Genomic DNA, 72,089 nt, shown 5'->3' with positions numbered 1-72,089 from the left:
CGTGCCACTCTTAACCTCTTGGGCAACAGAGGGTGGTGGTACGGTAGCTAGTTTTTTTTTTTTTTCGTATAATTGTACAATACGGCTCATCTGGCAACGGTCACGTTATTGTGCTCCATGGCCATGCTTCTGGGCCCAAAAATCTTCAGGCGCCCGTTCACAGCAGCGTTTTGTTTGAGCACCGGAATGATGGGAGTTTCTGAACGAGTGGTGCAGTACGGCAGTGGTGAATGTGCAGCGTGGTCAAATTTTTACATGTGAAGCCAATCCTCAAGGGTTTCGCATGCCAAATTCGGGACGTTCTACGGCACTTGCGGCATACGCGACCGAACTATTCAAAAGTCCGTACCTTCGTTTCGGAAGTGAAGTTGAGAAGGGCTTGCCACTTTTCTTGTCTTTCTTTTTTTTTACGTGCTGAAATAACATAACCTCCTCTAAAGTAAACACGCGCTCATTTTCGAACCAGGAAATTGGTGAAAGTTTTAACAAAGGCCTATTGTAACGACGTTAGCGTTAGTTTTAGCCACCCCACCTTCACCAAGTTGCACCAGTGGCCTTTGTCGCGTTTTAGATATTCGTACTGTCGAATTATTCGAAAGTTTGAATACTAGCTATTCAAAAGTCGAATCGAATTATTCGATTAGTTAGTATTCGATTCGAATTCGAAACTCGAATATTCGCACACCCCTAGTACTGAGCCTTCCAACAGTAAAGTCCTGAAGGACGTGGCTGTCGGCCGTAAATATAAAGACAGGAGTTCTGCCTCAGATTCTCGAGTTATTCAAAGGAAAAGGCAAAAAGAAATTGGGAAATTCAAGACAGAGCTTGCTGCCTAATTTTTGACAAAATTTCATTAAAAAGAAATCTGCAGTATGACCCTAAGAAAGACATGATACATGGATATGTTGATAATGCCAGAGAAAGAACAAATGGCACAGCGCACACTGCAGCAGTTGTGGTCTCTGGGATAGCGAAGAAATGGATACAGCCAGTAGCCTTTTTGAGAAGAGAGGGGACAGTTCACGCAGGGCCCCTTTTAATGTCATTGAAAAAGCTAATCATTGAGCTAAAGGCATGTGGCCTCTTCGTCAAAGCATTGGTTTGTGACCAGGGTAGCAGCAATTGCGTTATTGCAAGGACACTGGGTGTGAGCCCTGACAGGCCTTCCTTTATTGATGATAAATAGAAGATTTCCTTCATTTTTGACGTCCCCCACCTGTTGAAATGTATGAGGAATAATCTGAGTAAGCATGATATTCCTGTTGGTGATAGGTTGCTTCCTGGGGGCATATTAAGATTTGTATGAATCAACACATCACCTGAAACTAAAATGCCTACCTAAACTCACTGAGGGCACATCTATGAAAGTGCATTTGGTAACATGAAAGTAAAGTGGGTGCTCAGCAACAGTGTCTATCTGGCAATAGAAGCATTCATAGCATTTAATGTTCTCCACCAGAAGCCACAAGCACAGCTGAGTTTGTTGTGAAAATAGATCACTTGTTTGATTCATTTAACAATTCTTGTGTAAAGATCGCTGAGAGAAAAATGAGGTATACAATTAATACTTCTACAGGGCACATTGAATTCTTGCATTCTTGGATTGCATGGATTAAATCTTGGAAATTCAAAGAGCCTAGGCAACCAAGAACCATTTAGGGCTGGCAGGTCACAATTAAAGCGGTTTGTATGCTGTGGGCAGATCTGCAGGAATCCTATAACTTCAAGTTTTTGCTCGCTCGTCGTCTGAATCAGGATCCCTTGGAGAACTTGTTTGGGATCATTCGGCAGCAGCACAGCTGTAACGAGACTGCAAACACATTTCAGTTCACTGCCGGTCTCAGGCATATCATTGTCGGGAAGCTCTTCAAGCTTTCAGATGGCAGCAACTGCCAAGCAGATAAGGCTGTTCTTCTAACTGAGCTAAAGAAATTAAGACTCGATCAAGAAAGTCCTACTGTGGCCGACACCTTCAGCTCAAACCTTTCAGACACCGAAGAACCAGCAGATGTACTTGAATCAAACATAGTTTGTTACGTGTCAGGATACCTAGTACAAGCATTTCTGAAAAAAGCACCATGCTTACAGTGCAAGGATCTCTTGAAAGACAAAAGCCAAGATTTGTCTTCACCTAACCAAATCTCCATGATGTTCAAAGCAGTGGAGATGCAGGACAAGACTCGAGGTAATTTAACAGTGCCCACAGAAGCAGCTTTCAATTTTGTCAGAAAATTGGAAGAAGCATTCTCTGTTCAAATAGGTGCTGTAGCACACTTGAGAGGGGTGTCAGAGAAACTGCTTCGTATTATGATGGAAGTGACTAATGGCCCATTTTGCAGTGCTCACTGTCGCAAATTGTTTCTGCAAATGTTTGTACTAGGGGTGTGCGAATTGTGAAATTTCACCTCAAATCGAATCGAATAGTGGCCAAAAATATCGAATATCGAATAGTATACTTACACAAAATGTGTACCGCCAGTTACGGCAAGACAAAGGACAAATCAGGGGCGCTACGGCGTGCCGACAGTTTCATTACGCACTTGTTCGAGAGTGGCTTTTGTTTCAGTTTCTATGGGCGCGCAAGCATGTTGATAGAAGAGCCGCCATTCCAGTCAGCAGCGCCACTCCAAACCTCCTAAAGACTAACAGAGGGGGGTACGGTGGCTAGTTTTTTCCCCATGGTCGTGCAATACGGCTCATCTGACAACGGTAACGTTGTGCTTCATCGCCATGAGTGCTCCGTGCCCAAAAATCTTCGGGCGCCCATTCACAGCAGCGTTTCAACTGCGTGCTGCAACGATGGAAGTTTCTGAACAAGTGGTTCGGTGTGGCAGTGGCGACTGCCCAGCGTGAACAAACTTTTACAAGCAAAGCCAATGACAGAGGGTTTCGCAGGTCAAAGTCGGGACGTTTCACGGCGCTTGCAGCATATGCGACCGAACTGCGCAAGAAGTCCGTGCCTGCGTTTTGGGAACAAAGTTGTGAAGGGCTTGACAGTATTCTCATGTGTTTTCCTACGTGCGGAAATGACAATCTCTTTTAAGATGAGCGTGCGCTCGCTTTTGAACCAGAATGTCAGTGAAAGTTTTAACGGAAGGCCTAGTGTAACGACGTTAGCGTTAGTTTTTGCCACCCCACCCTAACCAAGTTGCATATTTGGCCTTTGTTGCGCTTTAGATATTTGTCCTGTCGAATTATTCGAAACTTCGAATACTACCTATTCGAAAGTCAAATCGAATTATTCGAAACTTCGAATACTAGCTATTCGAAAGTCGAATCGAATTATTCGATTAGGTACTATTTGATTCGAATTCAACACTCGAATATTCGCACACCCCTATTTTGTACATATTAGAATTCTTTGGAATTCAAAAACAGAGAATTAAGCCAGGCAAAGACTTGGAAGTCTGCTGCAAAAATTGACTTAGCAGTTCAAGACTATTGTTTTTGTGCTCATACACTGCTGTGTTATAATTGTTCTAAGCAAAAAGGATAAGCAATCCAAGGAGCTCATGACTTGGTTGTACAATTTTACTTGTTGTCCATGTGTTTACAAGCAATGTACTGATATTTCCTACAGTATTGTTGTGACCATGAAGTGTTTGTTATGTATCTGTGTTGTGAATTAAGCTGGTTACTTACAATGTGGGAACGCACAGAATGATTACACCATACCTATTACTTTCTGGACACTTGCCGTGCTGTCAAGTGGGCTCTTTACCAAGAAAGGTTGGAATTTTCCCAGCCCGCTTGTCTGCGGTCAGCTGCAAGCTGAAACAAATTTTGTGCTACTCCGAGCCATTACTTGCCTCTTTGGACAAAACTTAGCCGATTGCCTCTGCGGAGAGAAACTAGACGTTTGGATAATTTTTCTTCCAGGGCGAATTTATTATAGGTTCGCTCCACCAGTTAAAATAGTTTTGAATCCATAGAAATTTAATATATGAATTGTTTTGGAGAATTACGCGCTGAAACCACGATGCGATTATGACGCGCATCATAGTGGGCACTCCGCATCAGTTTTGACCACCTGGGGCTCTTTCGAAATGCCTGTCATGGCGGCCGCATCCATTTTGTCGCCTAGTTTTCCTAGGCGATAAAACAAAACAAATGCGGCCGTCGTGGAGGGAATTCACACCCACGTCCTCGCATTTACCAGCGCGGCACCTTACCTGCTATGCTAAACTTGTCAAGAAACAAGCCAGTAGTACCAGTAGTAAGGAAAATACGGATTCGGGTGGTTTGAAGTCAAAAGGTCGAGAGAAGCGAGTTTTGCCAGCCACTGAGTTTTGCGCTGCAAGCTATCGTATTCTCTCCGCAAGGCTACCGGCCAGGTGATGTCCCAAAGAGGCTGCATAAAATTGGCACGAGGAAATAGGGAAATAATTATAGTGTACACGAGCGTATACATACGTTTCGTAGCTCTTCTTGCTCGTGCGTTCGCGCTTTATGAGCCACTACTTCACGATGTAACCGCGTTGTTTCCTTGTGTGAACGCTCAGTGGTGTACTTTGTCTTGTAATGATTTATGAATATGTAATAAAACATTATCAGGCTTACACGTCGCCGGTGTTGTGTGCGTTAATGCCAGTTGAGGCATTGGCGTCTCCTGGCACCTTCGTAGCATTTCACACAGTTGGGGCACGGAATACACACGAAAGACAGTTCAGAAGATTCATTACGACACTCGCAGGGCTCGGTAAGTGAACAAAACGTGGCATATACATTTATTTCTTTTGTACGAGCACGGGCGACCGGAGCGCACTGCACAGCAACCAAAAACGAGCGACGGCAGCCATATTGCATAAAACTCATTTCCGTTTCCTGTTGTACAACGGCATCTCTTGGTCGGCTACTTTAGTTCACAACGCCACCGCTACCCTTATTTCCGTTGCACTGTCAAAGGTACAGTTTCCCTTCTCTAAGTGTATGGGTGTTCTCTGGTCGAGCCGGCTCCAACGCGCCGATGCGATCGTATCTAGAGGAGCGCATGCGCAGTAAAGCGAACAACACCCGCGCCACCTGTCGGAAACCGACGAAACAGCCCGCGAAGCAGGTTCCTGTACGTGCGAGCCCGGCGCGGCCGGCGCGAAATGCAGCAGGATCTATTCGGCGCCGAGCAACGCCCTAGCGCGCCAGCAGCCGTCGGCCGCGTCGGCGGTCAGCGGACGCCGGACCACAGAGGCCTGTTTTTCGCTGACGTAACGTCGCCGTGACGCGCGCGCGCGCTCGACCACGTTATGCTGGAGTATATCAGAGCCTTAACAGTCGGCGCAGTGGCTTAAGGCTGTCGTCAGTATGCGGCGGTGCGCGCCTGTTTTAGCGCTCGTTCGTGACAGAAAGAAGTGCTGTGTAACGAATATTACGCTTTCCGACACTGTAGATCGCATGGTAATACGTGGTACTTCACAGTAGCGTCTTTTCACACGTTCGAGTTGCACAACGGCACACAACAGCTTTGTGTCATCACACCGCTAGAAAAAGCCGTCTGCCACACACGCGCGCACCAAAAAGCCCTACTCAGGCGCAGGAAACATGAGGCAAGCTGCTCACACGTTCGGTCACTCACAAGAAAGACACGAGGAAGCACACGAAAATGCACATGGACACGCATAAATCCTGAGGCGACCACATAGTAACACGAACCGGCGTCTGCCTTGAGGACCGTGCTAGTGGCGCCCTCACCCAAAACAGCTGCCGCTCAGCCGACCAACGCTTGCCCAATGACGGCGACGCGACCTAGCAGGCCGCACCTGTTTTTTTTATGTAGCGGCCGTACCTCTAATGTAGATTGTTGGTGATGTGCGCAAAGCAAATGGGATCATTGTTTATTTCTACCGTATCTGAATGTAGGAAGACACAATATAATGAGAACTAACAGACAAAAGTACCAAGGAAAGTATAGGGGACGTTATTCGTAGTAATTAGAATATAAAATTGAAGAAAGAAAAGTGGATGAAAACATAACTTGCCGACGGCAAGTTCGGCAAGTTCCCAATAATATTGTGTTTAACAAAGAAAAACGAGCCCTTAAAAGTCATCTACTTTCCTTTATTCATAGCGAGGGTCTCGTTCTGGCAGACCTGATGTGTTCAGGTAGTATGCGAGGGATTATTGGTCAGCTGTGACCTCGTAAAAAGATCACGTGCTACGTGACGCCAACAGGCAGAAAAAAATGGTTGATCCATCCGTCATAGGAATCGGAATAACACGAAAGTAAAGCGTGCCCTTACAGAAGTAACTGAATGTTTACTGTATATTGGTATAAGAGAGTTTGTACAATGTATGTACATTGATGTCTGGCAGCTATAGCACCATTTAACGTGGATGCACCCACTTCGATGATTGGTGGTACATCTCCATCCCCACGACTAACATCCATGTTAAATGATTAAACAAACCCTTGTGGTAGCTGTAGTAGTTAACGATGAAAGCGTAATCAGAGAACGAGGTGTGATAGCCAGAAGAGCGTTACATATTGGACGCAGAACTTGGTCGCCATCCTGCGGCATGTTAAAATGGGCTTGAACACCACGGCCGGAATAGAGGGAAACGCAAAGCGCGTCGTGCCGCCCCGGTAGCCCGGCCGTGATTTTTCTCGGGGCGAGCGCGTGAGCGGGAAACGCGTTGTTACAGCCAGGTGAGGCAAGCGCGCGTCGCAGAGTTATTTTTGGCTTGGATTAGCGTGATGCTATGAGCGAGGCCGACGCTTTTGCGACGCTTGAACTAAGATCGCCACCTCGTGGTGTGTCAATGCATTGACAAAATTGAACTTCTACTGTCACTGTCGGCGGGGTGGTGTTGCCCAGAGGGCAACACCACCCCGCCGACAGTGACAGTAGTAGATATAAAAGGCGCGTTTGTAAAGCCTCTAGAGTCTGTAACCGTGGCGCAGTGGATAGCGTATCCGGCATCTTTTGTTGCGGACCGAGCGGTCGTGGGTTCGATGCCCGTTAACAGAACTTTTTTGCTTTGTCATCTGATCGTGTAAATTTTTTCGACGTCATTTCCGTCATCTTGATGTAATATTTTCATGTCAGGTTCAACGCTGACAACAAAGGGTCCATCCATCCTGCCTCCTTCCTTCCCTTTGGAACCGGTCCACGAGCGTGCGTTGGCCGCGCCTTCGCAATATTGAATATCAAGGTTGTCGTCGCCACGCTGTTATCACGATTTAAGATACTTGTGGATGAAGAAAGGCATTCTGTGAGTAGAGCGCCGTTTTGTTTTTCGTTTTGACAGAAATCGATGTAGTGAGACTGCTATGTTTAAATCTCATAATTATCGGGACGTCTTTCTTGATCGCTTGCGCAGGGCCCTTCATTAAACACAAATAATTTACATGGCCTTCTAGAACGCAAATGCTTCTATACGCACACGCTTGTAGAGTCGGCGTCACAACTTTAGACATCACTTGGTCTGAGAAAGCTTCGGTATTCCTTGTAACTTATGATTATATTCTGTCAAACTGCACAGTAAATGCTGTTAGCGCGTTTTAGAGCTGCCCGGAAGTCTAAGTTGAACGCTCCCCGCCGAAACAGTGGGAATATTTTTTTGTTCTTTCTCGTGGTCTCTAAACATTTGAGGCTGAGTGTGCGTGTGGACAAGGGAAAGAAGCAGATTTACAATCTGTGCCCTATTAGATTGTCGATGCTAACATAGAGCCTATATTGCGGGTAGTGCTCAGTTTCTTTAGTATATACGTTTCAGCTGGCCACCAAACCGAATGCCCTTGCCATATGCAACTGAGTTGTAAGAAGGTACGCTCCAGAAAATTGCGTGTTATATTATCTTGAAAAATATGGTTGACGGTATGCTGCTTAAATAATTGATGTGCATGTTCGAAAAAGTCATCTGTTACCGATTCTAAACAAGGAAGGACATAATCAGCGCGGCCGTAGGTCTTCATACATTTATTGATCTCATAAAACTTGCCCATTTGATGGGTACACCTGCACGGTGAAAGGTGGAGTGAACGCATGTGGAGAGGCCTGGATCCTTCGCCAGCAGTTTTCTACAGTTTTCTGTTGAAGAATATGTAGTTCTTTCATCAGAGCGGCTTCCACATGATGCGCTGTTATCTTGCTTGGTTTACATGAAGCATGAATGGCAGCTTGGTTTCACTTTCAGGTAGAGAAATTATCCGGATATGGTAACAAAAGTTTCATCAATACACTATTGCTTAGTGACAACCTCAAGGCTTTGTCAAAGTCATTGTCGTCTACAATTTTCCAGTTATACGGCCACAAAGGCTTTTGCTATACACTTCGTGCATGAATCGGGTGTCCTGCTTACTTGTTTTGCAATAGCTTTGAGCAACCAGGCAGACCCGAGGAAAATCTTAACAAGCTCTCCAAAATCACATGAAGGTAAATTTGGATTTGAGGGCATGAAAGAAAGCTTGCGAGGAGGAGAATAGATTGGTTTTACGCTTATTTGAAACATTCATCTGTATTCTGATAAAACCGTTTTGGAAACAGGAAACGTGTCGTTTCTTCTGAAGAAAAAGATTTTTCTGCTTCTTGTGCAGAAAAAGCTTCTGTAGGCGTCATAACTCAATGTGAGCCGAACATAGCCCGTGTATTTTAAAGCATTTGCAACATTCAAATGTCTATCCGTCCTCTTCATTTGCAGCACTTTTTATTTTGCTATGTTTTAGAAAGCGCTAGGAATTATTTTAATTACGATCTGCTAAAATTGGTATACGTGGAATTACTTTTCGAAACAAGCGGAGTAAGACTAGCTTTTGTATATTTCTTAGCTAGAGCGCACAACAGTGACGCCTTTACACATTCTTATTGTTTTTTAAGACCCTTAAAATTTGTAAAAGACAACATAGATTTATTGCGATTTCAAATATATAAACACTCTCGGCGGAATTTTGCCGTCGCCGTCATGCCCTGGGTATATATATGTATCTATATATAAAAAAGTCACAGATAAAAATAGTTAAGAAAGAAAAAAAATTACAGCATATCCACGGAGTGAATGATGATGAGTGGGCGAAGCTGCGGAGGTTCATCGGTAAACCGTGAATCTTCCGTGAATTGTGCCCAGTACATCATCACCGACGTGAGATCGGGCGCGTTTATACTAAAGGTTCGATGAGTTATGACGACTTGCAGCTCACTTTAATTTTACATGTACGCTGTGAATTTTCATTGTTTAGAAAACCATTGCTTTAGAAAACATCTGGCGTCTTTCGTTAAGCAGCTGGCGTCTTTTCGTATTGCTTTAGAAACATCTGGCGTTCTTTCGTTTTGCTTTTACAAAACATCTGGCGTCTTTCGTTGGTTTATTTCATCAATCAACGGCGTTTTGAACAAAAGTTTTATTGTTTAATCACGCACAGGAGAAATCTCACCAGGCACTACCTTGGAGGTAAACAATGGCTGCTAATGGGAATGAGAGAAAGAAGAAGTCGGCTTTTAGCTAACACTTACACTTCTACTTCTACTAACGTTTCCTACTGGAACATGCCAATGGCTGCTAATGGGGAATGAGAGACAGAAGAATTCGGCTTTTAGTTAACGCGCACGCTGCGAATTTTTTATTGTTCAACAACGCACAGGAAATATCTCCCACCGTCACCACCTTGGAGGTGAAGATCTGGTGCTGCGTTACGACTGGTTACGCACTATAACTACGACAACTACGAGGGACGAACGGGTGCCGCCTTAAGGAGCTCCGCCCCTAAAACGAAGCGCGACCGGGTTTTGAACCTGCAACCCCTCGCTCCGCAGCTCGCTGCCTTAGATAATTACGCCATTTTTTTTGCTCTATCACTTGTTTCCAGACATGCTTTAAATGACCGCATTCCTTCTCCGGGATACCAACGGCAGAATACAAACGCACGCGGCGTTGGGTGAAACGCACGGGACGCCGCATGTGGCAAAATTAAAATTATGCGAGACGCGGGCCATGCTGCATCGTTACCCGCGCTGCGTTTGCGTCGTATCGCTGGCGACCCACGCTAGTATTCTAGTTTGAGGTTGTAGCCCCACGCCACTCGTGGCCACTAGGTTAATAACTAGGTCAGGGAAAAGGAAGAGCGTCCCGTGGCTCGTGGTAGCGCGAGCTGGTGGGGACGCTTTGTCTCTTGTAGACTTTTGCCACAGGAGGGAAGAAACTAGACGGCTGAACCAGAATCATAGTAGCCTATATAGATTACACCGCGACCAGAATTCTGAGGCTAAAATGCAGCGCAAACGCACAAGAGACCCACGAAGAAAAGAAAGGTACTGCGCAAGCGCCGACTAACCACTGCTTTATTCTTTCATACGCCAATGCACATATAGGCCAAAGGCAAACTTACCACACATGCGAATAGAACAAAATCTCTAAATGAAAACGTGTAACAAGGATAACAAGGATGATAGTGTATTAGATACGCGAAGTTATGAAATCATATTCAGATGGGTACAGGCACAAAGAAGTAAAGATGAAGTAAGAAGGACAAAAATGAATTTCATCTCCCCCTACGGGCAACCATGGTGGGATGCGAAAGTATCGGGTGGGGTGCTGCTCATCGAGTTTCCGTTTCTCTTCTGTGACTTATGAGACGGTGGTTGTCGAGGCGTTTGAATTACCGCGTGCCGACGCTGACTAGCGCCGACATTGACTTTGTTCATGGTGTTTCGCACACCGTTGTTCAGAGAGACAATAGAGAGTTTGAGAATTGGGGCCGCCAGGAGCTTGGGGACCCAAGAAGCTGAGGCAAAAACCAGTCAAAAAAATTGGCCGCGTATCTGCGTGCTTCGCTGCAAATGTCGTCTAAAGACGATAGAAGAGGCGCTGCGTGAGATATGGACGCCATCTGGCAATACGTCGGGAAACACGAGTGCTGTGTTGCGGGCTGGTAGTCTCGGCGCAGCGGCAGGCGAAGACCGGCGGTGACCAACGCGACCGGTGGGGACACCGGCCAGCCCGAACACGCTGTTTGGAGCGATGCGCCGAAGGAGAAGAAACGTCCGCACTCAACGAGTACTCTCCACAAACTCTCTTACTTCCACGTCGCCTGGGTAAAACAGGAATGCCAGAGCGGCGCCCCCTGTCATTCGTACAATGCAATACTGAACCGAAACCGAAACACAACATGAGCTTGTGCAGAGGGCACGGAGGAAGACAAGTTTCAGCACAGTCGCATTTTCAGCGCACCTTAAGAAACTAGGGTTGTAACATTGTAGGGCGAGTAGGGCCAGAAGGACCGTCACGACGAAAACCTGCTCAGTCGTATTCGCCTGGAACGTTGGTGTGGCTTCGCGTTCTCTCCTCCGCTCCTGGCCTTTCCACAAAGCTACTGCCTAGGTACGAAGGCCCCTACCGCGTCCTACGTCAAGCATCCCCAGTTAACTATATGATTTAGCCTGTTCAATCATCTACGGACCGCCGTCGTCGCGGCCACGAGACTGTTCACGTCGATCGACTGAAGCCGCATTATGACCTACCAGTTGTACCTGTTCCTTAGATCGCCAGGATGGCTCCTTTTCCGCGGGGGAGTGATTTGTAACATGGTAGGGCGCAGACAAGAACGCCTGCGAAAGAAGAAGACGAAGACGGTTGTTGTTGGCGCTCGCGCTTGCTCGGCTTGGACCGCTGATCACTTCAGCTGTGACAATCTTTTAATAAACGCGTTACTGTCTCAACGTTAAACGCATACCATCAAGGTCTTTAAAATTGCGTATCTATGTACTTTCTGTTAAAGGAACACACCGTCTAATACTTACCTAGTGATGTTGCGCCTCAGATATGCGTAATGTTTGCTTTTTGATCAACAATGTACACAAGTATGAACCTAGTCAGCCGTTCACGATGGCTGGCCCTTGGGCAAGTGGTTCAAGTTTTGGCCGAGTGGCTGAATCGAGGGACGTGCCGACAAACAGAAAGACAGACAGAAGGACAGACAGAAAGACAGACCAAAATTTCTGCGTTTAAGTTCCCCAAGAAAGACTATCGTCTTTAAAAGACGCCGGACAAGGGGAAGAAGTGACACACACAAGGACACGCACAAGGCCAGTCCTTGTGTGTGTCACTTCTTCCCATTGTCCGGCGTCTTTTTAAAGACGATAGTCTTTCTTGGGGAATTTAAACGCAGAAATTTTGGTCTGTCTGTCTTTCTGTTTGTCGGCACGTCCCTCGATTCAGCCACTCGGCCAAAGTTGAACCCCTTGCACAAGGGCCAGCCATCGTGAACGGCTCACTAGGTTCATACTTGTCTACATGGTTGATCAAAAAGCTAACATTACGCATATCTGAGGCGCAACATCACTAGATAAGTATTAGGTGGTGTGTTCCTTTAATAGAAAATACATAGATACGTAATTCTAGAGACCCTAGTTTCTTAAGCTGCGCTGAAAATGCGACTGCGCCGAAACTTGGCTTCCACCGTGCCCTCTGCGCGAGCTCATTGTTGTGTTTCGGTTTCAGTTCAGTATTGCACTGTACGAGTGCCATGGGGCGCCTCTCTGGCATTCCTGCTTTACCCAGGCGACGTGAATATAAAAGAGTGTGTGGAGAGTACTCGTTGAGTGCGGATGTTTCTTCTGCTTCAGCGCTTCGCGCCAAACCGCGTGTTCGGGCTGGCTGGCGTCCCCGCCGGTCGCGTTGGTCACCGCCGGTTTTGCCTGCTGCTGCGCCGGGACTACCACCGCAACACCGCATTCACATTTCCCCGACGTATTGCCAGATGGCGTTCATATCTCACGCAGCGCTTCTTCTATCGTCTTTACACGACATTCGCAGCGAAGCACGCAGATACGCGGCCATTTTTTTTACTGCTTTTTGCCTCAGCGTCATGTACCAACTGACCCAGACTTCGACGACCCAAGAAGCTTGCGAGCCGCCAGGGCGCATGCGCAGAACCCAAGCCACTCTTGGGCTCTTGCGCTCGCGTTGACCCGAGACGCAAAAATTGAAAACTAGCGTGGGGCCCCAAAGGCGTCTAGGGTCACCAGCGAGAAGACACAGACGCGCGTCCGTTGCGCCGTTGCGAAGGAGAGTGCAACGCGAGCGAGCGCGTGCCGCATTATATGCGAGCGCGCAGCTGTGGCGGAGAGAGGGAAACGGGAAAGGAGAAACGAAGCGGAAGCAGAGCTCACGCGAGGAGGATGGGGAGAGTTGGCGCATGCGGAGTATGGGTGCGAAGGCCGCAGGACGGACATTGCCCCGAGCACAAGATGCTTTTGCATCTAAAAAAGTGCTTTTGCGCGGTAAGTTTTCTCAGGGATATGTACAAACAATGCTCTATCTCACAAGCTGGTTGCAGCACTGAGGAAGCTACGGGACTCATTAGCCAACAGGAAGAGAGAACACACCTCATGAAGTATTTATACGCGTCGCGTCGTCTGCTCGGAGTCCCAGCCGCGTCTCTGTCGCTGGAACCAAAATATACTAAAGGTTCGATGAGTTATGACGACTTGCAGCTGACTTTAATTTTACATGTACGCTGTGAATTTTCATTGTTTAGAAAACCATTGCTTTAGAAAACATCTGGCGTCTTTCGTTAAGCAGCTGGCGTCTTTTCGTTTTGCTTTAGAAACATCTGGCGTTCTTTCGTTTTGCTTTGACAAAACATCTGGCGTCTTTCGTTGGTTTATTTCATCAATCAACGGCGTTTTGAACAAAATTTTTATTGTTTAATCACGCACAGGAGAAATCTCACCAGGCACTACCTTGGAGGTAAACAATGGCTGCTAATGGGAATGAGAGACAGAAGAAGTCGGCTTTTAGCTAACACTTACACTTCTACTAACGTTTCCTACTGGAACATGCCAATGGCTGCTAATGGGGAATGAGAGACAGAAGAATTCGGCTTTTAGTTAACGCGCACGCTGCGAATTTTTTATTGTTCAACAACGCACAGGAAAAATCTCCCACCGGCACCACCTTGGAGGTCAAAGCGTAAGACTTGTTACGGACTGCGACTACGACTACGAGGGACGAACGGGTGCCGTCTTAAGGAGCTTCGCCCCTAAAAAAACACCGACAGGGCAACACACGCGACGCTGGTTCCTTGCGCCTCGAAATTATGAAGCTGCCGTCTTGAGCTCTAAACAGACGCTTGTTTTGTGTTATCTTTACGTCCTGACGCTTCGACAGCAATGTATTCGTGTCCGGTCTGCGCTGTTTCGAAGACTCATTTTCAAATTCTCATGGACAAGGCTCAGGAGGCGTGGCTGAAGAAACAGCTAATCTTAATATTAAGGAGAAAATGTACCTGATAGTTGGTCCTCAGCGTTAGATGACACAAAGCGATAGCCAATTCCACCGTTTACTCACTGCCGTCAGGATCATGCATGCGCAAGTAGCATGCGCGAGCTCTGATCGAAGCGGGTGATCGCGTCTGCGTTGGGACTGCCATGGTGGTTCGTAATTACAATTATCGGCAGTTGCCGATGTTTTTACTGAGTGCTGTTGACGTACACACGAATCCTTATTAGCGAATCACGCATTGGTATGATGTAGCACGTGCCAAACAAACGCAGTTTTCTTAACCTTCTCCAAATATATTGCATTTACAAACAAAACTATGTTTTGCTGCGCAAGCATGTGGTTTGTTTACCCATCGTAGCTTCCACTCTGCTGCAACCAGCTTGTGAGATGGAGTGTAAAGCAAAATGAAGTTTCATCTTAGTGACCAGAATCGACGCCCGCAGGGAACGCCAGCCGTGGCTTCACGTGCCACTGCGAAGCGCCGCTTTTATTTTCTTCTCTTGAGATCGCGCGCACTGCGGTTTTGTCTGCCGCCAATAGCAAAGCACTGCAAGGTCTTGGGACAACGTGAGCGCAAGAGTCCGAGCGTGGCTTGCGTTCTGCGCGTGCACCCTGGCGGTTCGCAAATTTCATCATCATCATCATCAGCATGTCTACGCCCACTGCAGGGCAAAGGCATCTCCCATGTTCCGCCAATCAACCCGGTCCTGTGCTTTCTGCTGCCACTTAATACCTGCAAACTTCTTAATCTCATCTACCCACCTGATTTTCTGTCTCCCCCTCACGCGTTTGCCATCTCTTGGAATCCAGTCAGTTACCCTTAATGACCACCGGTTATCCTGCCGACGTGCTACGTGCCCGGCCCATATCCATTTCTTCTTCTTGATTTCAACTATGATGTCATTAACCCCGTTTGTTCCCTGACCCACTCTGCTCTCTTCCTGTCTCTTAAGGTTACACCTATCATGTTCCTTTCCATCGCTCGCTGCGTCGTCCGCAATTTAAGTTGAACCCTCTTTGTAAGTCTCCAGGTTTCTGCTCCGTAGGTAAGTACCGGTAAGATGCAGCTGTTATATACCTTCCTCTTGAGGGATAGTGGTAGATTACCATTCATGATTTGATAATGCTTGCCGAATGAGCCCCAACCCATCCTTATTCTTCTAGTTATTTCACTCTCATGGTTGGGCTCCGCGGTTACTACCTGTCCTAAGTAGACGTACTCCTTTACAACTTCCAGTGTCTCGCCACCTATCGCAAAGCGCTGTTCTCTACCAAGATTGTTCCACATTACTTTAGTTTTATGCATATTAATTTTCAGACCTACTCTTCTACTTTCCGTATCCAGTTCAGTAATCATGAGCTGCAATTCGTCTCCCGCGTTACTCATCAATGCAATGTCATCAGCGAATCGTAGGTTACTGAGATACTCTCCATTAACTTTTATCCCTAGCTCTTCCCAATCTAGGGCCCTGAAAACCTCCTGTAAACACGCGGTGAATGACATTGGAGAGATCGTGTCTCCCTGCCGTTCGCAAATTTCATTGGTCCCCAATTTTAAAACTGTCTACTATTTCATCGGAGTTCGGATGTGCGCCTTCGACTTGTACTTTGACACACAGGGCGTGGTCGACCATGCTCACTGAGATTGTCTCTTGAGGGAAAGTTTTGGACGTCTTGTGCTTTCATCGCAGTTTGTGTTGAAGCTATACACCACACGAAGATCACATTGCTCGCTGCAGCGGGCGCGTTTGCGAAAGGAGTGATCTGCTAGCTATAGGAACCAAAGTAGCGGTTATTTGAAGTAAAAACTGTCACAGTTCGCGCTCGTCCTATGTGCACCTGCGCTGTGACAGTTAGTTCGCACTCGCCTTGTGTGTTTTCTTATCCTGCATCTTTTGTGTTTGAGCAGCGCGCAGCAAGTTCTAGCTGCTTGCCGTTCTTCCTGTGGTATTCCAATTTCTTGCTATCGCACTCATTGCTTCGCCCTTGCGGCGAAACTGCAACTTTTTTCTGATTTCCAAAAAGGCACAGAAGAATACGTACTATAATGATTTAGATAATTCATGATACAAAATCGGCAAATAACCGATGTTCTGCATAAATGCCATCCGTTTATTTTATTCACTACGTAAATGCATCACCAGGGTCGTCACTGCTGTTCGTTTTTTTAAAGACGATAGTCTTTCTTGGGGAACTTAAACGCAGAAATTTTGGTCTGTCTGTCTTTCTGTTTGTCGGCACGTCCCTCGATTCAGCCACTCGGCCAAAGTTGAACCACTTGCCCAAGGGCCAGCCGTCTTGAACTGGTACGGCTGTTCATACTTGTCAACGTTGTCGATCAAAAAGTAAATATGATGCATATCTGAGGTGCAACATCACTAGGTAAGTATTAGGTGGCGTGTTCCTTTAATAGAAAATGCATACATACGTAATTTTAAGGACCCTAGTTTCTTAAGCTGCGCTGAAAATGCATAAGAATGGAAGCTTGAGCGAGTTGGTATGCGTTGATCTTTGTTGAAACAGCGCTCACTAGACGACGACGAAGTAAAAGAAGGCACAGGACAGGCAGCGCCTGTCCTGTGCCTTCTTTTACTTCGTCGTCGTCTAGTGAGCGCTGTTTCAACAAAGCTGAAAATGCGACTGCGCTGAAATTTGCCTTCCTCCGTGCCCTTCGCACGAGCTCATTGTTGTGTTTCGGTTTCGGTTCTGTTGCGCTGTACGAATGCCATGGGTTGGTGTTGAAAAACTTTAGTTTTGAGAAGGCCAAGAAGGTGAAAAAAATATTTAAGAAATGAAAAAGCAGCGTTGTGGGCGGCCTTCAGGCTGCCGGTTGTGGGCGCCACTCTGGCGTTCCTGTTTTACCCAGGCGACGTGTAAATAAAAGAGTGTGGGAGAGTACTCGTTGAGTGCGGACGTTTCTCTGCTTCAGCGCTTCGCGCCAAACCGCGTTTTCGGGCTGGCTGGCGTCCCCGCCGGTCGCGTTGGTCACCGCCGGTCTTCGCCTGCTGCTGCGCCGGGACTACCAGCACGCAACACAGCACTCATGTTTCCCGACGTATTGCCAGATGGCGTCCATATCTCACGCAGCGCCTCTTCTATCGTCTTTACACGACATTTGCAGCGAAGCACGCAGATACGCGGCCAATTTTTTCTTTTGCGGCACCATAGTTACCTGCAGTGTCAACGTAAACTGAATTTTTTTGCGTCTTCCATATTTATGTGACATAGTTAAGGCCGTTTCACATGACACAAAACAGAGCGATTTTCAGGCTGCGAATTCGCTCGCAGCGAAAAAAACGGCCGATCGCTCTCGCCGCAGCGGTCAGCGGCGAGCGACCAACATGTTGGAAATTTTTCGCTCTGTTCGCAGCGGCGGAGCGATTTTTCAGTCGAGACCCGTCGAAATTGCGCCGACCTGGCCGAGCCGTCGAAATTGCGCCAACAAGTTTGTTTTGGTTGAGGCCGTTGTTGCGTATTCTCAAGTGAATTTAGATTGGAAAGTGTTTTTAAATGACAAGACATGCGTGCTCTTCGCTACCAGTGGTGAAAAGTTAGGAATATCATAACGCACAGATTGTTGCATTACATTCAAAATTTATGCAGTGTCTGCCACAAACAACGGCAGCAAGCAACTTTGCGCGCCGCGCCAGTCGCAGAGCGAAAATCGCAGACCATTCGCAGTCCATGTGAAACGAAACCGCCATTAGCGGCGGTTGCGAACAGAGCGAATTGAGCGAACCGAGCGATTTTCATCGCTACAATAGCGGCATGTGAAACAGCCTTTACGCATCCAGCCGGTAGTTTTCTGGCGTAACGTATGGAGTCGAAGCATAAGAGAGAATTACTCCAATATTAATGGCTATATGCGAACCGCCGCTACAACTAAAGTTGCTAGGTGCATTGCTAATGGGCAGCATGAATATCCACATATCAATGGAGTGATATCGCGCTGTTATCCAGAATGAGCAAGATAATATCATTGTGGGGACACTGCTGTATTTTTTTTAGATGCGAAGGATCTTATGGCGGAGTTCAATCCGGTGGTGGTGGTGTGCGGCGTGACCACCCTTACTGCGCATGCGCATACTCTCTCCGCTCCACCTCTCCCTCCCCCCTCCACTTCTCCTCTCCACTTCCACTCTCCCCTTTCCCCTCTCCACTGTCCCTTTCCCTACCCCCTCTCCAATTCCCCTCTCCCCTCCCCCTTTCCACTCTTCCTCTGAAACGCGGGCTAGACATGCCGAAATTCTCTCCTGCGCAACGCCGCGATGAGCTCGAGCGCATGCGCGTCCCCTCCCCTTCTCTCTCCACTCCTAGCTGCCCCCCTCTCGCCCGCCTGTCGACCGCGTTCTCCGCTCGCCCTGTGAGAAATAACGGCCAGGCTAGATGGAAGATATACGCGCGTAGCGTCCCTCTTCGCGTTCCACGACGCGAGGTCGGTAGCATGCCCAATGAACGCCAACGGAACGCGATCGTGCAAGTTCTCCGGCTTCGCATCGCCTCATGGTCCCCTTTAGCGGGAAATGGTGTAATTTGTTATTATTATATAGCTGTGATGGTGTAATGTGGGCCCAGGATCCGAAATAATTCAACTGGCAGTCAGGTGATTCTGTATACACAACACAGACTTTAACACAACCGATAACTGACGATTTACACACAACACACTACAGCATTCCTTATGTACATTCTAAACGTCCTACGCGCCTCGGCACACAAACTGTCCTACTCGCCGTTATGCCTGTTGCCGCTGCGGCGAGGTCGGTAGTCACCGGTGTTCCTTGTGCAGTCAACAGTCACGCTGCCTTGACCGTCGCGAGGTGGTGGTGGTGTTGATGGTGGCACTGCAGGCCGGTAGATCACCAGGCCACTGCAGTGCAGGTTAACTGCCTGTCGCCAACGTGAGCCGCGGCCACCTCGTGATACCACTCGGGCCCCAGGACCTCAGGCCAGGAACAGACTAGGCTGCCGGTCTCCGTGTCAGCACGGGGCACAGAGCGGGAAACAGGCTCACCAGGTCCACATGGCTGCCGGACGCCTGGTTCAGTGACGCAGCCCGAAGCAGGAAGCCAGGCTCACCAGGTCCGCAAGGCTGCCGGACGCCTGGTTAAGCGATGTCGCGACCCGAACCACCGACCAGCGGCTGCCGTTCCAACCGTGTCGCGCTCCAACTGCCCGAGCCGCACGCGCCCTATCGCGCTTCCTTTTCGTCGTCTTCTCCTCCAAGGCGTACCGCAGAGCAGAACTGTCGTTCCCTCTTCGCCCCGTCACGGGCCACACAATCGACATCATCACAATAGCGTTCAGGAGATTTTGACACTTTTGTCTAGCGCCGGCTGCTGCTTTTCACAGATAACAGTACACGTTAAGTTCACAGCAATGAAAAGAATACGCGAAAGATTAGCCAGGCAGAGTTTATATTTTCACGTGGTTGTGACGGTGGTGAAGACTCCAGCAGAACTCGGCAATTCGTTACTCTTTGTTTGGCCGCACTGATAGCCGGGAAACGGAAAGTCAAACTGTGAGCCATGCAGGCTGTATAGTGATAGCGGCGAACAGAGCATCGGCCGTCGATAATCTGATCGTCTGGAGTACGGCGCGTCGGCATTTGTACATGTGGCATCGAGCATTCGAGACTTGTCGCTGGTGGCCACGTTAGTTCCAGAATAATCTGAACTGTTCACGTTTGCGCGCTCAAGCCTATAAGCTTCCAAATCAACGTCTAGCGGCGCCACTGCTCTTATTGTAACTGGGGCATCCACGGCCACAACACTGCTGCCTCCACCTCCGCGCATGCGCAGAGCTCTGAGATTGCATCTGTGGTGCGTCAGAATGTAAGAGGGGCGTAGCCAGAAATTTTTTTCAAAGATATCTTATAAATGTCCGTGTGTGCGTTTGTATATGTGCGTGTATATTGCCGCGAGTGTTGTATTTCATGAGTGTAAGCTTCACCCACAAAGACTGTGGGCAACGCTCTGCGCAGGCCTCGCCGTGATGTGTAGGAAGCTTCGCGATTGTTTTGGAACAATCTGTTAAGATTGCGCGCCGCACGAGAATGTTCCAGCTTTGTCGAGAGATAACGCCGCCACCAGCGATATCGCTGGAAAGTTCGATAGCGCCTGTATAAAAGCCGACGCGCTTGACTGCTTGTCAGTTGATCGACGGACGACGCCCTGTTCGCCGCTATCATTGTACAGCGTGTATTGCTGTAGCTCTAGTTCTCATTTTCCGGCCACAAGTTCGGCCAAATAAACAGTTTCATTCTGCAAACGCCGACTGCTGTCTTCGTCGACGTCACGACCACGTGACAATATATACGTAAGCAAATTGCAAGTTCTCGGAAGGTGTGAACCCCCCCCCGCCATCTTGGCTACGCCCCTGCAATGCAACTATTGCAGACTAGCAAAGCTCTGGTCCGAATGAGGAGCGTATGCGCGGACGCGCCCTTGCCGCCGCCACTGGAAAATGCGGCGACAAATTGCCTTCGCGGGCAGCGTCTGCCCCCAGTAACGCATAGCTCAGCCGCGCGAGCGTCGCGCCAAAACGTGAGCTTGGGTTCCCTATAAGAAGGTTCTAAAATAAAGTGGAAAGTTCCGAGACATTAGGGCGCGGCTTGCACACTCCATCTCACAGGCTTAGGGTGCCTTGAGGCGCGTTTAGGGGGGCGCACATATCGAGGCACACTACGCAGGCTGGTTTCAGCAGGGTGGAAGCTACGACGTGTAAACAAAGCACACGCTTTATTATTGCAGAAGCGTAAAAAAGTGGGTTTGTTTGGCACGTGGTACGACATAGCAATACGTGATGCCCTAATCGCGATTGGCATGTATGTCAGCAGCATTGAATTATAATATCGGTAACTACCGATAATTGTGATGGCGAACCAACATGGAAGCGCCCATACAGACGCGATCACCGGCTACGATCCAAACCCGCGCTTGCTACTTGCCCACTTTCCACACAACAATCAATAAACGGAGCAATAAACGTATTATGTACGTTTTAACCTTAATATTGAGATTAGTTGTTTGTTCAGCGACAGCTGCTACGCCTTGCACCCGAGAATTTGAAAATGAATCATGGAAACAGTGCGAAATAGACATGAGTACATTGCTGTCGAGGCGTCAAGACGCAACTATGCAAACACAAGCGTCGGTTTAGAACTTACGGGGCACACTGCTCACGACGGCGACTTCATAATTTCGAGGCGCAAGGAATTAGCGTCGATGTGTGCTGCCATGTTGTTTTTTCCGACCAGGCGCTGTTCTGGCGCTACCGTTGCTGCCCAACGCTACGAGCGTTCGTTACTACCACGGCTCTGGTTACTACGTGCCGTAGCTTTACTTGCACAACGGGCGTTGTTGTCTTTTTTTTGCGGTTGTGGTGTTTTGCGCAACGGTGAGAGCATAGAAGCTAGGGGGACGCCGAGCAGACGACGCTGCGCGGATGAATACATCGTCAGGGGTGTTCACTCTTCCTACTGGCTAAGCAGCCCCGTAGATTCCACAGTGCTGCAACCAGCTTGTGAGAAGGAGTATAGTTACATAAAAATAGTCGCCCGCATCTTCCCACGGTTACAACTCGAGTAAATGCGTCGCAGAGTGGTGGGGGTATCGCGTGAATGTTGCGTAATTCGGTATGGTTTGGGAATGCTTAATTGTTACACGATGCGCATACCAAGTACGACTTGAACGGCTCCAGCGTGCACGAAGTGCCGGGTCCGCTGCTCGCTTCAAACGCTTGCGTTCAGCGTCGTATGCTCGTCTCTTTGCAGCCTTGTCTTCTGGGTTGCTTGCTGTTGTTGACGCCGACGATGGTGAGGGTGGGGTAACGTTGCCTTCAACGAGTGGTGGGGCGCTGGTTGAAGGTACTGCTGCTTCCATCGCATCTACTCGAGTCAAGCAAAGCGTCAAGACAAGCGAAAACCAAGTAAAGACGCCCTTGACTGAATTCCGAACGCGCGCTCCGCCGCTTATATACACACCGCCCGCATTCGAGGGAGAGGAGGGAGGGACGCAGAGGAGGAGGGGAGGGAGAGAGGGAGGAGGAGAGGGAGGGAGGAAACGGAGAGGCTTGCTGCCGGCACGAGACGAGCCGAGCATGCGCAGTGAGCGTGTGGACGGCGCCGCCGACGCCTCAGGTGCGACTAAAAATGCTCCGCATTTAAAATAACAAAAGAAGCTCGCGTGGGAACATATACGTATAGTTCATTCATATTAAAAAAAGGGGGGGGGACACACACGCAAGATGCAGCCTCGTCACTAACACTATAGTTGATATAAAATGTAATCACACAAACACTACATATGCTGTAAATAACACGATACGTCCTGTCACATAACAGTACTAAAATTCGCAAATTCCAGACATATGGATACAAAACTAGTTCGCACAATAAGCGACACATGCGACAAAATCTCGTCAAAATGTATCTTTGCAATAAGCTTTTGAGAGTTTTTCTCAATAATTTCCAAGCATGTCACTTCCTTCTACGAACTTCTTGACGCTAATAGTACACGTCTTTGCTAGGCATGTGTTGGTCATGGTATTGAGAATTACAAGTTGTATTTGTTTTGTCGTAAAAATGGTTGATAAAGAGAGAAGTGAGCAATTTATTTATTTATTTATTCATGATACTTTACAGGGCCCAATAGGGCATTGAGTAAGGGGAGCAAGTACGAAGCAAAATATCACAGAAAAAAACGGTTCAGCACCAGTACTTTTTAATGGAATCATATTTGAGTAATTGTGCAATATATGACTCTAACGCAAAATCATCGGATAATGCAGTGAGGTCTTCACATGTTTTTCAGGACGGCATACAACTGCAAAGCGGCTTGCTCACCTCGTCCCTACCGAAGTCAGTGTGGTTGAAATTTGAAGACCTTGCCTGACGTTCACACGAACGTACAAATACAACATGTTGTTCCTTCGCCGCCATTACGAGAGCATTAGCAGCTGTGTTACTCCAGAAAGTTTGATACAACCTCAGAAACTGGAACATCATGACTTCAGCGATTGAAATAAACATGTGTTCTAGATCAAACTCCGAAAGAACGAGTAAATATTTGGCCAATATTGCACGGCCATTGTTCATAAATGAACTTTGTTGCACCATTTGTCATGCGTTATTGGTATTTTTAGTTTGTGCAACCGAACACAAAATTAGAATAACAGAGAGCTCAGAGAATAACAGAGAATAACGTCGTTACTGGTGTTACCGTGCTGTTTGGGCTGATGACGATGGCGATGTAGACGGCGCCGCCTCGTTTCGGTTGTCCGCGAAAGCCGTTTTTCGTTCCCTTGCTTCGCACACTTGCTTCGCTTCACACTCGACGCGCTCCGAGAATCGCCCGAATAGCCCAGGTTGCGTCAAAAGATGAGCGAATTAACGATAGTTTGATGCCATTGAACAATACATGTGCTTGCCGGCACCAGAGAACACGCTCGAATTATCCGACTTTTCGGATTAACGGGTGTAAAATTGATGAGCTTTTACTGTATCTGAAACAGGCCAGCGCCACTCGTGTGAAGGCTCTTCTTTGCCAGGGGGCGTCATGGGGCATGTGACGTCCTCTGGCAAAATAAGAGCGTTCACATTTGTCTGTCCTTTGTTCGTGATTTACATCATACTTATCGCCGATCTTTTTGGAGTCAATTCTGATTATCGTCGTTTTCGACACACGGTGCCATATGGTGGTGGCACCGCTAATGTTTTGAGCGGCGCAGTTCGGTAAGTAAAAGACTGGTTCTCGTAATACGGCGCGAGGGCGATTCTGCCTAGCGCAGAATAACTATCCAGTAATGTTTCCGTTTAAAAGGGGTGCGTCTAAATGAGCTCGTATGAAAACGGTCCGTCGTGTGGAGCGCAGAGAGGGACACGGCCAAGAAGAGACGACATAAACACTATTCTTTAATTGGATATTTAAGCGCAACACATCCATATTTGCATCTACGCACGCAAGAACTCTCAGGAGAAAAGACGATCTAGATTTTGATTCAGATGCAATATTTTATTGAATTATCACACCAAGCAAACTTCAAGACAGCCTTACCATAACTCTAATAAAAAACAACTTCCTACACGTAGTGCAAATAATCAATTTAACGGGATCAGATAGAAGATAATGCCTGGCCCGTGCACTGCATATCTAAAAAAACCATTGTCAAGAAAGAAATGCGTGGCAAGTGTATTCCATATGAATATATCTATGCAAATTGCAAATCAGTTCTGCGGAATCCCGCAAGGTGGCGGAAGGGTTAAGAAAGGGAAAAAGGTGGAAAGGGAGAAAGGGTGGTTGTCTATTTTCCCTTTCTTAACCCTTCCGCCACCTTGCGGGATTCCGCAGAACTGATTTGCAATATGCGTCCAGTTGCTTCGAGTTGTCGATGGATTCGCCCTCGCGCTGCCAATTGCTAGCTTCCTGGTTAGCTCAATTGGTAGAGCGACCGTCCCGAATAGGCGTTGGTCCCGGGTTCGATCCCCGGACCAGGACGAATTTTTCGGCAACTAAGAGGCTTTATTTCTGAGAAATCCGTTGGATTTCTTTGTGGCTTCGTGCTACATACGGGTGGTTGTCTATTTTCCCTTTCCATATCTATGCAATGTCAACAGGTATGACATTCAATAGAAGTGAATAAAGTAGAAATCCATGGTCTGGTAAACAACCATTTGCTGATGTACAAACCTCTTGCACAAATCCCATTTCGGGTTATTCGGTATATCATACATTGTGTTCTGTAATAATTCGCTGTCACTGCCATGTGTCGTTCTTGTTCTCTAGAGCAGTAAGACGCTAGTCTAACGCTAGTTATAATGCACAGTTTTGCTGATGCCCTCCCTGTCCTTACGTTTTTCTTTTCCTTCTCTTCCTCATTTGCTGATGCACTAACTGAGATAAACTGCAAAAATAAATTGTAAGACATCAACATATGTTTTTAAAGACCTTCTTACAGTCAAACGTGTGTCTGTAGCTTTTTTGCAATAATTAACGAGTATTTTTTTTACATTAATAACGATAATAACGAAATTTAATCGCAGATATTGAAACCTGACCTAGAAGTAGTGCTGTCATCTTTTAATTATCATGAACATTGGCGTCACTTCATCATGCTGGGCTAAACAATAGGCACAGGCGCCTCATCGCGTTCGAGTGCCATGAGATCCCGTGTTCTCAAATATTCTTCACGCTCAGAATGCTCCCTGTCAAATGGGGCACCGCATTTGGAAAGGGATGGAGCAGCGTGGATGGTGTAATATCAACCGGTCGGCGGCGCATCGAGGCTACACAAACACATTGCCCTCCCGAAGTATATGTACTACACGACAGTGAGTATAAAACGCCACTGGGCGCACGCACTTGCCAGACTTCCATTTCAATGTCTATGCCTTGATCCGCCCGTCCGGAAGCAAAAACACAAAAATAAAAAAAGAAACATTGGTGTCGTAGGCAACCAGAACACCTAAAGAGCATTGCTACGCGTGCGAGGGAGAAAAGGAACAAAGGCTCTTGTCGTACGCAACTCTAGGTGCTGTCGCGTGGGCCCAGTAAATGTATTTCTGTGACGCCGACAATATCGCGGATTGGGCGAAACGTCATAAGGAGCCCAAGCAGCCACCGCATCGTATTGGCGATGGTATTGTGAGGTGCTGCCAAATAAAATCAGTACTCACGTTTACTTCAAGACCGTGATTCCGATGGTACGTTCGCCACTATATTCGGTAAGCAACTTTAGAAAATCGCACAACGCAGACATCCATGAGTTCCCTTTATTGCGTTCATTCCAGCGAAGTGTGACGTTTCGCAATATCATATTAGTAATCATCATGTGTTGTTGCTCCTCGCGCTCAATTTGATAGCACAATTCGGGTAAAACATTGCTTTATACATCAATTTATTCCATAGCACAAGGATCACGTCTGGTGCATGAACACCAAATACACGTTTTGAATTTCTATTCCTGCATTAACGACGTGATAAATCAAAGCTGTTGTAGGCACTTATCATGCTCTTCTTCCTCATCTGTACATTATTGCAATCATCATCATCATCATCCGTTTGCTATCCATATTCATCGTGGCCTTGGGCGCTTGTTCGCTCCTGCGCTCGCCACCAAATCAACGTCGTTCCAACGAAGACGTCATACCGCTCCTCTACCCGTCTACTCGATAGATCTTCGTTCGGGCTCCACTTGCACGCATTGTTCACCAGCATGTCCCAGAACGAGCGGACCGACACCCATGCGGCTCCCATCCTGGCGCGCAACCTCGCCTCTTTACGTCGTCAACAACCACCAGCGTGACACACCGGTCTTCGCTGGTCTCCGCGGTGATGTGCAGCACTGGCTCGACAACTACAAGCGAGTAAGCTCTACTAACCTGTGGGACGACCCTCACAAGCTCGGCCATGTTGATCTCACTGGTGTTGCGAAACTCGGTTCTTAAACCGTCAGATTGCCTCGGCCGACCGGGCGGGATTTAAGCATTTGACACACCTGCAAGTATCTTACACATCTGCTGTTCTGTACGCTGAAGCGATGAGGGTCTTCGATGCTCGCACACAAGATCCCGGCGAGTCACACACATCGTAGATCGAGGATGTTCTTACGCTCTGTCGCCGTATCGATTCATCTAAGTCGGAATCAGATGGACTACACGGCATTCTGAATGGTATAAGGCATAGGTAGGCAAACTGACTCATGAGTCGACTCACTCAGAATCAGACTCAGATCGGCCCGTGAGTCTTAGTCTGAGTGAGTCCGGGTGAATAATATTTTGGTGAGTTTCAGTCCGAGTGAGCCTGGTTGAGGAAATTTTTAGGAAGTGTGATAATAATAATATCTGGGGTTTAACGTTTTTAGGAAGTGTGAGTCCGAGTGAGTCTGGTTAAGGAAAAGATTGGTGAGCCTGAATCCGAGTGAGACCAAAGCACAAAATATATTTCTTGAGAGAGTCTGTGTGAGCTCCACCTTTCATTGCCGACCTATGGTCCTATCTAATCATATTCAGCAATAACATCCGCCTTATATCAGTTCACGCTTATACTTGTGTATTCACACATATCTCAACGCACTCAGGTTCATGCGCCACCTCAAAATTTATTGGCTAGAGACGTGAACTGGGAGGGGTGCCATGACCTCCCCCTGAAAAATCTTTCACGGAAAGTTCATTAAAAAATATCTCTTGTGAGTCGGGAATTGCATATTGGCATTTTAGAGCATTGACACTAAGATCAAAAAACGTATTTTTACGCTCATAGACTCATGAATCGACTCACCCAGGCTCACTCAGACTCAAGCCAAGCCGGGAGTCTGAGCCTGAGTGAGTCCGGCTGAGTAATATGTTTGTAAGCTTGAGTCCGAGTGAGTACGGTTGAAAAAAAATTTAGTGAGTCTGACTACGAGTGAGTCCGGTTGAAGAACATTTTGTTGAGTCTAAGTCCCAGTGAGTCCACAGAGCACAGTATACTTGTTGAGTCAATCTGAGGGACCTCCAACTTTTTTGCGACCTATGGTAAAGGGATTGTAGGCTTCAGCGCCCTCGCTGTCTAGAACCCATCCCCTGTCGCTGACGTCGTCACAACGTGACTCCATTCGCCTACAACCGGGCAATGGCGGACATCCTCCTACGGCGGAGCGTGACACTCGTGACTTGATGAATGAAATCATATACGCGAAGAACTACAGTAAGCAGGCTTCTCGCCACCTTCACAGCGTCGAACACAGCCTTCTGGTGCCGCCTTGCATGACAACATCAGGGCGGAAGTAACATCCTTGACCTGCCCTGCGCTCACACAGCCAGCTGCTTCTTGCCCCCATACCAACGTGAGTTGCTGCCGCGCCTCCCAGCAATGTAAACTTGACGTTGCTGCTATCATCATGCGCGTCAATTGCTGCCGCGCCACCGGTCAACATCCGGTCGATGCCGCCTGACCTTTCATTTGCCCACCTGATTTTACTATCTCCCGGCGCGCGGAATGCCCTCTACTACCCGCCTTGGCGTTCGTCCCGCCCAATATGCTATTTTTGCGGATATCATGGGTATATATCACGAGCGTCGAGGGTATATGACATGCGCGAAAGTGATTTTGACTGTTGGTACTCTTACGTCAGGCGTTATTTGTCACCTCCGCACCGGTCTCTATCTCAGCCTGCATCCACTGAAGTTCACAATACCTACTGTTCCGCAAGACGGCGATCGCCTTCGGTCTTTCGCCACTCTTCCTCTCCACTTCACCCTGCTTCGTTTACCACTGACAATCGTTCGGAAAACTAAGCGATGCAGCTTTTGGAGGTACAACTGTATTCCAAAGTGGGACTGAAATTCCTGCAGCACTCGCGTTCAACATGCTTTCTGTCATAATCAGGGGCGTAGCCAAGGGGGGGGTTGGGGGGGTTCAAACCCTCCCCGAAATTTTTCAGTTTTGCTTGCGTATATAGGCACGCACACATACAAACGCACGCACGAATATACATAAAGTATGGTTGAACCCCCCCCCCCCGAAAAAAATTTCTGGCTACGCCCCTGGTCATAATGGAAGGAGTCTGCGTCGATGTTCTGGTGTACAATGGTGCGATATTTTCTATGCTTCATGCCAATTCGTGGAAACGCCCCAAGAAAGTCACGACGCCTTACGATGGACCCATGCTAGCCACAGCCCTGAGGTACACAATTCGCCCGCCGGCTTTTTGAACAGCCCTTGTTCTTACCGATGGTATCCTCCATTACATACCGTTTACTATGCTAACCCGGTGCCCTGACAAACAAATTTTAGGATGACATTTTTTGTTTTCTCCTTCGGGTGAAGTTCGCTGCGGGCAACGTGTCCTACACTTTAACGACACAGACTGCATGCTCGACGACATCTACAACCCACTTCGTCTGTTCGCTACGGATGATACTGATGCGGCAGTTTGGGTACCTTGGTAATCCATCTTGAAGAAAACTAAAAGCTCACGGAAAACATGGACGCAGAATGGCACACATATATACACACACAGGCGCTACTCAAGGAAGATAACGAAATACGGCCACGTCGAGAGCGAATTATAATCCATACTTCCAAGGACATCGACCACGGTGACGTATTGGTGTCGCTTTCATCACAGTGCGTCACGAAAGGTAACGTTGCGTTACGAAAGGTAATCGCTTGCGTCACGTGTGGTTCGTTTTCGCAACGGCTCCGTGCTCGTCATCTTCATGAGCAATACATCGCCAAAAATGCTCCTTCGACATGGCACCATGGTTGCCTGCGTTGCTGATGCCGAGTCTGTAAGCGTAGCGCCACTTAAACCTGTCTCTCCCGACGAGCTCCCTACTTGTGAGCCTGCTTCTTCCCCCCTTCAACAGCATTATTCAGCGTTGACATAACAGCTTAGCAAACGCAGCAGCGGATTGGTTTGTTAAAAAAAGAAGCACATTATTTTGATTTCTACTACTCGACGTTGGGCCATACTGTCACTGTAGCGCATCGCATTCAGAAACAGGGAGCATCTATTGTGCACCGCCGCCGGTCTCTGCGTGCCTCTTCCAGCGCGCCTAAGGATTTGCGAAGTGCGCTTGGTCTCGCCTCCTATTTTCGTCGTTTTATGCGAAACTTTGTTTCAATAGCTGCGCCACTACACAAGCTACTTGCTTCCGGTGTACCTTTCCTGTGGTCCGAAGAATGTCGATCGGTGTTTGACCTGTTGAGAGAGCCCTCACATTGGAGCCTGTATTCTGGCAGTCCTATGAGGCCGCACCGACTCTTCTGCACGCAGGCGCTAGCGGCCGCGGTATAGGTGTTGTTCTTCTGCAACACGACGACTCTTCGCGAGAGAATTGTTGCATAAGCTAGTCGCGTAATCACAGCTGCCGAGAACTATACGGTCGCTGAGCAGGAGTACCTGGCTGTGGTTTGGTCAGTACAAAAGTTGCGTCCCTGTCTGCACGGCCGCCATTTCACAATCGTTACGGACAACCATGCCTTATGCTGGCTTTCTCTGCTGAAGAACCTGTCCAGACGCTTAGGTCCCTGGATTGTACGCCTGCAAAAGTATGACTTTGACATTGTGGGATGCCGTATCGATGGAAGGACGCATCCCAACATAAAACATAACAACTGTTTATTAACGAAGTAGCAGCAGCGGGTCGAGCATACCGACGCTGCGTTCAGTCGGGTAGCGAAGCAATGACCTCTTCCGAGCTTGGCAGCTTAGTTTTATAGCCACCGTCGGCGACGTAAGCCTCCGGTGACGCTGTCCCTTATCTGAGGCGTGGTGTAGCATGCAGCCGTGTCACGCCAGCCTAGATAGTGACGAGGCTATAAAACCAAGCTGCCAAGCTCGGAAGAGGTCATTGCTTCGCCACCCAACTGAGCGCAGCGTCGGTATGCTCGCCCCGCTGCTGCTACTTCGCTAATAAACAGTTGTTATGTTTTTTGTTGGGATGCGTCCTTCCATCGATACGGCATCCCACATCTGCTGACCCGGAAACCGAACAAACCCCACCTCTATGGCCGACCCGGAAGCCCTTGCCGCTCTTCGCCAGCAAGTGGAAGAACTTCAGAATCAACTGCAGGCCCTGCAGCAGCAACATCCCGGCAACGTCTCCGCGCCCCTAGCCGTACCTGCCGGCGCCACTGAGGATGTCAGAGTCCCTGCAGAAGCCATCCCGCACGCTGCCTCATACGACACCTGGCGTGTCGCCGTCAAGCTTCCGCCGGTTTGTGCGCACTATGTCGCCACATCACCCCCCCCCCGCGGAGTGCAGAGCCCTCAGGGTCTGTAGATATCTTGGAGGCGTACCAGACGTCCAGAGCGTGTCGTGACTGGAGCGGGCTGCGACGTCGGCGGCTGTGGATAGATGCCTGTCGTTGGAGTGGCGCTGTCCGGCTCGTTCGAAGCGATGTATGCGGGCTTGAGCCGGTCAATGGAGACGCGGACGTCGTTTCCGTTCAGGCGCAGAGTGAAGTTCTTGTTGTCGCGATGGACGACCAGGTAGGGTCCGCTGTAGGGTGGCTGGAAAGGCCTGCGGACGGTGTCGTCGCGGAGGAAAGCGTGCGTGCACGAAGCTAACTCCTTGAACACGAAAGGTGTAGGCTTGCAGTGGTGGGCTGCAGGTGACGGACGTAAGGCGGCGATGGTGCGTCGGAGCCGGGCGACGAAGTCGATGGGGTCTGACGTCGTAGTGCTCGATGGCAGTGCGGCGAGGAATTCACCTGGGAGACGGAGTGGTTCCCCGTAGGCGAGCTCTGCTGGTGTAGCGTGGATGCCCGGCTTGAAGGTGGCGCGAAGACCGAGGATGACGGCTGGGGTGGCCTCGAGCCAGGTTGAGTCCGGGTGGCACATAATGGCTGCTTTGAACTGTCGGTGGAAACACTCAATCATTCTGTTGGCACAGGGGTGGTAACTGGTGGTCCTCAAGCGATGGAAACCGATGGTCAGCCCGAGGAGCCTGAAAAGGTGCGACTCGAACTGTCGTCCTTGGTCGGTGGTTACGCGTCGAGGGGCGCCGAAACGAGCAATCCATTCGGTGAAGAAGGGCGAGCCGACGTCTTCCGCGGTGATTCCTTCGAGGAGCCATGCCTCGGGCCATCGAGTGTACCGATTGATGGCGGTGAGGCAGTAGCGATAGGGTCCAGCAGGGGGAAAGGGTCCTATGATGTCGAGGTGGACGTGCTCAAACCGACCGGAGGGCTGAGGGAATGTTTCGAGTGGTGACGTGACGTGCCTGGTGACTAGCGCGTTGGCATTGAATGCAGGAGCGCTCCCAGGTGCGACAATCCCGCTGCATGGAGGGCCAGACATAGCTGTCAGCCACGAGGCGTGTAGACGCGCGTATGCCTGGATGGCTGAGGTTTTGGAGCTGGTTGAAAAGCCCACGGCGACGGGACAGGGGCACATAGGGCCTGCTTTGTCCAGTCGACATGTCGCAACAGATTGTGGTTGTCGACCCTGGAATGGGGACTTGTTGGAATTGTAATGAGGACCTGCCCTTGAGAAGTTCCTGCAGTTCGGCGTCCGTAGTCTGAGCCTCGGCGAGGACGTCCGCTGTTATGTGCGCAGAACTGATGGCTGCTACACGTGAAAGCGCGTCGGCGACCACGTTGTCTTTCACGCTGACATGTTGGATGTCGGTTGTGAACTGTGCAATGAACGAGAGTTGGTTCTGCTGTACAGGCGGGAGTTTGTCGTGACGTTGAGAGAAAGCGAAGGTAAGAAGCTTGTGGTCGGTATAGATGGTGCAGTTCTGTGCTTCGAGAATATGGCGAAAGTGTTGCACTGCTTCGTATATCGCCAGATGTTCTCTGTAATAGGCTGGCAAACTTGTCGGGGCGGTGATCGTGGTTTCGTCAGTGGAACTAGCGGTTGAAGGGGTCGTTTTCCGGGCTTCGAGTTTCTTGGAGAAGAACGCCAAGGGATGCCAGGTGTTGTCCACGAGTTGCATGAGGGCGGCACCGATGGCAAAGCTAGATGCGTCCGTGAAGAGTCCCAAGGGAGCATCTGGCACGGGATGGGTGAGAAGCGTGGCGGCGCAGAGTGCGGCTTTGTAATCTTCTAAAGTTTTTGCTAACGTCGGTGTCCACGTGACGGGTTGGTTTCCTCGTAGGCCAGCCAAAGCATCATGGAGGGGAGCCTGGTAGTCGGCTGCGTGTGGCAAGAAACGCCTGTAGAAGTTCAGCATGCCGAGGAAACGGCGAAGGTCTTTAGCGGTGGCAGGTTGAGGGTATTTTTGCAAGTCCGAGATGCGTTGGGGCAAGGGCCGAGTTCCCTCAGATGAAACTTCGTGGCCGAGGAAGCGGACGACGGAAGCGCCTAGCATGCTTTTTTGGATATTGACGAGTAGACCGTGGTCATCGAGGCGTTGGAACAGCAGACGAAGGTGCCTGTGGTGCTCTTCGGCGTCGCGGGAGAATACCAGTATGTCGTCAAGGTAAACGAAGCAGAAGTCGAGGCCGTGGACGACTTCGTCGATGAAGCGCTGAAAGGTTTGTCCAGCGTTCCTCAGGCCGACGCTCATGAAGGGAAACTCGAACAAACCAAAGGGAGTGATGATTGCCGTTTTCGGGACGTCATCCGGATTGACGGGTATCTGTGTGTAGGCCTTCACCAAGTCTAGCACGGAGAACACGTGGCAGTCATGAATGCGATGGGCGAAGTCCTGTATGTGGTGGACGGGGTACCTGTCCGGGATGGTGCGCGCGTTGAGGGCACGGTAGTCCCCACAGGGCCGCCAGCCTTCGGTCTTCTTCGGAACAAGGTGGAGTGGCGAGGCCCATGGACTGTCAGAGCGGCGGGCGATTCCTTCGCGGAGCATGGCCTCGAACTCTGCTTTGGCTATGCGCAAGCGGTCAGGGGCAAGGCGTCCGGCGCGGCAGAAAACCGGGGGGCCTGAAGTGGTCCGGATGTAGTGCACGGTGGTGTGCTGCACTTTGCGTGGCAGTCCGCTGGGGCGCGTCAATCCGGGAAATTCGGCGAGGATGGCATGGTACGGCGAATGGTTGTCAACACTGAGTACCTTGATGCTTGGCTGTTGGGCGGTCGTTCGCTGGCATGGTGTGGAATGTCCCGTTGTCGCGTCGATGAGGAGGTCATTGCGGCAGTCCGGAAGGAGGTTGTAGTGGGCCAGAAAGTCTGAGCCGATGATTGGCTCGGCGACGTCGGCGATGACAAAATTCCAGCAAAGGTCACGGTGTAAGTTTCTGAGCTGGATGTGCAGGCGGAGCGAGCCGTACGTCTTGATTGTGGAGCGGTTTGCCGCGCTGAGCTCGAAAGATGTAGGCGGACGAGGACCTTGAAGATGGGATCGTGGGTAGCAGCAAATGTCCGAACCGCTGTCGACAAGCAACCGCTGCTTCGTGATTTGGTCGGTGACGAGGATGCGACGGCCTCTGGGTTGGCAGCTTGCGGCCGTCTCTACGACCTGCCGTTGGCGTTTTCCGCATGCCCAGCGGAACATGGTGGTCGACATTGCCGGGCTCTGTCCCCGAAACGTCGGTGGTAGTAACACGGGCCGTTATCGGGTTGCCGCGACGAAGTGGTGTTAAGGTCGTGGCTTTGCGGGTGGCAGCGCTGGCGCATCGGAAGACGTTCACCCAGGCGTTGTTGAAGGGAGGTGAGCTGTCGATCGATGTCGTCGATACGGCGTGCAAGCTCCGCGGTGTTCAGCGGTGCGGCGACAGCCTGGATGGTGGGCGACAGCTGCGGCAAGGGGTCCTCGACGACACGATCAGCAATCTCCGCAAGTTCGTCGAGAGGTAGCCGAACCTGAGCCCGCAGAATTGCCTGGACGTGCGGCGGGAGTCGTTGGAGCCAAAGCGCTCGCAGGAAGGAATCCCGGACTTGCATGTTGCCCGCGAGCGCACGCATGTGGCGCAGGAGCTGCGATGGTTCGCGCTCGGCAAGCTCTGCGGACTGAAGTTGTCGTACCCTCTCTTCTTCCGAGAGCGACAGGCGGCGGATGAGTGCGGTCTTCAGGTGTTCATATAGGTTGGCCGTTGGTAGATTGGCCAGGATATCCCGGGCCTCGCTGGCATAACATGCGTCCAGGTGGGCGACGACGTAATTGTAGCGGGTCCGGACTTGCGTGATGCGCGCCAGGGAGAACTGGGCCTCGACCTGGGCGAACCAAACCTCGGGCGAGTCCGCCCAATACGGTGGAAGCTTGACGGCGACACGCCAGGTGTCGTATGAGGCCGCGTGCAGGATGGCTTCTGCAGGGGCTCTCACATCCTCAATAGCGCCGGCAGGTACGGCTAGGGGCGCGGAGACGATGCCGGGATGTTGCTGCTGCAGGGCCTGCAGTTGATGCTGAAGTTCTTCCACTTGCATAATATTTTAGAGCAGCGCAAAAGACGGGACAAAGGACAAGAAGTTCACAGACGAGCGCTTACTCGCAACTGGCAGATTTATTCTTTTGGTTCTTTTGGTTTTCTTGCCCTTGCGCATGTTAGTATGATCCCCACGTGACGGCGATAACACAGATCATTTGGGTCACCTTCTGTATGTTCTCTTTTCCTTGGTTCTTCTAATAAATCTGCCAGTTGCGAGTAAGCGCTCGTCTGTGAACTTCTTGTCCTTTGTCCCGTCTTTTGCGCTGCTCTAAAATATTATGGAACCTTACCAACTCTTCCACTTGCTGGCGAAGAGCGGCAAGGGCTTCCGGGTCGGCCATAAAGGTGGGGTTTGTTCGGTTTCCGGGTGACCAGATGTGGGATGCCGTATCGATGGAAGGACGCATCCCAACATAAAACATAACTGTTTATTAGCGAAGTAGCAGCAGCGGGGCGAGCATACCGACGCTGCGCTCAGTCGGGTAGCGAAGCAATGACCTCTTCCGACTTGGTTTTATAGCCACCGTCGGCGACGTAAGCCTCCGGTGACGCTGTCCCTTTTCTGAGGCGTGGTGTAGCATGCAGCCGTGTCACGCCGGCCTAGATAGTGACGAGGCGGAGGCTGCGCCGGTTTGTGCGAACTGTGTCGCCACAACATCGTTTACTAGTCTAGCAAAAACGTCAAGCGCTGATTATCTTTCTTTTTCCCGCTACCTGCGGCCGCACTCCACGATCCCAGAACCGTTTCCGGCAACACCCGTTCAGACGTCAGATCTAGTTCAGTTGCTCTACTCGCCTTGATGGATCAGCTGCCTGCCGATGTCGACCTCTTGCCAGCTGGCAGGACTCGTACTGTCGGTGTATTGTACACCACCTCTTTGCAGCTTCTCTTCCACCTAACCCGTGGCTTCCTCTCCAACTCTCACAATTTAGGCTGGAGAAATGGCGTACTGTGCTGCCACATTTACCCTCCTGATGGTCAACGCTGGGTACCTGTTCTACCACGCTCTACTCGACATAATGTACAGCACTCAAGGATTCATAGCGAGACATCAATCTTTTTAGTATAACGACTGGTATTCGCAATTTCGCAATATAGAAACGTAATGTTGCGAAAAATTCTGGTCTTTAATGATAATATTGGCTGTAATCTACGTGTTCGAGTAAAACATTACGCCGATATGACCCGAACTGAATGCGGCGGATGCTAAAGTACGTGCGTTACATAACCCTAAATTGTGCTCTTTCAATCCGTGAGTACTGTCCTTAACGCCTTTCACGAACATTTGACTGCTGGCCTGCTTGGCTTTCACAAGTGCAATGACCGCATTCGAAGTCGTTTTTATTGGCCTAGCCTTTGTACTAGCGTAGGGAGGTACATAAATTCCTTCTATCTATGCCAGCGTCGGAAACTTCCGACATGTGTTCCTGCCAGCCAATTACAGCCACTTCCATGCCCGACTATGCCACTCCAAATTGTAGGTGTTGACCTTTGAGAACCTCTTCTCGTAACTGGCGCGGGAAATCATTTGACAGAGACCGCAGTAGAGCACCTCAAGCGCTAGGCTCAGATAATGTCTGTCATTACTGGTTCAGCCTCGGATGTTGCTTACTTCGTCCTTCGTGTCATAATTCTGCGTCATGGCGCTCCTCGTGTTCTCCTCAGCGGTCGTAGAAGGGCATTCCTATGACAACTGTTAAATGAAGCCCTACGCGCTTCTGGCACTACACCACACACAAGAAAGCTTGTAGCTATCATCCCCAAACCAATGGTCTGACCGAGAGATTTCATCGAGCCCTTTCCGACATGATCGCCTTCTACATTCAACCAGACCACAAAAAAACTTTGAGCGCGCATGAGCTTTGCCTTCAAGAGTAGAACGCGACAGAGTAATCGGACCCTGCTCGCCTTGCTTCTCCATCGCTAGCCTCGCTTCTCTCCTCGGTGGACACCTAAACCGTGCCGCAAGAAAAGGAACGTCTGTGCGCCCGTAAAGCGACCCTTTCAAACTATCCTGGAATGCGTACTGCAAGTACGGGTGCTCGCAAAGTGCCCACTACGACATAATTCTTCCATTTGCGAGTTGACTAGATACCCGCTGCAGGTCCGTAAAGCAGCGCATGCACCTGCGTAGCGGAAAACGTTGCTGACGCTCTTTATGATAATGATAATTATTATTGTCTGCGTTCTTTCTGACTGATGTGCCTTTAGACCAACCACTCGTTCAGCAACTAGCATGTTTTGGCGCCTGGTGTGATTCTATGCTTCTGCCAAGCAATATAACATGTCTTAATGACACTCCTCACACTACCCAAGCTTCATATGGTGTTTTTTTTCCAAAGGAATTTCGAGCACGGGAGTTCTGTTGTAGAACACCTGGTTGCCGCGCAGAAAACCTTGGTTTGATTCCCCCTCGAACCGAATATTTGTTAAGGCGGTGACCTTAGATGCGTCATGGAACGCGAAAATTGACCGTCAGCTCCCGCGGCGTGAAGGCGACACGAGTGATGCAAAAAATCATAGTCATGCGATGACGTCACACCATGACATCACCAATCGCCAAATTGTGTGACGTCATCAGCAACGTTACTAGAACAAACTCAGTTTAACAGCTCCGCCGGAGAGGCGGTCCGCGTGGCGGTCGTGAGAACTAGTGGCGCTGCAGTCACGTCTAGCTCCCGCGGCTGGCGCTTGTTGTGATCTGCGCCGCCCGATGTACGAGCGCACGTGGGTTACAGCGTCGTCTGCGCTTTGTTAGCTCGTCATTTTTGCGACTGTTCTGGACCAGGCTTAGCGTCTTGTACGAAGACACGTGCATGATGTACGAAGCGTAACGAGGGCGAACAGATTCACAGTGCGGTATGCCGACTTGCTTTGCGCCGGGCTGCAAGAGTGGCTACCGCAACGACGACTCCGCTTCATGACACTTCTTCGGACCTCCAAAAGACCCAACGCCATTCAAGCTTCGCATCGCAAAGATAGAAAGCTTACTGCGAAATGCAAGGTCTATGACGTTCATTTTGAGAGTGACGACATTGTAAAGCACTATCGTCGTGTCGTTGAGGGACAAGAAGTTTTGATCCCACGTGGAAAGTGGGAACTCGCGCCCGGTGCCGTGCCGCGTTTGTTCCCAGCACTTCCACCCCACATTTCAAAGCCAAATTTTCGGGGTTTAGGCGCAAATCCCCCCCAAAACGCACGGCGTCCCGCGAAAGCCCAGTGCCCAGTTTGGAGGAGCCGCCAGAAATAGAACAGCAAAACGAAAGGCAGGCGATTACCTATATACGCTACCTAGACTGAGAGTTGCATCACACTGACATTCCATCAGTTGTCAGCTGTCGCTATGCCTTCAAAGCAGTGGATTTTCGAGAGATTTTACGACGAGGTATCGAACAAGATGTGCGGAATATTTTACACTCGCCGGCTCGGGAACGGGCTGCTCAGCGCAAAATTTTGACACGGTACACATAGAAAAGACGAGGACCAGCGCTGGTCTTCGTCTTTTCTATGTGTACCGTGTCAAATTTTTTGCGCTGAGCAGTTTAATAATGGAATACCAACTAGCCCAATCCCACACTTTGCTTCGGGAACGGAGACTTATACTTGTGCAAAATATAGTTGTAGCTGACGAGCAGTTTAACTGCGTAGTGAACGGCTACAGCACGAAACGCAAAACGGCTGTCGTACAGTGTAACAAGTGCTGCGGGCATGGAACATCTGCTCGGTGAAGTTAAAAAACTGAAGTTGAATACTAACGACTCTTCTAGCAACAGAGTACGCGCGAATAACATAGGGTGCTCACATCACGGCCGATCTGTTCGAATTGTTTAAGGCACCGTTGAAGGATGCGACACCGAAAATACAACTATCCGCTGAAAAAATTGCTCAGAGACGACATCTCTTGGATGTAATCGCACACTAAGATTTCATTTACCGAGTTCTCGTAAAATTTTCCGATTTTGGGTCAGTATCCCTTTAACCGTCGCGAAAACGTGTCTTGTAAACATTGCAAAGCATTGGTGATGTTTTTCGAGAAAGTTTTTTTCAATAAATTGTAGAAACATGAGTACTGTTTTTCTAGAACTTTTTGTATCTCGAGTAAGTACGCTTCCTTGTACACTACAAAGGCCTTCACAAACGGGTTGGGTTGTTCTTGGTCTACATAAGACGGCAGCGGCTAAAATTGTGGTGGTAGTTTTAAAAATTACGCTGAAAATCCTCATTCGCTTAGAAACTCCTATGTTTGGAAGTTAAGTGCAATGTAGACAGCTCAAATATTGTCACAGGGTCGTGACGTCGACGAAGGCAGCAGTCAGCAGGTTCGAGATGAAACTCTTTATTTGGCCGAACTTGTGGCCGGGAAACTGAAAGTCAAACTACAGCAATACACTAATAGCGGCGAACAGAGCGTCGACCGTCGATCAACTAACAAGCGGTCAAGCGCGTCGGCTTTGATACAGGCGCTATCGAACTTTCCAGCGATATCGCTGGTGGCGACGTTATCTCTCGACAAAGCTAGAACATTTGCGTGCGGCGCGCAATCTTAACAAAACGATCTACTACAATCGTGAAGCTTCTCGAACACTGCTTGGCGGACAGCGTCGAGCGATAACCGTCCTTGCTGGTCAAACCCGAATACATCAAAATAAAACAAGAAGTGGGCGTGGCAATATAGACCGAACGTCGATTCTTAGCCAATCAATGAACAACGCACGCGGGCCAATGCATACAGACGACCTTATGCATATCCACTTAAGTATCCACCTAACTAGTACAATAAGAAAGTTGCCGCGAGCAACTGCGCGGCGGACCGCAGCGTTATGCCGTGGCAGCAGACGACGCGCCGATAGTGGCGCAAGACGGAACTGCAGCGCCGCTAGTTCTCGCGACCGCCGTTCGGACCACCCTCCTTCGCTGGCGGAGATACGGAGCTTTGAAACTGAGTTTGTTCTAGTAACGTTGGTCATCAGGTCGTCACTGTGACGTCACGTGGTGGGCCGTCACATGATGCCATCATCAAATGACGTCATATCTTGTTCAAATGTGGGCCTCGTGTATATTTTGGCAAATAAGATTCAGTTGAATCACGGAGGGAGTGCTAAACCAGGAGGCAGTGCTAAACCACGATCGGTGCATAAAGCTTTCGGGATGCAGCGGGACAAGATCAAGACATCGATTGAGAAGGGCAAGGAGATAACTTTGGCCTTCATATCGTCTTCAGTGAATGCATAAGGGAGCCTGCGAGTTTTATTTATTTGTTTGTGTCTATTTCGAACTTTCGCTCCTGGACAACGCTGATTTTTCGCTCACAGCCAGCGACGCCGACGTCTACACCGGCACCAGAATTTTTGAAACACGAGCGCTTTAACGCTGTCGCATTAAAAACTGGGGTAAACTTCTACTGTTCCTCACTTTCGCCTACAAGTCGGCCGTTCAAAGCGCAACCGCCTACTCTCCATTCTATCTCGCTTACGACCGTTCGTCTACTTCCTCTCTCGACGTTTCTTTCTTCACCAGAAATGCATATTCATCCCCGTCTTCTGACGAAGAATACATTTCCTGACTTGCCTAATGTCATAAGCATGCTCGCATGAGCACGGAAGTCACGCAACAAGAGAGGAAGAACCCTTTACGACACATCCCATCACATTGTATTACTCTTACCTGGTAACGAGGTGCTGCTCCTGACACCATTTCTCTCACTTGGTCTGTGCGACAAGTTCCAGACTCAGTTCGTCGGGCCGTACTTAGTTTTGGAGCAGACTTCGCCTGTTAACTTTCGCGTTACACCACTTGCAGTCCCAACCGACCGCCCTTACCGCAGTACCGAGGTTGTTCACGTCTCTCGCATGACGCCCTATACGCGACGTTCCTCGTCACCTTAACTTGCAGTGGCCATGCTAACCCCTTACACGTAGGAGGGGGTTGGGGGGAATAGTGTATACATTGCTTGTTTGTTTTGCCTTCAACACTGTTGCACATGCCCACTCTGGGGGATTGGCCAAGAAAGTGTAGTTTAAATATGAGAGAAGCTAATATTATATTAGAGTAGTTTAAAATTTAGAAGTTAATTTGAACAATGTCAAATAAAAAAAAATTAATGAAAGGAAATATGTACCATATGAAATAACTACCTCAATTAAATTACTATGCGATTTCGCTATTAGACGAGACTGCCGTGTTAATCTCATCAGAAAAATTTCGAATAAATTTCTTAGATGCTAAAATATTTTTCTTTACGAATAATTGAAGTCACAATTAAAATGGTGTACCTGTGGTAGCTTGGATGAAATTACACAGCGCATTACAAGCATCCTTGTGGCGATATCCCAAACCGGAGGCAGCGGAGCTTAGTACAATTTCTGCAGTTATGTTTAATCTTATCATTGAAAGCGGATTAATGAGAAGTCTTTTTTATTAAGCGCTTCTTCCACATCTGCGCAGTATTGTAATCACCATCATCAATTTGTCTATTCATCTTCATGATCTCCGTGTGTGCTTGTCATCATCGTGTCCGTGGCTATAGCAAGCTCCGAAATTCGCGACGTCGTTGTCCTTAAAAGGTAATCTTTTATTAGCTTTTGAGCGCTTTAGCAACTCTACAAGGTATAACGTAAAGTGATATTTGCATAAGCTAACATGAAAAGAAGCCACATATTGTCGACAGTGGTAGTTACATACTAGTCAAGTAATCTTATCCCCTCTGCGTTAAAAATGTAGTCAAACAGGACGAGGCTCGCACCACTACCACATTTAGTCGGTTTTTTTATCTCCTATAGTTCTTAGGTGTCCCGCTTTGTTTTATGCATCCTTTTACTACTCGTTCTTATTAACAGCGCCTGTGTCGTCGCTCGTTCTGTTTCACCATGAGCGCAGTCTGTTTTGCCCTGCGTCAGAAAGATTGAAGAGCGGCACATACAGACTAGCACATAAAAGGCAGAAGGTTCTGTACGCATTTGGCTAAGAAAAGGCAGTTGCGAAAGCTATACCCTTTTTCTTCTAGTTCTTGTTATCTTCAGTTAATTGCATTGATCCTCCACCCGCCACCCACTCGCCAGGCTTTCTGCACTTCACGTGGTGTTGTGTTGCCTCTGGCATCGGCCCACGTTTGACCAAGCGATGTCAGGTGTGTGCCATTAGATTACGTCATGCCATGGAGTCATGTCACAACTTCACATGACGTCACAATGACGCCACAAGTTTGGGCGATTGTTTACGTGTTCGTGGCGTCCGTGATGGTGTTCTGTGACATTGAGATCATGTGACATTTGGTATGTCGATGGACACATTTTCATTTACCTGAGCGTCAGGTGACCTTTGACCACTTTTTATTACTTAAGTTTTTTTACATCATCCATGTCTTCGGCGCCCGAGATGGTCTCGCAAAATATCGCCAGGTCTCACCAAAGCTCTCCGAGCCCCACCCATGATGAGGCATTTGCGCAGTAGTCGTCGTGCGATCAGGGATCCATTGCGGATCCTCGGGTATTTACACGCGTACACCATGTCCGCAAGCATCCACGGTCAGAACAAAAGTGATATGATATTACACGACTCATCACATCACGTTGCTGCATTAATTCGTGGAATGCATCGCAGCATCTGACGCCCAGGCAGCATGATTTCACCGTACTTCAAGTTCACGTCGACTACATCTCCTTTTACTGGAAGTACGTGGAAATTCTGCAGGATGCTTGTCAGGTATACGTAGATCTCAACCGATGCGAAGCTTTCTCCAGGACACATTCTTCTACCTGGAACGTTAATACGGGGAGCTTTCATCACATCAATCATTTTACCGACGAAAGAAGCAACCTTAATAAAGCTACAAGGAAGTGCGCAAAACAAAACTACGGCACACGCCCATTCTTCGAAAACTTAACGAAGCAAATGAAGGCTAAAATGGTCATTTCACTCGAAGCATGGTAATGCGTCCCAGTTGCATGAAGTAACACCTTCCCGATTCAACGCACCTTTCAAGTACCCCTTATGCCGAGCACTAATTCCAATGATTCACGACAGGCGAAAGAAAAGTCCATCTAACAGACTCACATGAAGATGTTGTTGAAGCTAGTCAAACTAGCTTTAACTTGTACCTGCGGCCATTAAATTAGGATAAGTGAGATGAATGATCGCTGGTATATTTTTGTGTTTTTTTTTCTTCTTGTGGCTGAGGGCCGCAACGGCGCGTGTTCTAAATATCGTCCCCTATGCACCCTCATATACGTGACTAACACGCTTTCATAACCAAAGTTCATTCATAACTCCGTAACACTACAGGCCAACACTAATCCGCTGCTCCACTATTGTAATCAGCGAAAAGTTATTTTATGGGATAACTGGCATCCATTTATGTCGACGCGCGAATTTCCCGTAGAAGGCGAGTTGATGCGGCTTCAACACTTGATAAAACGCTGCCAACCAGCTACGTTTGCTCGGCATAGCTGTCCTATGCGAGAAAATAGCTTTTGCACTTTAAGTTGGTGCTTATCACACTGTTCATGAGAGCCAGCGCATGTACGTGTTTTTGGAATACCATAGGAAGGTAACGTATTGGTCATCGGGAAACCGTGCATGTTTTCGTATGTACGAGCGTTTTGTTTTTGAAAAGCTATACTATTAGGGCAGTCAGCACTTCTCACTGTGCGAGTATCATACTGATTTACTTAATGGAAGTCTACCTATCCCTCTCTTGTACCGAATTGCAGGATGGCAGCATTAGCTAAGTAATCACTAAACAACAACGCCATTAGTAGGCGTATTATAAAATAACCAAAATATAAGTATTCAATTGTACAATATAAAGTACTCACCGACAGAAAAGGGTATCACCTTCTTGAACTTTTTCTTGGATAGGGAGCCGTCACTCTTCAAGAAGCGCTTTGGATCGAACTTGGCAGGATCTTTCCAAATTACCGGATTGTTGTGCACCGCCCATATGTTTGGCACCACAGTCGCGTCTTTCGGAATAAAGTGTTGGCCTATGACGACATCTTTGTATGCTCTGCAAGAAAATATTTTTAGTAAGCACGCGTTATTACGCGTCGAATTTTTTTTAGATAATCATATTGGCAGTAATATATTATCCCCCGTAATTCGCTAATGCACAAACCGTTTTGCGGCATTACGTAAAGAAAGTATGCACTGGCTATCTATTATGAACTTGTCAAACCTTACAATATCTGCCTTTTTAACACGAATGTGTTTATGCCGGGGTCCACCAAGACTTCAGTGACGTATTTCCGTCACGGAAATGACGTAGAAAAAATATACACGATCAGATGGCAAAGAAAAAAACTTCCGTCAACGGGCATCGAACCCACCACCGCACGGTCGGCAACAACAGATGCCGGGCACGCTATCCATTGCGCCACGGTCACATTCTCTAGCTGCTTTAGAAACGCGTCTTTTATATCTACCACTCTCCCGGTCGGCGGGGTAGTGTTGCCCTCTGGGAGCAGTAAAATAAATTCGTCATTACTGTGGCATCCGCGATTAGCGCCTGCAACGCGTTACACGTCCCTCCAATTCGGCGCGTTTTCCATAGAAGTTCAATCATGGCCTCCGAGATTAGCCGGCGGCGCACCACCGGCTAATCTCGGAGGCCATGGTTCAATTTTGTCAATGCCTTAACAAACCGCGAGGTGGCGACCTTAACCAAGCGTCGTAAAAGCGTCGGCCTCGCTCATAGCTCTGCGACGCGCGCCTGCCTCACATGGCTGTCACACCGCGTTCTCTGCTCACGCGCTCGCCCCTAGAAAAATCGCGGCCGGGCTACCGGGATAGGGAGCCCATAGAGTTTCCTAAAATTAACTAGAGGGGACTCTGGCGCTGCGATCGTTCAGCCACCATGGGAATGATGGGTAGTACACAGATTTGCCTAATCTTCGTACTTACGGCTTTAAACGCACTTGTGGCTTTGTTTATTGCTGTGTTTTGGTTTAGACAAATCTGTGTACTACCCATCATTCCCATGCTGGCTGAAGCGCCATGCGTTATAGCTCCCATAGACACTAGCGCCAGAGTTCCCTCTAGTAAGTATTGTAGGAAACTCTATGAGGGAGCCTACATGAACGGCCGTTTTTAGGGTGGATACATCTTAATAAATGCCTTCAAGAAACTCAGCCAAAACCAGCGGGCGCTGGGGCACGCTGTTGCCAGCTTCCACCAAATTCAGCATAGTCTTCCGTGCGCCGCCATATTGGGGCCAGCCGCCTCTCCCTCCAGCTACGCGAAGCACTCTTGCTCTCCACAAGGGTTGCCATGAATGGATTTACTCGTGATCTGCACGGTTAACAGTCACTTGCTGTGTATTCAAAGGCCCTTTTTCAGGCGAAAGCATTATTAAGGCGAAAGTCTTAGATGCACCCAACGCGAGATGTAACCATCGTTGGCGTCCAGTGTCGGCGTCAACACGAGCGATACATCAATTAACAATACCATGGTATGACACAAAAGTATGACGTCATCCTGAGAATCACTATGACGTAACACGTATGATGATATCGCCACACACTGTCGGCGGTGGTGTCAACACAATTGATTCAAGAAAACGGAATAAAGGTAGGCAGAGGTCACGTGCTGGATAGGTGAATGCGTGCGAGCCGACGGCGCATCGAAAGTCGCATGACCTGAATGCCAATCGATGTCATCAAGGAGCCGACCTTGTGACGTCATCATGATGTCAGAGAGCTCCGAAAATTGTGATGTGATCATAACGTTTCATGTTGAGTTCATCACATGACCTCACATGATGACGTCATCACACGCCATCGTCGCTTGGTGAAACGTGTGCCCATCTCGGAGGCAATGCTTAACTACGAGAGTGGAAATTAAAAAGTTGCACTGCCTATGATCGCGGAGGCAATGCAAAAGCACGTTAGGTGCAGAAAGCTTCCGGGGTAAGAATCAATATAATAGAGCGAAATGAGAACGCCTTCTACTTGTCATTTTAGGCAAAGGCATAAGGAGCCCTATGGTGACATAACTGAGGTTACGCTGACGCGAACTCACGCAAGGGAGGCAACAGCTCAGACTAGCGAGCGCGTCTTCGTACGGACGCTCGGATGCATCCCGTTTGTAGGCTTCCTACTCGCAATGCGTCGACGCAGCAACGACAACATCGTTATCTACGCATTCGCGATCACCGTGAAACCCGTATAACGTGTGCTGCAGCAAAAAATCACAGCATATCCACGGAGTGAATGATGATGAGTGGGCGAAGCTGCGGAGGTTCATCGGTAAACCGTGAATCTTCCGTGAATTCTGCCCAGTACATCATCACCGACGTGAGATCGGGCGCGTTTATACTAAAGGTTCGATGAGTTATGACGACTTGCAGCTCACTTTAATTTTACATGTACGCTGTGAATTTTCATTGTTTAGAAAACCATTGCTTTAGAAAACATGTGGCGTCTTTCGTTAAGCAGCTGGCGTCTTTTCGCTTTGCTTTAGAAACATCTGGCGTTGTTTCGTTTTGCTTTTACAAAACATCTGGTGTCTTTCGTAGGTTTATTTCATCAATCAACGGCGTTTTGAACAAAATTTTTATTGTTTAATCACGCACAGGAGAAATCTCACCAGGCACTACCTTGGAGGTAAACAATGGCTGCTAATGGGAATGAGAGACAGAAGAAGTCGGCTTTTAGCTAACACTTATACTTCTACTTCTACTAACGTTTCCTACTGGAACATGCCAATGGCTGCTAATGGGGAATGAGAGACAGAAGAATTCGGCTTTTAGTTAACGCGCACGCTGCGAATTTTTTATTGTTCAACAACGCACAGGAAAAATCTCCCACCGGCACCACCTTGGAGGTCAAATACGCACTACTACTACGACTACGAGGGACGAACGGGTGCCGCCTTAAGGAGCTTCGCCCCTAAAACTGAACGAAATACGCAGTGCCCACAGAGCAAATACGAGACGCACTGTCCCAGCCGTCTCGCTTCACTTGAGCCAGCCAGAGTTGTCGTCGGCCAGGGCTCGCTGGGAAGCGGAACACTCTCACGCTCTTTCTGTTGTGGTTAGTGCAGAGTGGTACGCAGCATCCAGGGCTTCACCGGCAGCGTTTAACACGCTACCGCAACGCTCGACGCCGTACAACCGGGAGTAGACGCAGTGCGGGCACCAAGATGCATAGTTTTCTGTGCGCCGCCATAATCGGGCCAGCCGCCGCTCCCAGCGCGGCGTTGCTGTCTGGCAACACTGTGTTTTGGCGGGCGGCGGTGCGTTGGCGGCATGTAGTGGGTCAAAGGCTGACATCACCCTAAAACGGCCGGTCATGTAGGCTCCCTATACCGGGACGGCACGACGCGCTTTGCGTTTCCCTCTTGTCCGGCCGTGGTGTTCAATCAAACATGCCGCGGGATGGCGACCAAGTTCTGCGTCCAATATGCGACGCTCTTCTGGATATCACACCTAGTTCTCTGATTACGCTTTCACCGCTAACTACTACAGCTACCAGAAGGGTTTCTTTAATCATTTAGCAGGGACGTTAGTCGTCGGGATGGAGATGTACCACCAATCATCAAAGTGGGCACATCCACGTTAAAAGGTGCCATAGCTGCCAGACATCAATATACATTATGCAGACTCTGTTATATCAGTGTACAGTAAACATTCAGTTACTTCTGTAAGGGCACGCTTTACATTCTTTTATTCCGGTTCCTATGACGGAGGGATCAACCATGTTTTTTTCTCGGTCTTTGTGGTTCACGGTAGTTTAGTTGATTTAATGAGTCCACACTAATTTGAATCACCATCATATTTAATTGCTGTAATAGAATGCGATATGACGTGTTTGAGGGCGGCCGATAACCCCACGCACTCACTGCATGTCTCCGCTATCAATCTAGAGATCTTGAAATTGCGAGTGCGTATGTGCCAGAGCAACCATCGAAATAATTAGTGCATATCTGCACAACAGAATACTCTTTTACATTATACACTAGAGGGACAGAGAACTCTTTATTGAAAAGGCAGATAACTTAGCGGGCGTATGCAAATCGCTGGCTCGCTATTCTACATCGCCAAGGGGAAGAAAAAATTAATAAAAAATGTTAAAGTAGAAGTAAAAAGTAAGTTAAAAAACAGACTGAGTTTGCTGGCTCTTGGGCGGGGACGTGCACTAGGAAAGTAGGTCAGGGGCAAAACACGTTATTCTCATGTTCTTCAGAGCGGAGGTAACAATACCACGAACTCGTACCAACTAGGACAAACAAGCACCCTTCAAAGTCGTAGTAAATATTTTCTCAAAAACATATTACGAATATTTTGAGCAGGCACAATGCTTTAGGTCAAGGGAGTGAGCACGATTTCAGAAGCAGCGGTTCATCGACTGTACTCTCTAATGTGCGAGACCACTGTTCCCGTAAAACAAACTTCAGCGCCAAGAGTGCCCTGTCCACGTCGGCCTGCATGACATGCCCATGAAAGGCCACTTGCGTTAACGTAAATGTCTCTGAAGCTGGTTTCGTTTTTCGCACAATTTCAACACATCTTTACGTTGGAATTGTTGCCTCAGGTACGCGCTAATACTATGTGTTGAGATATGCCTTATTGATCACGTTGCATACTTCGGTTGTTCCGGATCTCCTAGTTTTGCTGTAAACCGAAAAACGATAAAAAAATTTCGTGTTCACTCCAGAACGAAATAATGCATAAAGTTTCTGTTACATTTTTCTTCCGGTCAAAAATGTCGCTTGTTTGTTTTTGGTTTTCGTCCCGTTCCGACACAGTGCACAAGACACGGTCTGCTCATAAAGTTCTTTGCTACAAGGCATGAGCATTACCTTGCGCAATACATGCTGATATTTTCTTCAGATGTCTTCTGCTTGATCCAAACTCTTTTGCCGCTGATACAGGATCTATCGGTAGCCTAAAATCACCCCTTTCAGAGGCCCGTCGTACGGTCTAGTGTCGAGAAAGCTTGATTACTTACTGCAGGAGTGCCTTTTTAACATCATCAGAATTATTACGTCTTCAAAACATGGTGTCGCGAGATGTTGGATCCAGTTTAATAAAGACGATAGTCTTTCTTGGGGAACTTAAACGCCGAAATTTTGGTCTGTCTTTCTGTCTGTCTGTCTTTCTGTTTGTCGGCACGTCCCTCGATTCAGCCACCAGGCCAAAGTTGAACCACTTGCCCAAGGGCCAGCCACCTTGAACGGATGACTAGGTTCACACTTGTGTACATTGTTGATCAAAAAGCAAACATTACGCATATCTGAGGCGCAACATCACTAGTTAAGTATTAGGTGCTGTGTTCCTTTAATAGAAAATACATAGATACGAATTCTAAGACCCTAGTTTCTTAAGCTGCGCTGAAAATGCGACTGCGCTGAAACTTGTCCTCCTCCGTGCCCTCTGCACGAGCTCATTGTTGTGTTTCGGTTTCGGTTCCGTATTGCACTGTATGAATGCCATGGGGCGCGCTCTGGCATTCCTGTTTTACCCAGGCGACGTGTAAATAAAAGAGTGTGTGGAGAGCACTCGTTGAATGCGGACGTTCCTTCTGCTTCGGCGCTTCCCGGCAAACCGCGTGTTCGGGCTGGCTGGCGTCCCCGCCGGTCGCGTTGGTCACCGCCGGTCTTCGCCTGCTGCTGCGCCGGGACTACCAGCCCGCAACACAGTACTCATGTTTCCCGACTTATTGCCAGATGGCGTCCATATCTCACGAAGCGCCTCTTCTATCGTCTTTAGACGAAATTTGCAGAGAAGCACGCAGATACGCGGCCAATTTTCTTAGTGTTTTCTTTTTTCTTAGTGTTTCTTTTTTCTTAGTGTATAGTTACTTCCTAAAACTCGAGCAAAGACTGACCAAAGACCGTTTCGATGTCAGGTCTTGGTGACTTCTATGTTTTCTTCATTTTAATAAAACCTTCATGTGGCACCTCCACTTCGAAGACATGCTGTGACCGGTACTCCATTCTGAATCATTGGGATTTTCTTGTTCTCAGCAACATAATTAGGCGTAAAAAGAGAAGGGGAAGGAGGAAAGCCATAGAAATATTAGCATGTCGCGCAATACGTGTACACCTCTTTGAAAAATGCTTTTCGTGTTCACATGCCTAACTCCGTCACAGGCTAAAATCTTGTATACAAAAGCTCATAAATGTGACCAGAAAGTTAGCACCACTCGAGCTAATACAGGCGATGAACTGCACCGTGTCATGCGGATGTGTGTGTTCTGTCCCCATCTTCGGCGATTTATTTGTTGGTTCGTTTAAATTCACTTTCGCCATAGCACTTGCGTCCATCACATATACCGGCCAATTAACCTTGTCTTGCTCTTCCTAGCTACAATATTTGTTACTTCTTTATGTTTCTAATAACAAGAATTTAGCGCTTAAATTACTCCTTATTTATGGCAGAAATTGAAGAGCCGGTAATAATAATTGTTGCGGTTTTACGTCCTTGAACGATGATATCATTATGAGGGATACCACATTAGAGGGCTCCGGTAGTTTTGACCATCAGGTGTTCATTAAAATGCATCTAAATCTAAGCTCAGTTCAGGGGAAAAGGGAAGCGGTAATAATGAGCACTAGTTGAATATGAAATATCACTGCAGCAAACATTTCGACGTCTAGATCTTCCCACAAACTTCCAAACTTTCGTTGATAGTGAAGATAGCAACATTCTACCTTGAAGAAGACCAGTCCACTTGCTGGAACGTTGGCTCCAGCAACATTCCCCATTCAATGATTGCTTATTACTTCCTTGTCTTAGGGCTCTCGCGCGGATAACACAGAAGCAGGGAACAGTCGAGCCCCTCGAACAATAAGATAACTTCTTACCGTCTCGGCAGTCCGAGTGGCGCAATGGTGTAGAGCCGGTGTGTCTCCCAGATAAATGCCATCGTGTACGGAGTCGAGACTCTGTCATCCCAAGCCGGTCGGCGCTCGCTGCCCACGACAGCGTCGATTTCTTTCCGTATGCGCTCCTGGATTGTGTCCGGGTTGGCGGCGACTAGCAGCAGTTCCCGCATCAGCGAGGCCGACGCGCTGACAGCGCCGGCAACCAAAAAACTAACAATGTTTCCAACCAGGCAGGGCACTGCGATTGTCAGGAAAGCAGCGAGCTTAACTTTCTTCGTCGAAATAAACACGTTACAGTGAGCGACATCAAGTAACTTTCTACCCGTTAAGACACAACGGGCATGTGATTGTTCTTTTAATGAACTGAGCCATCCAGTAATACCACACCATTCAGTTATACCGAATGAACTTTGACGCCTGAGAAGCATGAAGATGCGAACCATTTACATATATATTAAACTTTATGCTAAGCAATAATTTTTCAATAATTTTCAGCGCCGTGTATGTGTCCTCTTTTCGTCCCGTGTTTAGCGCTGTTTTTATTATTTGTTTACCATGGAGCACCAACCAGCCCAATCAAGCACATTGTTATTATTTTTACATTCCAGATTGACATTGGCATGACATTATGATGAACCGTAAGTATTTTTCGCTCATTCAGCTAAGCAATTAAACTTCGTATTTTTGGAGTTCTTGGCGTACTATAGGCAGACGTGGTATGCAGTCCCGTTCGGAATCTACTCGCTCGTCGCAGCAGAACTGATCGTCAAAGGTAGCCGAGAAATGCGTTCAGACATCAGGATCGTCCCAGGGGCGGAGCATCAAAATGAATAATGAGCACTTACATTCCAAGTAATTAATGGGGCCCGAACGCTTTCTACTGCTTCTCTTACTGTATAGGAGCGGGACTCAAAAACAAGTGGCCTATTCTTTTGGTTGTACAATCCTAGAGGAAGCTAGTAATGAGTTACCACTTTTGTAGTTTCCGTACACACGCGGTAAATGCAGGTGAGCTTCCTCTGAAGTTCATCATAATAATTCAATGGATGTAAGGACAAGAGACACTCACAGCCATACGCCGGCTCCTTCTTCTGATTGTGTTCCTTGGTCCTTCTTAAGTAGGCAGCAATAAAATCGCCTCCATCTTTTTCATTGAGCGCGTCCATGTGGTCGGACAGGCGGGTGCTATAAAATACTCTGCGTCAGCAAGATCATTATCCTAGAATTGATAGTGCAAACACTGCATAATTTGTACTTAATCTCCTTTCCGCAGTGTGGAAAAAACGCACCGCTACGCACAGGAGAAATAAATTGATAACCTTTCAGGAATTACGCAGTAACTATAAGGTTAGCAAATCGAGGTTTCACTGTCTTACGTCCAGATTACCGAAACATTGCCATATATAATTTCTAGTGTGCCCAAGAACTGTCTGTCGTGGCGCAGTTGTATGGACAACGATAAGGTGATGAAATAACGTAGAATCTTTCTTTAGAGCTAAGATTTTATTCCTGAACTCTTATTTAACACGAAAGTGATTTTATCCCGAGTTCCACCAAGACTTCACTAACGTCATTTCCGTTACGGAAGTGAAGACGGTAAAATTCACATGAAGCGATGACACACAAAAACTAGAATAAGAAGTTTCGTTGAATTGGATGACCTGGGCGTCCAAAGCACGACCTCTCGGGCCGCGGCGATTGGTTCCGGGGTTTCTACGCACTGTGCTACCGAATCACGCGCACGAGGATTCACGAACGCGCCTTATATATACCTCACGTTCTTCCTCTCACAGTGATCACGGTTTACGGGGGCGGTGTCCCCGTATGGGAGCAGGCAAATGAAGTAGTGCATCATTACACTAACTAGCGCTGACATGGAGCGCTTCTTTACTGTCAGCGAATTATTGCAGAAAACTGTACTGTCGATGCAATGCGCCGTATGCGCTGATTCGGTTCAGTGAAGACGCAGTACGTGCTTTGCATTCCGTGTCGTGTCAGCGTATGACGCCTAGTCGCCAGAGTAGTGCAGCTTCCCCATTCACTAATGGCGTTTCTCTGTCGTCTGCTGCTTCCAGTGCGATAGCACCGACTAATGAAACTGCTGCGATAAGCGGCACATAAAGGCAATGACGTCGACGGCCGTACGTCACGCAGTGAGTGCTATGGAGCGCAGAGACATGCCAGAGGGAAGCGGAACGCCTTGCCGCGTTCACGGCTGAAGCTACGAACTCTGCCTATCGCGTCCCTGAAAGGCTGTAAGGTATATGAAGGAAAGAAGGTGTTAATTTTAAGGGCTCGTTTTTCTTTGTTATACACAATATTAATGAGCACTAACAGACAATAATGTCAAGGAAAATATAGGGGATGGTATTAGTATTAAATGTAAGGTAAATTTGAAGAAAGAAAAGTGGACGAAAAGATAACTTGCCGCGGGCAGGGACCGAACCTGCGACCTTCGAATAACGCGTTCGATGCTCTACCAACTGAGCTACTGAGAATGAGCTCGTCCACTTTTCTTTCTTCACAATTACCTTACATTTACTACTAATAACATCCCCTATACTTTCCTTGGCATTATTGTCTGTTAGTGCACATTAATGTTTTAAGGTATATGTAAGAGGACAGGCGTACGTTAACCGATTAGTGAGGGGTGCCTTGGCGTTTCTCTCGTCAAATGATGACGCTTTGAATAGGTGCATAGCAAGTGTTAATGTTCATTATGTGCTTGCTGCTGCAATCATTGCGCGCGATTCACCACATGCTGTGTTCTGGCGCATCGTTACTACTTCAGCTACCACAAATCGTGTACCACAAATCATGAATCACAAACGGTCCGTCGTGAGGACTTTCATGTCACGTTGTGATGCAGTTGCGGCTACTTAAAGTGGAAAGCGTGGTTGGTGCGCTGGAACGACGGCGTTACCCCCGGACGTTTATTAACCACACCCACAAGCGCATGCGAAAATGAACGAGGAGTGCGCCACGAGAAAAGAAGACCTCGAATGTGTCTATTCCTTACGTTCAAGGTATATCCGACTGTGTTCGGACAGCCTTGTGGCCGCTGGGTATAGAAACCATTTTTGGGCCTCAATATACCTTGGGACACGTGTTCGCTAAGACTAAAGCCCGCACACTTGCGAACGATCTAAGCGGGGTCGTCTACAAAGTACAATGCGGAGATTGTGACGCTACTTACATCGGCGAAACATGGAGGAAACGATCCACGAGGCTCAAGGAACACAAAGGTAACGTCGCTAATGCAACCCATGCCACGCGTTCCAAGACATAGCTCGTCTAACACTGCTGAACAACAGGGCATACATTCGACTTCAACAGTGCGACGACGCTGGCTCGGGAACAAAGGTGGGGGCAAAGAAAACTCCTGGAATCGTGGTTCATCCGTCGCGACCAATCGGCTTACAAGAACAACCGCGGCCCCCTACCGCACATATACAGGGACATATGTGACTAACAGTGAAATGGGCGACCTCCTCTCACTTGGTACCAGTGTACACTGAGGATGCCACCAGTATACGTGGCGAAACGTTTATGTAATTTGTTATATTTTTGTTGCGTTAAGTCGGAGTAAATATTTTAGAATCGTGAACTCACGCGGCTTTTGGAACATTTTTGCGTAATACTGGAATATACTATAAAAATCTGTAAATGCTGACACGTTTGAAATGAAAGAATCGCCGACCGAAGACCGCGCACGCTGCTGTTATTGCACCGCGAGTGCTTCGTTTTTCAAGTCATACCTCCGCCTAGTAATTAGCTAAATCTTTGCCGGTTCGACCATGGCCTCATTTACCGTCAGAAGCATGCGTCAATATACTGCCTGCGCGAATCACAAAAGGGCAACTGGCTTAATAGTTCACGCTGTGTTTGAGTGAATTTATTATTCAATGATTCACACAGCGACACCAAAGAAAGAATTCAACTTAACTCAGAAGCAGTACGTGGTCTCAATAAATCTTTTGAAAAACACACTATCACCAAAGCAATTCAGAGGCTAGTGTGTTGTGCAGCTGAGGACAGTAGTACGAAATCCGCAGCTCCTTCAATGTTACTATGATAAAACGAGATACGTGCTACTGGAATGGTCATATGCTGGAGTGCTAGGAAGATATTACTAAGAGTAAGTATTAAGCCTCGAAGGTCGCAGGTCGCAGGTTCGAAGGTCGCAGGTTCGGTCCCTACCCGCGGTGAGCTATCCTTTCGTCCACTTTTCATTCTTCAAATTTACATTACATTTACTGCGAATAACGTCCCCTATACTTTCATTGGCATTATTCACTGTTAGTGCTCATTAATATTGTGTATAACAAAGAAAAAACGAGCCCTTCAAATTTCTACTACTTCCTTAAAAATAAGTGCAGAACATTAGTTTCACCTTGCTTAAAGTGACTGAACATTAAAAAAAGTGTACTAATATACACAATATTCGTAGGACGCTGGTTCGAATAGGCAGAGCTTCGCGAAGTGCAGGAGTGAGGATGGGAGTACTGGCGGTAGCATGCATACCTATGCGTAATACTAATGGAAGAGATCAGAAAATATGTAGCAGAGGCTATCAGTTTCTCAGCGATCGTTACCGTTGTAATAGTGCTTGTTAAGCCTGGTGTGAAGATACATAGTTGATCACATTATAGTACTAACTGAACAGCTAGACATACTTCACACTATTTCCAAGAATACATAATATATAGCCTCGCGATTACACCTTTAAAAAAATATTTTTTCATGGAATATCTAGTGAACTTCACCTGCTGGCCCAGCAGCCTCAACGTCTCTGCAATGTCTCTCCATGGCATAGAGTTCAGAAGGAACCTAAATATCTAAAGCGATAACTGAAAGAATGGATGTGAACCCACATCAATGTCTTTGAAAGCTATTTCGTACCGTCTAAGCATTCAAAACTAATTCCCGCAAACTAATGCACGTTAACTAATGACCAGTTTCTGGGAGGAGCGTGCGTCGACCAGGTGAAGTTGTCGCTGGCAGACAACAGAGCGAACGAGCAAGTCCTTGCTGACGATACAAGCGACGCGTGCGTTGCGCGTGTCATACCTAAGCACCAAGGCTACGACTTCGACTCACCTCGAGAATTTTTCGATCCATTTCATGGCTGCGAACAGTGTGGCCGTCTGCGAGCAGGGAAGCCACTTGGCTACAGCCTTTGCCAAAGACGGAAAAAATGACAGCACGCTGCCGTCCCGGGTAGTCCTAAATTCATCACGAAGTGCCTGGCACAGAAGCTGGTGTTCTGGGTGCTCCAGTGGGTAGCGGTAACCAAGAAGAAGCACTTCGAAGTTGCTCGAAACGCTGCCCAGAATGAGGTCGAACAGATCTATGGGTTGTCCTTTGGACTCGGCTATTTTATTCAGCAGAAGTCGAGATCCTTCCTGCGCGCAAGTATGAGAGAACCGGGCGAATGCGTGAGAAAAGGACGGGTCACAAGCGAACAGATGATATACAATAACGCGAGCCTGCGTTCTTGTTCCTGCAATCGCGGTGCTTACACTTCCTTAATTACAATATCTTCATTTTTGTGAAAATTATACATCCATCAATTATTCGTAGGTTCCTGAAGCAGCGTCAATGCTATTGAAGGCAGCCTTAAGGAGCATCGTTAAGGAGCATCAGACGCTTTTTTAAGCGTACCTACATCGTGTGTCTAACATATCAACGACCCCACACTGTCCAGCCTTGTGATCACTCACGATGGCATTGTGTTTGCCGCAACATTTTAACATGCTGTAATGAATAATCATTTCAACGTTATTGTTAAGCGAAGGTCCAACTGCAATTGTTCGACTTCGGGAGGCGTGTCTGCACAATACTAACCATGTAGTTTTGTATTTGAAAGAAATAAGAAACTGAAACTAAACTTCACATATTCCTTGGAAGACCCATCAATCTCGAAGTGAATGTAGGCTTCTTTAGCAGAAGTTTCTTTCATTTTTATTTCTGTTCCATGCACTGAACGACAGCTGCTTCTGCCGACATTGAGATACTTTCTTGTTGTTGAATAATACATTAATCAGACAGCCCGGTTCCGCATTACCGCTTCAAATAGTTTCGCATCTTTCGAAGTGCGAAAGTATTCAGAAACGCTGGCAGCTTAATCATGTACTGCTCCGTTATTTTTCAAATTGTAACCTATAATTTTGTCAATAGCGGCCATTTGGCTGAACAGTGAAGCTATTGCATTGACCAGGTCAAGGCTGTATCAGTGAATGAGTCATAAGAAAGGGAAAATAGACAACCCCCCATATGTAGCACGAAGCCACAGGAAACCCATACGGATTTCCTGTGGCTTCGTGCTACATATGGGGGTTTTCTATTTTTCCTTTCTTAACCCTTCCGACATCTTGCCGGATTCCGCAGGACTGATTTTCAATGAATGAGTCTTCCATTTTTGCGCAGGCGATAATAAATATTTATCAAGTAAAGTTGTTTTTAAGCACTTCCGTATTTCTAGAATACGTATGCTTTATTTAATCAGTATGGTTTAGATTAATGACGAAATCAATTGCGTGTCTATGCAGCTATCCACTGTTAGATCAAGCATAAAAAGGGATGATATATTTTGCATAATTCAATTGTTACTAGAACACTTCAGATACAGCAAATATCTCATTAAAATGACTAGTGAGGCCGACAAAGAAACATGAAGTACGAGTGAAATTTTTAAGGCGTAGATTTTTTAGTGTATACCTAGTGTACGTATTGTACATCACTTTGCGTGTTCATGCACAGCTGTTGGGTCATACTTCCCATTAGCAAAAGTTCTCACGCATTTAAATTCATCAATGAATCAGTGTTCCGCGAAAAGCTTTCCGGAGCCGTCATCGAGATTGGTTACTTATTATCCACTGAGCAATTGTAGGACACTGAACCTGGCATTCACATGACATTATCGATCAGATATAAAGGTATATAAGAATATGGGCATCTCTATAGTTGCTAAACATGTGCGTGAAGTGCGGACCTCAATATACTATAATTTAATAATCTGACATAAAATGTAGTCTGCACAAGGAATTCAAGCGAAGAAATACTTACAGAGATTATCTCTCCCATGGCCGATCTCCCAAATCCAAGTTCGCGTAGAATCTTCAATGAGAAGCGGCGGTTTATGTCCCATGGCGCGCCTCCGTAACCGCTGAATCCTACCCCCCCCCCAAATAAGTACGTTAAAAAACTCCAGACGTTGAAACCGACAGGTGCAATTAATTTTTTAGCTAGTTCGGGCTATGCTTCGTAGACCTTACCAACCACCATAGACTAGCATATCGGCCTACACGCCTCACCGTAGAAAAGCGCAGTGGTGTTGCAAACTGTTGCTTTTAGATGCGAAGTATCTTAAGGCGGAGCTCAATCCGGTGGTGGTGGTGGTGGTGTGCGGCGTGACCACCCTTACTGCGCATGCGCATACCCTCTCCACAGACCTCCTCCCCACTCACCTTCTCCCCAGCCCCTCTCCACTTTCCCTCTCCACTTTCTTTCTCCCATCTCCCTTTCCACTCTTCCTCTGAAACGCGGGCTAGACATGCCGAAATTCTCTCATGCGCAACGCCGCGATGAGCTCGAGCGCATGCGCGTCCCCTCCGCTTCTCTTTCCTCTCCCATGCTGCCCCCCTCTCGCCCGCCTGTCGACCGCGTTCCCCGCTCACCCTTTGAGAATTAACGGCCAGGCTAGATGGAAGATACGACGCGCGTAGCGTCCCTCTTCGCGTTCCACGACGCGAGGTCGGTAGCATGCTCAACGAACGCCAACGGAACGCGATCGTGCAAGTGCTCCGGCTTCGCGTCGCCTCATGGTCCCCTTTAGCGGGAGATGGTGTAATTTTTTCTAGTTTTACGTGTGGTCTAACTGACAAAAAAGCCATGATCGTCACTATCATATTCGGTCCATTTCAAATACACTACATGACGGATAATTCTCCGAATGGTCTCGAATTTACCCTCTCGTAGGTGAGCCTGTTCCATTCCTTGCCTGCGAACTTCACGAGTTCTTCACTCCATCTAACCTTCTGCGCTCCTCGGCCACGGGTCCTCTCTGGCAGTCTCCGAACGCTATGCGTAACCCATTTCTTTTCATCGCCCATTTCGTGGTTCCTAACTTATTCTCGAGTTTATTTGTTATCCTCCAAGTGTTATGCTTGAAATTTATGTTCCATGTGCTGGTACTGGTTGTATACAATGGTTGTAGAGCTTCCGCTTCGTGGAAGGCGGTCAATTGATTGTCATTATTTGGCAATGCCTGCAGACAGCGCTGCACACAGGGTTATTGTTCGGTAGATTCACTTTTGAGGAGCATGCATCCATGGCAGTAATTACACTAAGTATAGATATTCTTGTTCCGGATACAGAGGTTGGTTGCCAGTCAACATCTTTTCCACCGGACTATTAATCAATATCTTTGCCTTTCGCAAATTAATATTTTGCGCAACTACTATTTTCTCAGTTTAGGTATTCGATCATGTTTTGTAATTCGTTGCCGTCATTACTAGAGTCCTACGTCATCCTTACCACATTTGAAGGTATACAAAGCAAAAAAATTCACTCAAATGCACACAAGGGTGTTGTTCGCAGCAAACCCCTGTATGCGACTTATTTCTATATTGTTCTACTTTCCTGCATTATTCAAAACATCACCCATCGGCGAACATCAATTAGACGCTAAAGCTTTAATCAAACCCGTCAGCAATGAAGAAAGACTATTAACAAACTTTTTGGTGTGTGCCTGAGAGCATATCTGTTCGTGGCAACGTTGTTCTTTTTCCCCAAGAGGTACCTACTCTTGTTTTTAGTCCAGTTAGCACTGTTTTTTTTCTCTTGCTTCCTTCATATGACGCCGAAAGTTTTGCCGTTGCAAGTAGCCGCGTTGGGCACAGGTGATCTACAAAGCGTTCTCAAAACGCACTCAGAACAATCATTGATTAAGTCATAGCATTTTTGTTATAAGGTGACCTTATATAGAAATATGCTGTTTATCTTTAAGAACTCTTAAACGCTTTTCTTGTATCACATGTAATACAACAAGTCACAATGTGGCATAGAAACGATTTTTCAGGGCAGGTCAAAATGAAACGTACGAATAAAAAAAGCTGAGTGCAGCGAGTAGTGATGTGTTCTATATAGTGACGATCGAAATCGGCTGAATAATAGGACGGGACTCGAGTGAGCTCCCGTTTGCGTCCCGTCATAATAATATATGTCTGGCGGCCTGTAGCCGTGCTTACCGAGCTCAACAATCTCCCTCACGACCCAATTTTTCGAACGATATAGAAAATCCTTGTGGTTCAAGAAGGCCCGAATTGCTTCCATGTCGTTCAATGAGAAGATTTCGGAAGATCCAGCCTTAGCTCTGCAATGTCAAGAGAGACAATACTAAGATGATCAGGTGAATGTGTGACGTTAAAATACCTCAACTGCTTCAATGCACACTGTCATATTCTTCTTCCAAACAGCGTAGTGGTAGGTGCACATGGCACTATTATCTGACGATAGTGGGAGAACAGTTTTGCATACTTTAGCTCTTGAAATTACAGACCACAAGCTGTAGCTATGGTACTCGCAATGCATGAGTTGTACTTGAATTGCAACAGCGCCCCCACCCCCGTAGGAGAAACCAGCGCTAGGTATTTTACATTAGAGTTATCACCTTGATAATTGTCCTTTGTAATGCGCCACTTGAGCACTGAGGTCTGATGTTATGAGACAGCCTAAGGAATGTAGGTTAACAAGGAACAGTGCCATCATTACATCGTATGGTGAAGTAGCGTACTGTTGACGAGGACAATGCGGACAAGAAAGACACGACACTCGCAACTAAATTCATTTCAGAAGCAATGCTACATATATATATATATATATATATATATATATATATATATATATATATATATATATATATATATATATATATATATATATATATATATATATATATATATATATATATATATATATATATATATATATGCACCCACACACCCCGGAACGGCACACAAGTGAACTAACAGTCTTCAAAGAACATTTGCGCATACTCAAGCGATAGGACTACGCATGTGTAGCTTAGACATTTATAAAAAATATTAAAATAAACTGTCGAGAGTAACGGCCAGATAAAATGTATGGCTAGTACGTAACACGCACTTCAAAGGAATGTGGAATTAGGTAACACATAGTCACAAGCGCTACTAAATCAATAGAATAAGCAGAACAGTAAGTGTTCTGATCTAATTCATCACGTAGCACTGTAGGTTGTTGCAAAGATCAGGCTTGCAACACCTTACTTTGTAACCTGCTCATGGAAATTTAAGTACATCAGACTAACACCAGTGACATTATCTCCAGGCCCAACAAAACAAAAGGAAAACCCAAGAACTTGAGTTCATAAACAAGCAAAGGAATGTTGAAGATAGCGACTGTCCATGTGTTAAATATAAATAGCCGGAACTGAGAAAGCAAATCACTCACCCAAAAAAACTTTATTGCCTCTCATACAGCAGTATTAAAGTAATCTTCTGGGTATTCATAAAAAAAGCTCTAAAATGTGGGGCTGCACAAAAATAAGGCAGACACCACTGCGTTGGCAACTCAAGCGTAAAGTGAACAAAGAACGTCTCGTCAGATATAAATGTCATCACCGCTATCATCGTCACACATAATTGCACCGCACGTCTACGTAGCCCAAGTCGTGAGACACGTTGAAGAGAATACTTGGAGGACGTTTAAGCTTCACTTAGAAACGTCGAACGCGACTAGTATTAAGTGATTTTTTTTTCAGCCCTAGTCTAGAGGCCGAGCATTTCGGCCGCCTGTGCGACATGTCGACGCTATTCTTCCCATTTCGCGCTAATCCATTCAAGATAGGCGGTGATGGCAAGAGAAGTAGGAAAGTAGGAAGCCAATTCCTGAGCAACCAGGCAGTAGAAGAGGGAATGCGAAAGGTCCGCGCATAGAGATGGGCAGTTGGGATAGGAAGGGTGAGATCGATAGTTATAAAAAAAGAGGCAAGAGAGGATGATTAATGCACTCATTTAAATGTACCGGAAAATGCGAGCCTCCGGAACACTGAGGGATGGAGGAGGGGGAAGGTGGAGGCGATCGTCGAGACGGAGCTGGAAGTACACTTCCCTGAGTGTACGGTGCAGGAAGTACCGCCGCCCTCCGAGATTCTCCCACCGCCATCCGACGGCCCAGGCCAAGATGTCAACCATGCTCGGTGAGAAATGTCACGGGCGACCTGGTGGGCAGCTCATTGCCGTCAAAACTCGAACGCTCAGAGACCTCGCGGAGGAAGACATAAGAAGTTTGCGGTGTGGAGACCGCTCTCTCGATCTCTTGTAAACGAGGAGCTTATGGGCTGTTCTGTAAGTGGTCGATAGACGCGTAGGAATGTGACTTGATCGTATGCTCTGGTAAAGAGGGAAGAGTGAAAAGTGACAGTCGGGCGTGGGCTATGTCAAGGATATGGAGCGAAAGTGTATCCGCAGGGCGCAGGGACGGCCGTTGGTTCAAAGGCATGAACGTGCCACTGATAGGCAGCGTAGCTTCATGTATCTTGATATGCAATGAATGAGGCATCCTGTAGGCTACGCCGACGAGAGGAATTGAGGACAATGGCACTGCGCTGCCGCGTGATGACGGGCAGAACACGGGCACATATTGGAGGCACGGGAACGATACGAAGGTTAGGAGCCGGGGTAGATATGTGAGAGCTGTAGGTGTACACGGGAACGGGGGAGATACTCGCTTGGGCCAGTAACCATTGATCTTGACGGGTCAGAGAAAGGCGGACACACTTGGAGTCACGTTGGAGCGAAGGAAGTAAACGGAGAGGATGGAAGAGGTCTGTGGTAAAAAGCTTAGCTGTGAGGGTAGAGATTGGGAGTATAAATAACGAGGACCCATGGTCATAGATCAGGAACACGTCTTTACTTAATGAAGGCTAGTTCCGAATCCCCTCTTCGTTCTCCTCCTCCTTTCGACCCTGTCGCCCCCTCAAGACTATGCCCCACTATTCTATTTTCAACATCCTCCGAGGGGGAGAGGACAAAAAACGTCACATCAGTCATTTTGTGGCTTCCATTACAGACAGGGTTTGCACCGGCCGGTTCAGCACGGACCGTAGCGAAACAAACGGAACAGGCTGTGACTATCGCGTCCGTGATGCAGTCACGTCACTCGGACAGCTGTTCTTGCACTGTCACCGCGTCTCAGACGCCAATCGGTGACGAAGCCTGCTCATCCGACATGTAAATGAGGTGCGCGCTTCCATCTCCGTCGTTTCCATCTCGGTGTGGCATTGGTGGTGTACTCCGCACTCAGGTTCTCCTGCAGACGGTTTGCTGCAGCGTTTGGGAGTCTTCTCCATGTGCCTAGATACCTCCAGCGACGTTTCTTGCTGGGGCCCGAACCCTGCGAGGTCCCGAATTTCGAGAAGGTTGCCAATATCGACGCTTGTTCTCCTGATCGGTGCACCACGTCAGTGACGAGCCGCGGTGCCTGACTCTCCCGCTTCTCTGTAGGAATATGTTTGTTAAGATGCTCGCACAGTAGATTCGCGTGCTGGTGGTATTTCTTCGCCATCGTTTTCGGGACCCTCCACTTCTCTTCCCGAGGCAGAAGCAGCGCTTTCTCATCCTTGTGTACGCGCTCCTTCCTTCGCCCAGTCATAACCTCGTCCACTTCCACGAAGCTGAACGGAACAAAATCCTGACATCAAGGCTGTGCATCCAAGGACGAAGATTCCAAGAAAAACACGGCACGACTGCCAGCTCCATTGAAGGAGTCATCGTTGCAGGTGGGTAAGCTGTCGGCAACTTCTTCCTTTCCACGCTTCATCAGTTGCTTACTGGACACAAGCTGTTCATCAACTTCAACCTCATTATTCATGCCACAGCTTCCACCGTTTTCACGACTGCCGCCTGTACTTTCGAGAATGGCTATCGCTTGATCCTCTTTCGGTTCTTTATCCCTCTTCGGAATACTACCACAGTTCTCCAATGGCTGTTCCTCTCTTGTCCAATTAACCGCGTGCAACGTTTGCTCAGGAGGACCTTCCACGCACATCATCGTCGCTTGATCACTGCCAAAAATGACCTTTGTCGGTGGCTCCATATTTCTGCAGGTCATCACCGCCGATTCGATGTTATTCTCTTTTTCGTCCCTTTGTGGACTCGCAGACAATCCGCTTTTGTGGTTGGACTCTGAGCCTTCGAAACTTGTCATGTCTCTTTGCATGCCTTCGGAGATGCTGTCACAGTCGTCGGCGATTTTACACAAACCAGGTCGGTTGTAGTTTCCGCTGTCACGTCTGGCGTAAGCAAAAGGAGGATAGCACGTGTCACGCAGCAGAACAGACTGTTCGCGTTCAGACAGGAAATACTGCCCATCAGCGATGGCATACAAGACCTTCTCATGGTAATCTGCAGACTCATCGAGTTCCTTGTCAAGTTCCTCGTCTTCAATAACGTCGAGGATCTTCCTGTCCAACTGACGGAGCTCAGCTTCTTTGCTGTACAAAACGTTGACGTGCTTCATTGACACGGCGCGCTTCGGCATCGGGATTCGCAGCAGTTCTGTCAGGAGTCGTAATAATCGAGAGAGTGATCCTGAGAGGCAGGCACCTTCGAAGACGCTCGGCCGAAGTCATTGTAGTCCACGACATGACCATTCCAGGGTTTACGGCACTAAATATAAATAACGTGAGGAACATGGTCATAGATCAGGAACACGTCTTTACTTAATGCAGGCTAGCTACGAATCCCTCTTCCGTTATCTCCTCCTTTCGAACCCTGTCCCCCCTCAAGACTATGCCCCACTATTCTATTTTCGACAGGGAGTTTAACAGCTGCGTCATATAGGTCTAAAAGCGCGGTTTTGGGGGTGTTGAATTGCTTAGGGGTTAACGAAACCTAAGGTACCGAGCACGAAAACTTGCTGAGGGCGAGTGCATGGGCAACGCTGCACGCATGAGCCCCGTCGAGGCCTGAGTGCCTAGTGACTACGCGCCGTAAGGGGTTACCGAGTTACCGAGTGACAGGTCCTGACACCGTTGTAGAGCGCTTGCACGCTCTTAGCTGCATACAAACGGAATGCGAGAAGTTTGCATTGTTGAACTACTGGAATAGGACAGCCAGAAAAATGCAGCGAGATGAGGGTGATGTGGGAGCACTGGTAAAAAAGTGGTTGAGTAGAAGAAGCTGTTATTTTGCTGGAGGCGGAAACGGGACTGCAATGGTTAGAAAGGCGTTGATGAGATGTAGGCCAGGTAGCAGACAGTCTAGTTTTATAGAACACGCACTTCGGCGCTGTATGTCTTACAGCGCAAAAACTATCGCTGCTCCCAGGAGGCATTTACAATCAGTGGAAAATTCCCGCTCATGCCTTCATTTCACACTGACTGGCATTTCAGGACAAATGCCTCAGGTGTCAATTTTGCCGGTGTCTTGCCGATGACGTGCCATGGAGGCGAGAGATCCACGACGTCCCCCCAAAAAATCTCGATGTATGCACATAATAAAAGTCACGGTTACAGCCAAAAGCAAAGTGTAAGTGGAGTGTTATACCACGTAGCCATGCCAGTGCTTGAAGCTGTTTCGGAAAAAGACCGTATACGACCGTCATGTCGATGGAGAGTGTCTGTATGTGGGTTCGCCGGCCTACCCAACCTAGCCAGCATCTTTACGGCAGAAAGAACATCTACTTGGCATCTATCGGCAACTTCCTTGAGATGGCTGGCCACGCCAGTGAATATTGGAAGTGATGGCTAAATCTTGTTTCTCTCTTCCCTTTTGAGTGGAGGAAAAGCGAGCGTAACAGACCAACCAGTGGAATAAGTTCGTTCTTTGCTCTGAAGAGGCCGTGTATTTCTTACTCCTGTCGAGTGGCAAGAGGTACATTAGCCTAACGGGTCGGTGTTTCAGTGAGCGGCTAATAGAGCATTCTTACAGCTTTTCCTCAGCGGCCCCTGGCCACCATGGGTATTCATTGCAGAGACTGTGGCTGCGTTCCCGACTTCAAGTGGTATTCTATGGTTACACTTCATGGGGACCAGCTGCCACTTCAATATAACACTCAAATAGCAAGCAGTCATCCCACAATGCTAATTGCGCAACGAATCTGTGGTTCGATTCTTCCCACCCACTGAAGAGTGCTCAGCCATAATTCGTCGTCATCAGCCACATGCAGCATTAAAAAACTACACCATTTCCCGCTAAATGGGACAATGAGGCGATGCGAAGCCGGAGCACTTGCACGATCGCGTTCCGTTGGCGTTCGTTGGGCATGCTACCGACCTCGCGTCGTGGACCGCGAAGAGGAACGCTACTCGCGTCTTGTGTTCCCTCTTGCCTGGCAGTTAATTCTCACAGGGCGAGAGGGGAACGCGGTCGACAGGCTTGCGAGAGGAGGGCAGCGTAGGAGAGGAGAGAGAGGGGGAGGGGACGCGCATGCGCTGGTGCTCATCGCGGCGTTGCGCAGGAGATAATTTCGGCATTTCTAGCCCGCGTTTCAGAGGAAGAATGGAAAGGGGGAGGGGAGAGGCGAAGTGGAGAAGGGGAGAGGATGAGTGGAGAGGGGTAGGGGCGAGGGTGAGTGGAGAGGGGAAAAATACAGGACGAATGGTGAGGGGGTAGAGAGGAGGTGTGTGGAGAGGGTATGCGCATGCGCAGTAAGGGTGGTCACGCCGCACACCACCACCACCACCTGATTGAACTCCGCCATAAGATACTTCGCATCTAAAAGTGCACAAAATACCTCACAGATCGGTAGCAGGCAGCTCGCTTATCCGCAGAACGACGAATAATGGCGTAGTGGGTGCTGTTCGACTTCACAAAAATTGTGATTTATGGCGTAGTCAATATCCCGCGAAAAGCCAAATCTTCAAACACAGTCGGTCTTGCGCCAACGCGAAGCTGCGCTCAGAACTGACATTAGACAGTATCGTAATCATCGGTTATTTTTTTATTTCAAGTAGCTCGTGTACGACCTTCAGACCTCATGAAGCGGATTCACATCACCGTGAAAGTAAATGCTTGCATTCTGACTTGCGTAGGACCGTCAACATAGCGTTCTAAATAGTGATTGCATTACGAACGCCTACTAGAGTAATACTGATCTCACCACTGTTTTCGCCAATAGAAGTAAGATATCCGCTGCCTCCCACGCATTCATGGCGGGCGTTTCTCACCGCCTATTTTTTAGTGTTCTTAAGCTAAGTCGTTCAATTTTAACGCAATGCATATGACGAGCTCCTGCTTACGCATGGTAACATTGTGTAGCATCTGTCTTTAAATAAAATGCTATAACGTCGTAAACATTCACCAGCGATTACGATACCGCGTAATGTGAGTTCTGAACGCTTCAGTTTAGGTGTTTTCATTTTGCGATAAGTTGAGAAAATGTGCATGCGTCAAGACGACGCGGCGCCAGTGGGAGTATATAATGGTCGGTTTTCGCGTCAACGTAACCTAGTGAACCTGGCGTCGCCAACTTCCGCCGCCGCTGGCTGACGCGAAACGCTGCGCTTGAGTATAAAGGACCCATATGTTCCTCTAGAGCGTTCGAGGTCCAAAGTGTCTATCGGCCAACGCACGTCTTCTTCCCCAAGCCTCGCTGGTCAACCCACTTTTTCTCGTGCTTGTGCGCGAGAGGCATGCGTTCCTCTGTCACAAGAAGCGGGAGCAGGCACGAGGCGTTGCAGACGCTAACAGTGTGGCTCGCGGGCTCTCACGGTGGATAACTCCTTGGGGCAGTTTCTCTATCGCTCCTCTCATCCTTGTTCGCTCAATATATCAGTTACGGCACAGACAAAGGAGATGCCGCTCAACGCAAGAACGGGCGCATAAAAGCGGCGCTTTAAAATGACGCTAATAGCGAAGCCATGTATGCCATGGAGCACCAGATGTTTGCCACCCATTTTAATTTTTTCCGTCCCATGCTTCCTTTTTTTAGGGGCGTAGCTCCTCTTAGTCTAACCTTGTCCCATGTCAGGCGTAACCGCTGCAGTATCTCCCGAACAGTATAATAGATGGCGCTGTCCCACAGAGATGCAGAGATGCAGTTGGGTGAAAAAATGGCGCTGTCCCACAGAGATAAAAAAAAAAATAAAAAAATAAAAAAATAAAGAAAGAATAACAATAACTAATAAATATAAGAAATATTTTAAAAATACAAAAATAAAAAAAGGAAGAACGGAAAAAGGAAAAATAATCAAAGCGGCGTATCGCTTTGATTACTGTTGGGCGAAACCACTGAACATTTAACGGTGTACACATGACTGGTTCAGGAGCTTCGCCCAAGCTCTTCATCATTCACCCGCGGATATGCTGTAATTTTTTCTGTTTAATGACACCTGTCAGCCTGCATGAACACTTCTATAGGGAACCCAAGCTCAAGTTTGCGGCGCGACGACAGCGCCGCGCTGGCCGCGCTGCGGCTCTGTCGGAAAGCTCTGGAGCTTATGCGCGGCCGACTCAGCCCCTTTGACGGTAGCGGTAGCGCACGTGCGCACGCGTTCTTTTGTCGGTGCGGGTAACGGTTGCGCCGTCAGCTCGGCACGTTGAACCGAGAGGCTTGCTGTGCGAAGCTGCGCATTTCCGCGATGGCAGAAGCGACCCCACGGAAGTGGACGTGAGGTCGGAAGTATTCCTGTGTCGTGGGCTGACACAACAGTGCAGACAACACCAAGGCACGCGATTTACGTGTGAAACTGTATAGGGAACCCAAGCTCAAGTTTGCGGCGCGACGACAGCGCCGCGCCAGCCACGCCGCGGCTCTGTCGGAAAGCTCTGGAGCTTGGCAGGGCCGACTCAGCCCCTTTCACGGTAGCAGTAGCGCACGTGTGCAAGCGTTCTTCTGTCGGTGCGGATAACTGGGGGGCCGTCAGCTCGGCACCTTGAACCGAGATGCTTGCTGTGCGAAGCTGCGCATTTCCGCGATGGCAGTAGCGATCCCACGGAAGTGGACGCGAGGTCGAAGTATTGCTCCGTCGTGCGCTAGCTGCCACAACAGTGCAGACAACACCAAGGCACGCGATTCACGTGTGAAACTGTATCGATTCCCGGGCGTGTCGCACGTGAAATAAGGCGGCAAGCGTGGATAGCTTACAGCGCTGTCCCGCCTTCTATTTTGGCTGTCTGAGTTCATCGCTTTCGTTCGTTTCGACTACCTGAATCGGTAAGTAACGCGGCGCATGCACGCAGCGACACGCAGCGACAGTGTAGGTGAAACCACTTTGTGTTTTGATTCCCCGCAGGGGCGTAGCCAGGGGGGCTTGGGGGGGGGGGGTTCAACGCCCCCCCCCCACGAAATTTTCAGTTTTGCTTGCGTATATATACACGCGCACATACAAACGCACGCACGAACATACATAAAGTATGGTTGAACCCCCGCCGCCGAAAAAAATTTCTGGCTACGCCCCTGATTCCCCGTGTTCGTGAGACCTACTCGTCGTTGTTGAACGTTCACACTCGCGTTATACCTTAGCGTTGCGCGGTTAGTTGAATTCAACTGAACTCGGCACATTGTCAGAAGTTAGGCGCCTGCAATTCACGTGTCGGGAAGGCTGCTTTATCACGCCGGAGCGGACGCCTGCGCATTTTCAGCAAGCTTTGACATCGTTCTGCACCTTTGCTTTGTTTTTGTCACTTTATTAGGAAGATATATATTTAAGCCGCTAAATATAACTGGCACTTAATACATGCTTTGCAATTGCAACCTTAAAGTAACCACCTTCTGACTGTGCGATATTCTAGCCGCGTTCGCGCAGCAGGTTTCGCCTGTCAAGTCGATATCATAAAAAGAGACTGCAAGCATGACGCGAGAGTCGAAAAAATGAGGCGAACAGTTCATCTTGCTTCACAGTGGTTAAAGCTCAGCTAGCTGCCTCGCGTCTTAATTGGCGGGTGATTCTCCAGCGGCACGGAGGACTTGACTCTAACCTTCTCAGGAAACAGCGCCATGGCCGTATAATTTCTTTTTTTCGCACGCCGCAAACGTTTGTTCACCAAAGTGCACGGCTGCTACTGTAAGCATGCCATATCAAAACAACAATCATATGATTCGTAGTCCACACCGCAGAACATCGATAGCGTGTCCGGCTTCATTTCGGAGTGCATGTGGCCCATTATTCATCTTTAACATGACAGAATGAGACTTACCTGAAGGTATAGTCCTACACGGTGTAATCGCGACTTGGGAAATGCATTTCGCTTTGAGTCGGGCGTCGTTGTCGTCGATCGTCTGCACTTCACCGTTAACGTGATTGACGAGCCTTTCTCATTTTATCAAGTTCGCTTTTCGGGAGTGCTTGTCCAGCTGTGAGATCTTTTTGAAACCGCGCTGCAGGCGGTACATTTTAAGGCGCCGCGAGAGCTCTGCACGTGCACAGAAGCGAGCGGCAACGCGGTGGAGAGAAGGGAAAACGCGCGCTGCTTACACCCCAGTTTCTATCTTTCTGCCAGAGATGGCACTGCCTGTCAAGAGCAGCAGCGCCGCTTAGCGTTGCTTGGGAAGCCTATTGTTTCCCGGTCGTGTCGCACGAGAAATAAAGGCGGCAAGCGTGGATAGCTGACAGCGCTGTTTCGCCTTCTATTTTGGTTGTCTGAGTTCAGCGCTTTCGTTCGTTTCGACTACCTGAATCGGTAAGTAACGCGACGAATGCACGCAGCGACTACAGTAATGATTACACGCTGTCTTCTCGCATTGTGAAAGTCTAGTTACGGTTGTAGGTGAAACAACTTTGTGTTTTGATTCCCCGTGTTCGTGAGACCTACCCGTCGTTGTTGAACGTTCACACTCGCGCTATACCGTTAGCGTTGCGTGGTTGGTTGAATTCAACTGAACTCGGCACATTGTCAGAAGTTCAGCGCCTGCAATTCACGCGTCGGGAAGGCTGCTTTATCACGCCGGAACGGACGTCCGTGCATTTTCAGCAAGCTTTGACATCGTTCTGCAGGTTTGCTTTGTTTTTGTCCCTTCATTAGTGTGATATATATGTAAGCCGCTAAATACAACTGGCACTTAATATATGCTTTGCAATTGCAACCTTGAAGTAGCCTTCTGTCACCTTCTGACGTTGCGCGATTTTGTAGCCGCGTTCGCGCATCAGGTTTTATGCACCTGTCAAGTCGATATCATAAAAGGAGACTGCAAGCATGACACGAGAGCCGAAAAAACGAGGCGAGCAGTTCATCTTGCTTCACAGTGGTTAAAGCTCAGCTAGCTGCCTCGCGTCTTAATTGGTGGGTGATTCTCCAGCGGCACGGATGACTTGACTCTAACCTTCTCAGGAAACAGTGCCATGGCCGTATAATTTCTTTTTTTCGCACGCCGCAAACGTTTGTTCACCAAAGTACACGGCTGCTGCTGTTAAGCATGCCATATCAAAACAACAATCATATGATCCGTAGTCCACACCGCAGGACATCCATAGCGTGTATGGCTTCATTTCGGAGTGCATGTGGACTATTATTCATCTTTAACATGACAGAATAAGACTTACCCCGAAGTATAAGTCCTACACGGTGCAATCGCGACTTGGGAAATGCATTTCGATTTGAGTCGGGCGTCGTTGTCGTCGATCGTCTGCTCTTCACCGTTAACGTGATTGACGAGCCTTTCTCATTTTATCAAGTTCGCTTTTCGGGAGTGCTAGCCCAGCTGTGAGATCTTTTTGAACCCACACTGTAGGCGGTACATTGTGAGGCGCCGCGAGAGCTCTGCACTTGCACGGAAGCGAGCGGCAACGCGGTGGAGAGAAAGGAAAACGCTCGCTGCTTACACCCCGGTTTCTCTTTTTCTGCCAGAGATGGCACTGTCTGTCAAGAGCGGCAGCGCCGCTAAGCGTTACTTGGGAAGCCTATTGGATGAATAGTATTCCTTCACGCGCTGATGTTCTGTGTAATACCTTTGTGTCTGTACACACAGGATGTCCTGGCTATAGATAATCAGCAATTTTAAGAAAGAGGAACTCTTTCACGGGAAATATTCGTAGTAGATGCGATTATCCATGCTCAGGAGTAGCCACCAGCAATTTTAACACGACAGTCCACCAAGATTTTACTGACGTATTTACTTCACGAAAATACGTCAATGAAATGCAAATGAAAAAGGAAAACAGAACAAAATTTTGCTAATTTGGATGACCTTGGAGTCGAAGCCACGACCTGTCGGTCCACGACGATGGGAGTCGTGCTTTTTAACCACTACACCGCCGACGC

The 72,089-nt window shown here is 48.1% G+C and overlaps 1 protein-coding gene and 1 non-coding gene across 2 annotated transcripts; one reads left to right on the top strand and one right to left on the bottom strand.

Annotated features, from left to right (window-relative positions):
- Positions 1-24,633: 24,633 nt before the first annotated feature.
- On the top strand, positions 24,634-24,707 carry Trnaf-gaa (transfer RNA phenylalanine (anticodon GAA)). The gene has a single exon. It is a non-coding gene; the product is annotated as a tRNA-Phe (tRNA).
- A 17,761-nt stretch (positions 24,708-42,468) lies between these two features.
- On the bottom strand, positions 42,469-62,081 carry LOC119386647 (cytochrome P450 2J1-like). Its single transcript, XM_049414004.1, has 8 exons — positions 61,912-62,081; positions 60,099-60,223; positions 57,916-58,022; positions 55,948-56,252; positions 51,917-52,032; positions 50,827-51,085; positions 43,839-44,029; positions 42,469-42,779 (listed from the first exon to the last, which is right to left on the bottom strand). The coding sequence occupies exons 1-8, from the start codon at positions 62,079-62,081 to the stop codon at positions 42,589-42,591; spliced, it is 1,464 nt and encodes a 487-aa protein (XP_049269961.1). The 3' UTR covers positions 42,469-42,588.
- Positions 62,082-72,089: the final 10,008 nt, after the last annotated feature.

The sequence above is a fragment of the Rhipicephalus sanguineus genome, chromosome 3 (genome assembly GCF_013339695.2).
Source record: "Rhipicephalus sanguineus isolate Rsan-2018 chromosome 3, BIME_Rsan_1.4, whole genome shotgun sequence".
Lineage (NCBI taxonomy): Eukaryota > Metazoa > Arthropoda > Arachnida > Ixodida > Ixodidae > Rhipicephalus > Rhipicephalus sanguineus.
This window is presented reverse-complemented; position numbering and strand designations above follow the sequence as displayed.

Coding starts and splice junctions, on each gene's coding strand:
- LOC119386647 (XM_049414004.1), bottom strand. CDS start 62,081: ATGGTTGACATCTTGGCCTGGGCCGTCGGATGGCGGTGGGAGAATCTC. Junction 58,023..60,098: donor GAGGGAGATTGTTGAGCTCG/GTAAGCACGGCT, acceptor GGGGGGGGGTAG/GATTCAGCGGTTACGGAGGC. Junction 56,253..57,915: donor CCATGGGAGAGATAATCTCT/GTAAGTATTTCT, acceptor ACTTGCGCGCAG/GAAGGATCTCGACTTCTGCT.